This window comes from Camelina sativa, chromosome 15 (assembly GCF_030686135.1).
Source record: "Camelina sativa cultivar CO46 ecotype springtype chromosome 15, ASM3068613v1".
In the NCBI taxonomy this organism is placed as follows: domain Eukaryota; kingdom Viridiplantae; phylum Streptophyta; class Magnoliopsida; order Brassicales; family Brassicaceae; genus Camelina; species Camelina sativa.
The window spans coordinates 31,673,178-31,726,715 of record NC_141894.1 but is presented as its reverse complement, the minus strand read 5'-3'; the positions used below and the strand labels follow the sequence as shown (position 1 = coordinate 31,726,715).

The window sequence follows — 53,538 nt, the reverse complement described above, 5'->3', positions numbered from 1 at the left end:
CAAATGCAATTGAAAGTTCAAAACAGGTTTAATTCCTCGGATGAAGTCCTTGAGTTCGAATTGATATTAATAAACTTGCCATCTTTTGTGGTCGTTATGTCTACACAGCAACTGGAATCCTTTTCGGTAAACACTACGGTATCAACCCTCCCATCTGATTCAACATTTGTAACAACAACCCTGCAAAAACATGTCACAGTTGAACAAACAACCCCAAGTTTCATAAAGACAAAAATCTATCAATCTACTACTAGTATAATTTAATGTATTTGCCTGTGAGGTCTTTGGTTTTCATCTGCAACAGTATAAAACAAGGTGACTCCATTTAAAGCCCATGCCAAGCTAACAACTCCATCAACTTCCAACCTCGGAACTAAAAGACCGTTCTCAAATCCTTAATTTGGAGAAGGAAACGTTCAGCTCCTTTATGAGTTACATGGTTTTCGGAGATAGGTACTGAACCGAACTAGAGAAGATTGACAGCATAGATGATTTGTACCATTAGAGAATTCACTAAAACAGTCTCTGGATCAAACCCATGCTCCCGAATTATTACATATGGTTCCTTTAACCAAACTTATGCATCTAATCACATGTCTAAAGCTGCATTGATTAAGCTATAAGACATCATAGTCTTGGTATTAAGCTATCTTTACTTCCTCCAATGTGCTTAACCCATTACTTACTAACAATTTAAATTAATGGTTCACGAGATCTGTCGTGTGTCGTTCTCGGTTCATAAAAATGGTGTGCAGATTACAATATGAGAAATATGAATTGTTTGTTCCTTACAGTTGTAGAGTTAGAAACCTAACTTCAACATAAAACCACCCCAATACTAAAACTCCGGGAGATCAACAAACTAAAAACACACACACAATATTTTTGAGTTCCTACAAACTGGGGAAAAAAGGACAAAAATACAGTAAAAAGGTAATGAATTGATACACTCAAAAGAGAGAGAGACTCGTGAAGCATTTTAGGAGCGAGGAGAAGGAGAAGAAGAAGATGATAGAAGGTTTTGAACAGCATCCATGCTAGGCATAGCTGGAATCGCTCCTCTCTCTGTTACTGTAATGGCTCCACAAGCGTTTGCGAATAGAAGTGCCTCTCTTAGTTTCTTCTCATCCTGCAAATTCACAATGAGTCAGATTCAGTCTAGTTTATAAACCACAGAAGGTTAAAATGATAGAGATAGAGTAAGTAAAAGTACCTTGAGAAGAGTGAGATCAGAAGCTAAGATGTACAACAGACCGCTCACGAATGCATCTCCTGCACCGGTTGTATCAACAGGCTTCACTTTTACTCCACCAACTCTACCTTTAAACTCCTGCAAGAAAATATACAGCTACAAGAATAAGTAATCTAATATCGATTTGATACTGAAGAAGGAGTTTATTCTAAAAGAGAAGCAAACCTGAGTGTAGTATCTACAGCCCTTAGGTCCTTTTGAAACAACGAGAAGCTTGAGATTGGGATGAAAGAGCTTTTGCAACACCACATCATCATCATAAGGATCATCTCCACAAGTCAAGAATGTGATCTCGTCCTCACTGATCTGAGAAACTCTCAGACAAAACTTGTGTCAGTTCAAGTACTACTAGGGATGATGATCTGATCTTCTACCTTAACTTGGAGTAAAAAAGATCATATATACCTTTATCACATCTGCTAAGTTCCAAATACTCATGATCTCTTTCCTTGCAGCATCTTCTGATGGCCACAACGACAATCTCAAATTCGGGTCATAAGACTAGAGACTCCCTGAAGCTTTAGCGATTTTCATAGCTGCAAGCTGAGTCGAACGGCAAGGCTCCTCAATCAAAAACATTAACTGGTGAAACTGGTGAAACTAACTGGTGACACAAGCACACTTGCCAGCTACAATCTATATGCAGAAGCAACAAAAAGGCAATAAATGGTTGTTAAAAAAACCTGTTTTTTCTGCAAATCTTGATTCAGTTGCTTAAGACTTTCAATCTCGGCTTCCAGTTCCAAGGTATAAGCCTGAGGTTAACCGGAATAACAAATCAATATGAATGTTCTTGAAAAGAAAACGGTAGTGCCAGTTTAGTTAAATGAACTCTTTACCTGTTTTCGAGCTCTTGATCTAGCAGCTGATTCACGATTCTTGATCATTCTCTTTTGCCTTCTCTCAACAACCTTCTCCAGGCCCGTATTGCTTCTTCTTCCTCGTCTGATATGGGTGCTGCTGCTGCTGATGTGGTTTCTGCTGCTGTTGCATTTTTCCACCCACTTTGAGGCCTGAACCAGGTGCTTGATTGAAGATCATAATATCATGGTTGCCGTTGAAAGATATTCTGTTTTGATTCGGCTGACCAAATCCAAACCCCAAACCAGCAGCACCACTGTTAGCATAAAACCCACTACCGTTTTCGTTCTGTTGAGTAGAGTTAGTATCATAAGAGCAAGTAAACACCAAAAAAGAGAGAAGCTTTCATATAAGTGTGTAAACTTTAGATACTTTTAGCCAGGAGCAATAAAAAGATCACAAAAATTCGATCCAGAGAGTAAAAACTGGATCCTTGGTTTCAGAGAAATCCAAAACAAAAACAAGACTGAACCAAAATCAATAGTTTTGACCATTTCTTGAAAGATTTTGAAAGAGGGGAATATTTGAAACTTAATTGATCTCAGACTATAAATAAGGAGGGGAATATTATAACATCAGGGAGCTTACCGTATGCAGTGTACCTCTCAGCCTCAGTTTTAACCAATCCAACAAACACATTGTTGGTTTTAAGGTCAGGGAAGAGAAGCTTGGCGACATCACTACTAGTTGTTTCTACGAACTGGATTTCATTGTCTAATGACGCAGCTTTTACAAACTCAAAGCTCCCATAATCAATTGATCGTGAATCTTGACCAAAAGCATCGTACTTGAGTGACCAACGTGAAAGATCAGGCTTGTCTTTTAACACCTAATAACAGAGAACAACAACACTAAACCAAGTTATAATCTAAAAAGCAAGCAAGAACCTGAAATCTCAAGATCAAAATTTTTACCTCTACGGATGAAATAAAAGGCATCCATTTAGGAAAAGATTCACGATCCAAGTAGAAATTATACGCTACGGATACTGGAACATCTACATCCATCTTCACTCTGTTTCACATAAAATTCAAACCCGCCCCCAAAAACAAAGATTGATATCAGATTCAATTCCAATTTCAAAACAGAGAAAGAGAGAATAAAAGCTATTCACACGCCTTAAAAGCTAAAACCAACAAAATTTATGAGATTGTGGGTTTTGTTATAAATCTTGTATATTATACCTCTGTTTTTGAGATTGTGGTTTACTGATCTAGAACAAAAAAAAACAGAACATGGTGTGCTGTCAGATATTTCATCTTTTATGCTTTGTTCTTCCTGTTTACATTATTTGGTATTACGATTCTTAGTTTCTTACGCTAGTAACCTGATACAATAATTCTCAATCTTTATGCATTTAGCTTAAACAGATTCTTTCCTCTTAGAATTTGAGAATTTTTTTTTTTTTTTATTAAGCTATTAATACAATGGTTTGATATGTTTTCTAGTTACTTACCTTTTCTGCCATCAGAATGTAATGTATGTGCTTGTCAGCTACGAGCTGACCCATCTGCCATAAAACATTCACAGCAGATTCAGTAACTTTGTACAAAAGAAAGAATCATCATAATTAGGCTCGATTCAAGCTTATTTTACTTCAAAGACCTATCAGTAACACCTGATCAACTCATCTATAGTACGAGATTAATCAAAAAGGAACCTTAAATCCAAATCAAAACCAAAAGCTGCATTCAAATAACAAAAACGAGACCAAACTGAACTAGAACTAAATCCTGTAAGAAGGAGACAAAAACCTGATGATGGACAGGACAAGAGATAAGAGTGGTTTACCTGGGAGGAAGAGGTAGAGCTCATCACCTTGAAGCGAGACGACAAATCGCAATTCAGAGACTCTTAAGATCGAATGAGAAGAAGAAGAAATCTAACCTTTTTTTAAATCTCTAACATCAAAGCAGAGTTAACTAAGCATCGTCGTCAAGGTCGCTTCGGCTGATAATCCCTATCAAGTACGTTTTTGCAATCGTCTACAGTAACTCGATGATCCAGCGGCTTGACGACTCGATGCCGGATAAGGAAAAAAAAAAGTAGAGCCGATCAGAGAGCCGAGGCCGACGTCGGAGAGAATTGTGGTTCCGACCTTACTCAAATATGAAGCAATCATTGAATATAAGCTACGTCCTATAATTACGAAGCAAAGGGAGATCGAGAGAGAGAGAGAGGGAGATTGGGGGAACAAACCTTGAGAATTTGAATCTTGTTGTCGAGTAACTCAGGTGATATCTTCGGTGGACATGGAGGCGAGCTGGTCTTCTTCGAAGCTTGTCTTGTCTTCAACCATATGAGTCCCAAATCGAAGATAGAGAGGGACATAGATCGTCGGGAAGATAGCATGAAGAGCTAGGGGTTTCGACGGAGCGAGCGATTCAAATCCATCATAGCTACCTGCAGCAAGAGGAAAGTAATCGAAAAGGGGTTATTAAGAACCCTAAATTGATACAAACCTAAACCCAGAAAAGGGACTATGTAAACTAAGCCTCCAAATTTTACATGCGGGCACAAAAAAAATTATCCTCCTGATGATTTTTGACAACAAATCTAACACACACAACAAAACTGGACAAATTAAGCAAATCAAGGAGAATCCAATCAACAAAAATTTACTAAGAAATTTTTTTAAAAATAAAAAAGCAGTTAAAAATTTTGGAAATATTTCATTAGAGAGACCAAATCACTTACCTTGTGAACAATGGCGGATAGATCCATATGGGTCAATGGAACTTGTGAACAATGGCGGATAGATCCATATGGGTCAATGGAACTCTGGCAAAAAAATAAGAAAATGAACATACAACAATATTAACCACCGCTGCGCTGACAGGAGTGAAAGATTGCTCACTGTTGCTGCTCTGACAATAACTCAGGCAAAATAAAAATTAGATCTGAAACTTTGTTCTGAGAGAGAAAGTGAACACTGAACCCACAGAACATTTTGTTCAGTTCTTATAATTTTCTTTCTTTTGCTATGATTTCAGTGGAATAAGATGAATCAAATTGGGGACAAATGTTCAGCAGAGAAGGCGTCTGAAGATAAGCATTCAGGTGTGCAGGGTGAAGATGGTAGTGGAAGGTTATTTACTATGGTTGAAACACTAGGGGCGAAAATGAATAATATTCAGATATCGTTTTCTAGAGCAATAGCGGAAGTTGTGTTCAAACTTCAAGGTATGGAGAGTAGGATGGGTAACTTTGAGAGTGACGTTCAACTATTGAAGAAAGTTGTTATCAACACAACGGATGGAGGAGCGCATACGCAAGGACCTCTTACATTAAGAAATGACGAACAAAAAATAGAGGAGGTATGATCTGCGTACCGTATTGATAAAATTGTTATTATATATCTATTGTTCAGTATGAAGTCATTGTATTTATATATTCGAGGAAACAATATCAATTTCAGTTTTGTGAAGTTGTATAATTAATTTTGTAATTATTTTGATATATGATTTTTTTCGTACACACAATTTAGCAATTTGTATACTTTGTCTCTAGTTTAACAGCGTCATATTATATTTCAAATGTCTTGTAAATAACGTCAAATACATGTCTTTTGTTTCAAGTCATGGCTATATCAGATAAAGCATTCGGACAAGGATGGTTATAAAGTTGCTAGTTGTGTTAGGAATCCGTTAGCCATTAAAGATAAGGTAATGTGGTCTGGGAGTATTAAAATCGAACCAGAGGACAGTGTAGAGCGAATTCCAAAGCAGATGGTAGACAGTGTACAGCGTGTCAAAAGAGTACAGAGTTGGGAGACAGAGGAAGGCGATAAAAGAGCAAAGTATAATGACAAAGTTGATGGAGCAGGTGCTCAACCCGTTCCTATTAATGTTATCCATCCGGTAAGTGGTGGTAACCCTCGCTCGTCGGATCGAAAGTGCGAATCTGTTGTGGATTTAACCAATGAGACCAGGAGTCGTGCATCGTCTCATACAGTGAAAGATAAGGAGAAAGCCATGTATTTTGCATATTTGTTACAAAAGGTGTTTCCTCCATCAAGAGAGCTTGATCTTCTATTAGTAGATCCAGTGGGCACCAACCCTAATGACGAATCAATGCGAGCTGCATAAATGACCCGACGTGAAAGCAACATTGTAGTCCTATCTCCGGCAGTGTACGATCCTTTTAGTGAAGCAAGTCCTGAGAAAATTGCAAAGCTGATGTCCTTCCTAACTGATGATTTGTAAGTCTTCATTTAGAGTTGTATATAATTAGTGTCTATATTCGGATTTGAGGACTACGATCTATAACTGATTTGTTAATTTTGGTATTCAGGGCTAAAGTACCTTCCACTGGAAATGCCGAATTTTATTTTCGCCTCCTGACCCCTAAACAATTGTGGCCAACTACAACATTCGGCTGGTTATGGGATGCGGTAAGCTTCGTAGCATAACATTTGACGCAGTTAACTATGGTATACTAATGCCTGATAGATGTCACTCGTGTTGCAGCACATGGTTACATGTATGCATATGTTCTGTATTAGGGGGACGCAAACGCCATCCCCATATAAAACAGATCGTATTGCTTTTCTCGATCCTTTGTTTGTTAGTATGTGGGCACTCGAATTCCCTAAAATGGAAGCCTCTAATCAATGGGTTTTTGGAGAAGGTTGTTTTGAGACGTACGTGGGAAGGCTGCCAAAATACGGAATGACAAACAAAGTGTGGGTTGACGATGTAGACACCCTGCTCTTCCCATACAACCTCGATAACAACCATTGGGTAGCCATCGAAGCTGACTTAGTCCAGCGGAGGCTAAGAGTTTACGATAGCATAAACAGCGGTAGAACCGACGAGAGTCTACAAAAGAAGTGCAAACCGTTCGCAAAAATGATTCCACGCTTGATACAAGCATATAACCGGAGGTACAAAGATGAGCATATCGGGGCGGCGGCATTTAGTTACTACCGGGTGAAAACACTCCCACAGAACTATCAACAAGGTGACTGTGGTGTGTACACGTTGAAGTGCTTAGAGTGTATAGCTCTTGAAGTAAATTACACAGGCCTATGTGATGCGGCCATGCCTTCTATTAGGATGAAACTTGCTGCAGACGTGTTTGATGAGGTCCCAGACCGAGACTGCTTTCTCCAACTAGATGCTACGTCGGAGACAGTAGATTATCCAGAAGCTGAGTTCAACTCGGGATCAAAAAGTTGAAGAGGTTCCATGTACATTACCGGAGCAGTATGATTTTGCAAAATTGAAGATTGATTTTACGCGTGTTGCTAATAGAAGATGCGTGTTTGGTCATTATTTTGGTAACATGTGGGATTTGAGGATGTCGTTCTTAGATTTTCCGAGGTCTGGTCACTCAAATAGCTCCTATCGGTTGTTTGTAAACCCTCTTCAGGTGTAGTGTTTTTTGTATATTGGAGGGTGTAGATATGTATCATTATGACGTCTTTCTAACTAGTATTAGTATATGTTAGGCCTTTATCAGATGTGTACGTACCATCAACTAAGTAACGGCCTTATTATGGTCTGTGTACAGACGTACGTATATTCATATATGTACGTACCATCAACTAAGGAACGGCCTTATTATGGTCTGTGTACAGATGTACGTATATTTATGATCTGTGTACACACGTACGTGTATTCATCAATGTACGTACAATCGTTTTTCTACCGTTATAGACTTTATTTTTAGGTGGATGGTTGGTGCTTAGTTTCTATCCATTATGAGCACAATAACTTGTCCCTACTGGCAATCCTATGATATGATGAGCGAGGCAATTAAATTGTATTCAAAGTCAGTGAACCATAATCATCCTAAGAGACTGTTACGGATCATATGGACCACCTGCGTGAAAGTAATAAGTACAACCAGGAAGAATGTTTATTCGCTACTTAATTTATCGGACCAATACCAGCTTCGTAGACGTCCATCGCGAACTTCTTTCAGAAATTGTCAATATTGTTGTCGCAGATCTTCAAGCAATCAGTGATCGGTTTACCCATGCTCAACAGTTCTAAAAACTTCATAGTAAAAGGTCCACAATCTCCCGTCCTCAAGTTTTGTCCTACTAGGCTAACCCTTTCAGCGGTAAATGGATCGAGAGGGTAGTTGACATCGATAACCCTCTGAAGTAGGTACGGTATCATCTCACACACCGGCTTGATCCGGGACATTACAAGGGTTTCTCTGGTGGAGGTCATCAAAGGATCGTAAATGGAAACATGTCTCGTTATAAGATTTATGCCCACTCCTACCCAATGCTTAGATTTCCAGTTCATTGGAGCATATATAACGTCGACATCTGTAACCCACTTCAACCTTGGTTCGTGGTGCATCATTTCCCCATTGACGATGTCAATGAGTACTTCGTCCCATCTGAAATTCCTTTTCGCTGTGCTCCTGTTGAATGCTTGGAACCTTCTTGTCAACTCGTAAAACATAACATCGTCCAAAATTACGGTCCTTTGTTTTATCATTTCTTCTCCGTTTTTGTGCCACAGCGTTAGGGCAATCATCTCCATGTGCTGCAGATGCAGTTAAATGCAAACCCGTTGTGGGATTTAAATCCAACAAGAAACCATGAACACACCAAAATCGTGTAGTTAAAGTTTAAAATATGTACCTGACTATGGACCCATTTTTGGGACGATATAAGAGTAGAGAAGAATAGGATATCTGCCTTGCGGAATCCGAAAAAGGTGTGTACCCTGTGCAATTTTTTAATTATGGATACCCTATATCAATGATTGAGGATATCAATATGTCATCGGAGTAATATATACTACACTTACACATTATCTTGTTTTATCAACTCGGTGAATTTGGCGAATTTTCCATCAGCAACATCTTCCATAGGGTCGTATGAACCCGACCCTGCTTTTATCACTATGGCTTCGGATGGTTGACTCGCATGTATCTCCATTATCAATATCTCAGCCCATCCTGTTTCATCCACAATAATAACCGTCTGCGGCACTAAATTGTCTGACTCACCGGGAATACATTCCTCCCCGGGACTTTGATCTGGTTGACCTCTAGTCTCTTTACAGCCCTCTTCGACATCGCTTTCGTTGGGTATTGCTTGGTCTCCGGCCTAATAAGATGCACGTACATACATTAGTTGTGACGTACACTGGACCATCTTAGTAAACACTATAAATATGGCAAATATTCGAAATAAAAAAATAAGTTTGCACAATTGGAGGTTAACTGTTGTTTCTATTTGTACATGTCCATCAGTTTTGTTACAGCCCTCCATGCCATCGCTTTCAATTTGTAGTGCTTGGACTTCGACCTAATAAGGTGTACGTACATAGATTCATACTTACGTACACAAATGTCACAAATACTCAAAATCATCAATGTTAGACACTTGCCTCTTGTTCACCGTCAACTGCAGTTTCATTTTCTACAGGTATTTCGGTTTTGTTACAACCCTCATCTGACTCGCCTTCCTGACGTCTTATGTCCCCTCCGTTACTGTTAAACCACTCGAACTCGAGTTTCCCGCCTTCTTGATGCAGTTCTTTCCCATCCTCCTATTCAAAATAATGAAACTTTTAAGACGCGTGTTCGTAGTAGGTCCGTTGCTAGAAGCAAAATTTTGCACACGTGTAGATTAGAGGAGATAAAAAAATAACAGAATATATATGAAACCCACAGATGGTTATCCCTTTTATGGTTACTTCCTGACCTACCATTTTGTTACAATGCAGATCAGGTTCCATTTTAGTATTCAGCTGCAGCAATATCTGTTCAATTAAAGGTGGACAATGCTTTATTACGAATTTAGTGTTGTAATCTCCATTCCGTGTCAAATACTTACATCGGATACGATTTTAGTTGGTGATAACTCGACAGCAATGTCCCCCGCGTCACAATCTTGGCGACATTCATTAACTCCATTGTCAGGGGATGGTTTGTTCAGGCCACAGTCGTTATTATCGGTGACCCACTCATTAATATGAGTACGGGTTGTATCCTACGGTCAAATATATAAAGCGTATATGATAGGTGCATAAGCATAAACACCCCCATTACGTTGATTGAGTCGTATTCTAAAGAGGATCTTGTTGTCCATTACCTGGCCTCCAACTAAAGAGTCACCACTTACAGTGTGTTGACCATCTATGGCATCCTTCGAACCATCATTATTCCGATCACCCTGTGCACACCACGATAGCAACATAAATTAATATATGTAAGTAGTGAGAAAATTACTACCCTTAAGCTATTTGTCATATCAACCTTAGCAGTGGCAGCGCATCCCCTGTTTCTGACCTTCTCTCCCTTTTTTTTCATAACCATTACTGAACTCATTCTTCTAAACTTTATAGTTTTCCCTCTTTTTTTTTTTGAATACTTCTTCTCTGAAACTGTATGCGAAGCGTCAGAAGGTTCCCCATGTTCGTTTCTTTTAACCTCTAATAGTGCAGCTCTTATCTCCTTGCGGATCTCTGTACGTACGAAAATCTCCATGTTTGCCTGATTTTCCTTCATCAGAGCTTCTTGTTTCCTGTAGAACCGGTATAGTTCCACCTTAAACCTTTCAAATTGGTCATCGTCCAAACGTTCATGAACAACGTGCGTACCCCCCGGTCGCGCATCAGTTCTTGTGCTCTTCTCTTTCTTATTGTCAATTGTTGCGGTGTCTGCTCTTTTCCTCTTCCGACAGTCAACTGTAACTATATCACTAATTAACCATTAATTTTTTTAAAAATTAACTTTATAGTGTATCCCTTTGTAATGTATAAATGTTTTTAATACCTTTCTCTTCGGGACGTGTCTGTTTTGGACACCTATCATCACCTCCCATCCATATTGCCTCATCCCATTTGTGGCCTGCTTTAATAAGATTTTCAATGTTGTCAACTTGATGGTCTTCCTCTTCGTCACGCCACGCCAATTCTCGACTATCACAATGATCCCCACTACCAACCATCCGTCTAATAACCACCTATAATATGATTACAAAAATATATACATTTTACGGAACTTATAGATTCAGGTCGTTAACGTATTATATCTGATAGACAAGGGATAAGTACATACCTCTTTAGCAGCCTCGCATGCGAAGATGTCTGCTGTCTTGATTGGCCGCAGTTTAGCCAGATTATGGATCGATCTTTGATTAAACGCTTGATCTTGAACGTCAGATGGTACTAATCTTGCAATTGCAGGGACAGATTGGAAAGCCAGCAGCTGGAGTGCTAGAGGAAATCCATGAACAGCAACTGATTGTTGCTTGAAAGTTTTTACTAAGCTGTCTACGTCTGCTGGACATTTAAATCCTGTTATAGTCTCCAGCGTCCGTTCAAATGACAACCTTCCCCATGGATATTTTAAAAAAAAATCAATATTCTTGGTCATCTCCACTGTCTTCGGATCTGGTTTTACTGGTTGCGTGGCGCATGTTAGAACTCCATCAACTATTATAATCAGCGCTAAAGCTAGTTTCTGCCACGATTCCATTTCCTCAGTCTCCAACCTTTTTACCAACTCGGAGATCGTTGGTTCCATGTTTTCCCCGAATAGAACCTCCCAAACAGTCTTACATCCTTTATCCGTTTTTGTAGCTCTTTCCACATCTCTCTTTTTAGGATAATTCCCACATTCGAGCCCTGTCAACTCTGCAAATTCCTGTAAACCAAACTTGATTGGATTGCCACCAAACACAATCCACATCTCATGCCGCTTTTTGGTCACCAATTGACGGCAAACAAATCCATGAACAAGTTTACCGGAGAACGAGATCTTGTTAGCAGGGATACGAAAAAGCTGCCCAAATGGAGACTCTAACAAGTTTTCCATTTCCTTTGTTCCACTCAGCACCCTCGATATTGAAGAAAGATATTCCGGTTTTGAATACGCATTTATCTTGGTTTTGAGAGGGTAACGGTCAAGAGCAAATAACCTCCTCGGTAGATCCAAGCTCAATTGAGGAACGATCTCTACAGCCTCGGGATCCATCCTATCACCACGAAGTAACCCTAATACCATATTAATATGTACGTACACTAAACCAATTAACCCTAATACCAATGTCTACCAAAGTTCACTTCTGTTGACGATTAGGGTTATTTAGCCTCTGCCCGCCGCAAATACAAAACTATTCATTGATTTCACATCCTGGGCTACTCAAATCGATACTTAATTGTATTTGCTATATACTCTTCCAACGTAATATAGAATTTGGGGGAACAATCCCTCTTCCAATTTAAAGTAGGAAGTCAAGACAAACACTTACCTTCTGATTCAACACCGGTGATGATAGAGGGATCGAAACTACTCGCCTTTTTCTGATTTCACCCGACCTCTGTAATCTCTTCTTCCTTAAATGTTCCGTCGCCGACTTGTAGGGAGTGTCGTTTTGTAGTACTTATCCCAGATCTAAACACCTTGATTCAAGAAATTGGGAGGTAAAACAACCCTATCGGACAGAAGATTCCGCCGTCGCAGCTGAGGCGTCAGTTTTCCGTCTATTAGCAAGAAAGAAGATTTTGCCTCTACTACTAAACTATTTAAAAATAATTTTTTATTTATACACAGTGCAATGGTTGAGCTTGTTTTTAATTATTTTTATTCATAATATACTGTTTTTCAACGTTATTGGTTCATTTGCACTATATATCAGCCTTTATCTGTCAGTTTATACCAGATGAGATCTATTCCTTGATGTTTTATAAAGTTTTACATTGAATTGGTTTGTTAAATGAACCAATATATTTTCCGGCTATATATAACGTCGACTATAGGGTCATAATTGAGTGGTGCATGCGATGTATCGTCTTCTCTTAACCGGCTGTTACACGTGTTAATTATCTAAATGCTATGTATCTGTCTGGATTGCAGTCACGACGTTTGAAAAACCACAATATGATACATCTGTTTGTGTTTCTTCGCGGATTATATAAGAAGACAAATACACACCCGGTGAAGTATGTATTCGTCTCTCAAAAACCAAAATATCACATCACTAAGTAAACATAAGTGCAACAAAGTCATGGTGTATTTCGACAGGCTATCCGATCTCCAGACGTGGCGTTGTGATTGGAAGGTTTCTGTTAAGATCATCCGCAAGTGGAGAAAGAGAGAAGCGAACATCGTCACCTTCGAAATGGTTGTTTCGGATGTGTTCGTAAGTGACTCGTTTCATCATCATATTAAATGATTCATGTAGATCATGGTTGAACTTTTTTCGTATTCTTAGGGCGATAAGATGCAGGCAACAATCACCGAGGACCTGTTGCCCCAGTTCTCTGCGGGGATTGAGGAGGGTTTGTGGAAAACCTTCTCTAATTTTGTCGTCACTGACGACACATCCGCTGTGAAGGTCGTGGCTTCCAACTACGGGATCATATTCACTGCTAGGACGGTTGTGGACAACATTCGTTGCTTGTCGACCAATCACTACATCGACTACGTCCCCTTCGACCAAATTTATGAACGATGGCCTCCTTGGACCCAGAACTGCTGCTTAGGTAACGTTGCATTGTGTTGTTACGTTTTTTAATATCAAATCCAATACCATAATTCTAATGAAATGAAACCATAGATACGATGGGGCAAGTAACTCACGTCGAACAAAGAATATTGGTGGACGATCCAACTGCTCCACGTTTTGCCGAGAGGACCCGGTTGAAACGGTTTTCATTGACGAATCTCGAGTGAGTCGTTTTGGCGATTATTAGCTTTCACACACTTTAAAGATATACCGTCCTATTAATGTAAGGTGTCTCTTTGGGTAGGGGTCATCACTTGCAATGTGTGGCTTATGATGAAATGGTCGATGATTTCGCCCGCAATTTTTGGCTATGCGGAGGCAAACCAGTTGTAGTCTTGCGATTCTGGAGGCCCAAGTTTAAGGATGGAGGTACGGATTAGGCAAACGTATTTAAAATAATTCAATCACCTTTTCAATATAAGATTACTTCATAATACTAATTTTGGTTACCCTTTTTCCTTATTTTTCCACACCGCAGGAGGGATGGAAGTGGTTAGTCAACCGGGTGTTTCTAAAGTGATATTTGAACCACCCTTCCCTGAGGTTAGAGATTTCAAACTCCGGTTGGAATACTTCGACCAGCGCGAGCGGAGTGAAGACGATTCATAGCCTATGTTTCCATTTGTCAATGTTGCTTACATTATAAACTTCTAAACCACGTTGCTGAACTCTTTATGTTATCTTTATTACCTACATCCAAACAATCTATCTAACGTGGATAGGAATATTTTGATGTGAAATGTTTGTGTGTAATACGCATGGTTAATTATATATATTTATTTTAATTTGGTAAGCATCTTCCTAATACTGCCAACCTTTAATGTTAGACGTATGTGTACAAACGTGTACAAATGTTTATGTTTAATTGGAAGGGTTTGGTCGATAATATTAACAGGACAAGGTTCCAAACAGTCTTTTTTTTAGACGACAAAATATGTCACTAAACCAAATATAACGTTTATAACTTGATTTCAAACAATTAACCCACAACCCAAAATACTACTCTAATAAAACGACAAAACTACATTAAGAAATAGGTCATTGTTGCTACTATAAACAAAGTCGCAACAAACACATTGGTCAGTTTTAATTTCATAATTAATCCATCACTCTTGTACGCAATCAACGTCTTCATCCTTTCCAACTCCATCTGATTTTCCTTGTGCATATTTAAGATGTTAGCAATGTCCTCTTTTTGTGCCTGAAGCGCTTCACGCAAATTCAAACTAGTTAACTTTAGAATATCTTCCTTCACTGTTTTCAGTTCCTCCATCATAGCTTCATCCCACCATTTAAAAATGTGATAGTCCCCATTCTGCATTAATTTAAAAATATTTTTTTACACGAAAGTTAAATATGCAAATAAATCTGATCTTTAATCAACCTCGGCGAAACTGTAAATCACTTACCTCTCTATTTCTACAAGTGTAGTGAAGCCTCCCTGGGTTTGTCCTTGTAAAAGAAGGTTGTAGGTTTGGCGTTTCACCACAGTAACAAACAGCCAGGATCCCATACTCCGCATCGTCATACTCGACTGGACTCGTGTTTGGCAAAGCAAACATTAAGAACGAAACTGATAACGTAATTGAAGGAGTGAAAATAAAGAAAAGAGGAACTTTAAACTATTATCCGAATATCCAACTCTCAAAATCTAATCCAACATCTATGGCAGCGGCTCTCTCTGTTTCCCCCAAATCAGTTCAATGAACCCTAATTTCCCTGAATCTTATAATATATCTATTATATTCGGTTGGCCTTTTATAGAACTTTCTGTATTGTGTCGTTTTTTGTATTGAAAAACAACATGAAGTTTTCCAAGTTGTGTCGTTTTCCAATAGTTGCGAACGGCGTCGTAAGCTTGATACAGTGCCGATATACCAAGGGCTTTATGCTACAGATTGTATTACCGATTATACGGGATTCAATATCAAAAACGGTGCGGTGGTACAGTGGTAGGATTGGCCATGATTGTCCTTCAGTGTCACGAGTTCGAGGCCTTGTAAAGCTGTACTTTTTTTTTTCTTATGTTTGTTAATGGTAAAAATATGTTTGGGCGGCAGTGTTGATATTTGTTGGTGTGTTTGCCCGGTGAAACTAAGTACACGTCGTCTTCACTGCACTGTTGATATTTATTTAGGAATATAAGGAGCAATACGACATCTACTAGACATTTTCGGATTAAAACGAGCAAAACGCCCAAAACGACAACGATTGTCATCCACGTTAATTAACATCTTCATTACATAGTAATTTAATTATCTAATGAAACATACGTGGGGAGATGAAACGCAACACAGAAGGGAACCGACGATACACCTAGAGGATTTCACAAATAGATTTGGCCACCCACCACACTCCGCAATTTACACAGATGATGTCATAATAACGTGTGTTGGTCGATAACCTGCCCCATCTCAAACAACTACTCATGGCACAGTCCGGGAAAGGGATCAACGAACTGGATGGATATACAAAAGAATCTTTGTACGTGTTTTTACGCGCCGTCTTAAACATACTCAACCGTTGGAACAGATCTTCCCCGATAAGCCGAACTCCCTCTGATTAGAGTGGATAGTGATGTGCATCAAATTGGTGAAGAAAACGAACTGCCATCTGCTCGTCCCCATATAACATAGAGAAAATTCCACATGCAAGAGTGGACTCGGCATCTTCGGGGACGTTGTTTTTTAGTAGTGCGATACCGCCCTGAATGTCTCGCTCCTCGGCAACGATCCGTAGGCCCTCGTTGTAGATTGCTATGCTGTTCCCTGCTTTCAAGCATTTTTCGAAAATACGCCTGTGAATCCCTTCTTCCTGGTGTTCACCATTTGGATTCCTTGTCGTTTGGAATGAAGAAGGATGTTCACAGATGTGGTAGATGCTGGCAACCTTCAGAACTTCTGGGGCAAGCACCGCATCCACTCCTCGCCGACCAGCCTTTAATAATGGGCCAAGGCGCCAGAACCCATCAATTACGAGATGCTTGGCTATTTTTATCGACATCTCGTCTGGCAGATCAATCTTCTTACGGCTAGCAGACGCCATTTTTTGGGAGTTCAGTAAACTAATAGCAATATGTGCAGAACCAAATAGACGGAAACTGCCGCCTGCCCACTAATATAACCTACGTTTTGAGAGGTGGTTGGGGAGTTTGGCGAAAATCCTGGAAATTTATACTACTTTCTTTATGACGTCGTTTTAAATTACCCTTTTGTTAACTACTTAATTACGAAGGAACCCATTTTAGGTTTATGAGCTCTCATGCACGCCTACTCGATTATAATTACTAAAACATATAAGTAGTGCGAACCACGTGTCACTTTCGTGTTATCGGATTTCAAATTCATTATATTCGTATTCGTTAAATATCGGCTGTAACTCAACCATCAGCTAACCCTAAGCCTAGACTATGACATTTGTAGGTTCTCTGATGTGACAACTTCGAAGAGAGTCGTATTTATTGTTGCTTTAGATATGATAGTTTTCTCATCATTATGTTTATTTGATGTGTATCCAGTTACATAATTATCATCACTTCCTCTCAAGTAGATCAATCCAGAGGGTTGCTATTCACTAGTATTGATTGTACGATTATTTAAGCTTCTGTACGTAGACGACTATCACAATATATTATGACTTCCAACGTACATCAACTATGGTGTGGGGAATAAATTATCTTTCTGATAAGACAATACAAACATTCGTCTTATTATTAGGAGATAGTACAAGCATTCTGTCATTTCTTTTACTTTATTTAATGTCCAAAAAGAAATAAACATTTACTAATATTTTTGTGAAATAGCTACTAATAATAACAATTTTAATATTCAAAACTCTCCCTATTATTTTCTATCTCAATTTCAACAATTATTCGAATATTAAATAAATAGGATAGAGTACGTTTTAATAATAAAACCATTGTATATATTCTCACGAAATTAAACCAATATTTGAAATAGAAAACAACATTTGATTTCTATTTCTCGTTTGTTTTTCATTCCTCATTCCGCGGACAGTCTGACGAACGTCCGTGCAGATTCTGTATGGGTTCCGGAGCTTTCTGCTTCCTGGGCAATTGTTTCAATTGTTGTCCCATCGTGTCCCATCACATTGTTAATGTAGTGTTGTGCAGCAAACTCACTTCTATAAGTTAAACAAATTAAATGTACATGTGAGAGTCTGAACAGATAAGAACACATACGCTTTCATACCAATTATTAATATAATATCAACTTACATCTCCTTGTGATGGCCAAGTCCTTCGAAATCTGCTCGAATGAAGAATTTAGAAGACGCTTCGGTGTGTACAAGACATGGTACGCCTACACACAATTACGTAATTGAGTTGCTAGACAAATTACATGTACTTGCTTCTATCATAATATCAATTTCATCTGACGTAGCTTCATAACTCCCAACCTTAAAGAACCGGAAGACACAAAACACTGGCTCGGATTTGTGGAGAACATGACATCCCTTTGATTCCCAATCAGAGAGGAATTGATGGGCATAGAAGTCTGTGAGACGACATTTGACACTTTCATTCCTGCATTAACGCACAGTTGCTTTCAAATTTAAACCTATGAAGTTCCAATATATATATGTATATTACTATGTCTATAGCATAATAGGTACTTAACCTGCCATTCAGGAGAGTGAAGACAACTTCAATACACCTGCCATCGTAACGTCTTCTTATGACGTCCACATTTACGATGCACCCACAAACATCTAAGGGGGGGGAAAATAAAATGGGGATGTAACGTTTATTTTGTACTTTTGCAAATGATACACTTAAAAGTAACGTCCTCAACTGACCAAACGACCACTAAATGAATCTCAGCAACCATCGCAAGTTCATAATTCCATGGACATTAATATATACATATTAAAGAAATTATAGATAAAACATACCGAAAGAAACGAGATGAGTAACTCTGCCACGAGTTATATCATCGATATCCTCGAAGCGGAAGTAATTTTTGTGATTCAAAGGTTGGATCACATCCATGGTTGACTCATGCGTAAACTTGATTTGGTATGGGTGATGAGCATTCCTCTCCTTGAGAGTTGGATTGATTAATTTAAACTCCCGAATATCGTACCAGGAACCGATTTCAGGGTTTGGCGGGATATTTGGGTATTCACCCTGTAGAAACGCCACTTCGATTGTGGAACCCTTCATAACATATAAATTGTTATACATCAAAAACTGTTGGGTTTAGCGAATTAAGAAAGACTTGTTCAACTAACCTCTTCGTCCACAAGGAGGAGAACTCGTTTTATAAAGCATTCGTGAATCGACCAAGCGTTCAACACCTTGGTGTGGATACACCAACACCAATTCCTTCTCTCACGGTCCAGTTCAGCAATACGATCGGTTCTGAAGCTCATGGTGATCTCAGATTTTGGATATCTCTTACTTTAAACTGTGTTAGGATTTGACGAAGGTTGAGAGCAATTTAAATATTTACGGAGAGCGAAATCTAGAAACGGCGCAGCCTTTCAACTTTCCATGGTGTCCGTTTAATAAGACCCTAAATGTACGTACCTTCCCAATGTAGTATACGTACATATGTATAGTTTGTATATTTACAAGACTAACAAATAACCGGGAATCATAAATTAATAACGAGATCCCGACCAAAACGAAAGAGGATATCGCTAAGCCCACAGCTTAACCATTAAACTCATAAATGTTAACAAGCATCGATAGACCAAAATTATGTTTCCCTCAATTCGAAACCCTGTACCATAATTGTGATAAACACTTCAAGAGATGGTTTAATCGGGCTTGTTTTAAATAATATTCGGTTATTAGCGGTTTCAGATTTACAAGCAGAGTAAAGGTAGATCAAATATTTAGCTTTTCTAGATTAAGGGTGAAGAGCATAATAAAAAGGTATACAATTTATGCATGTCTTTCTCATGCATTAACCACAAAAAGACAAATAAACTACAGTTAAAAATAATATCTATCTTGAACAGCCACATATTTGATTTATAAAGTTAGAGAACTCGTGTAATTTTATTTGTAAAATATGCTAGTACGGAAACGTGTCTTTTTCTACAAACCGGATTTGAGACAAATTATATACGAACTACACAACTTTCCAATTTGACGTCCGGAACAGCCAATAGCTATAGCATTAAATGCGACAAGTACATGCAGGGATTTGACATCTTCTTTTGTGTAAAATCATTCTTACTTATATTTTGAAATGACTATTATCTCATCATAGTGTTTACTGATCACTTTTTAAGCAAGTAATAATTATAAACTTTGCCCAACGAGTACAGTATATATTTTTGGTTACCGAGACGACGAGAGAAAAACCTTTATCGTGTGAACCAGTATGATGTTGCGTAAGCATTACGTACACCTTTTCCCAACTAATTACTCTGTGTAACTTATTTTTCAATACGCATTGTGCTAAAAGGACACGCAGAGTAATTATATTGTACAGTTTATATACAAATTTCACAACCTACCTCCTTTATTGTTGAAGCATATATAATAGCTCCGATAACGAAATCTCAAAAAAAGAAAAAATGCCGAAAGCACACAATAAGCTCCCATATCTCCCTGATGATATTTTACTCGAAATCTTTAGGCTTCTCGCAGTAGATGGGCTGTCGCACCTTGCTCCAATTTTGAAGTCGGGTCGGCGAGGACTGAAGACGGTGCTCGACCCCTATGTTCTAAAGGATGCAAACATCTACAACATCTGTTGGGATCCGTTATTGATCCAAACGTCAGACGACCCAAATGGTGGCCCTCAAGATAAAGGGATTCATAGGCGTATATTCAAAAAATGCTTCAAAGCTGGAAACGAAGTTGCAATCTACTACGAGGGCCTCCGGATTGTTGCGGAGGAGAGAGACATCAAGCGAGGCATTTCTGTTCTATCTCGTAACGTTCCCGCAGACGCTGAGGCAACACTGGCATGTGGTATCTTTTCTATTTTATATGGAAGCGAACAGATGGCGGTTCATTTTCTTCACTTATTTGATGCACATCACTTTCCTCTCAAATCGCATGGGGTCAGCTTTGTAGGCAAGTCTGTGTTTCGCCTGTTGTTTACATACGAGGTGGCAATTCAAAACACGTACAAGGATACATTCGTCTATCCATCTACTCACCTCATCCCTAACCCGGACTGTGCCGCCATTTGTTGTATCCAATCCGGTTTCTTCTCTATAAACTTTCGAGATTACGACATCTTGTGTACTAATTGCGGACTTTGGTGGTTGGCGAATATGTGAAATCCTTTAGTTCTATAATCTCCAATGGCTGCTCTTTAAAGTTTATTTTTTTTTTGTTTTAATGTGCTGTTGTATACGTCTGGTACGTACATGTGAACTTATATGAGCGGTGGTACGTACATCGATAATTTGTAGGGTATGTTATTAAATAAAACAAGACGATATGAACGGGACTAGTCCATGTGTACGTACACGTCACACACAATAGAACTAGTAAGGTTCCCCATGTACAACTATGTATTTATGTACGTTGCCCTGTTACGTTGTACGTACACAAATACATAGGTGTGGCACCGTGTACGATGGCGGGATAACACTAAATAGAATACATACGTTGATTATAAAATAAACTCCGGCATACACCGGATAACGGTTCGAGGTTCCAAAAAGAAAAAACAACCATCAAGTACATAATATTTATACATTAACCTAGTTGAAAACGTCGTCACTAAGGTTAATCCGCAAAAAAAATAACAACATGAAAAGAGGATCTTAAAAGAACGGGCGCAACTCCTGTGCATACCAGTAGAAAAAACAAGACTTACACCCGGTGAGGTAGCTACTGCAAGTACACCTACGGCGGTGGAGGAGAGAAGGCGACGATCTCACTTCAAAAAGGGGACTACCGAGATGGAGGTTCGCAACATGGTACATAACCAGGCCAGCGACTTCAACGGCGGTGTTCATGTGAGGGACCATGAACCAGAAAATATTGCCAAACGCCTCGGCCTCCGTCACTTGGCCGGTAAACGTTGTGAACAGCACATAAGCGAAATTCGCATACGGATCCGTTGGTGCAAAATAGCGTAGCTTTGCCATACCTTCAGCAAAGGTGGGGGAGTTTGAAGCTAGCCTGACGCCCTCAAGATAGTTCGCTACGATGTGGCCCCTGTATAGGAGAAGCTCAAAGTAGGGCCTGAACTTAGACTCCATAGTGATGAACTGTGGCCACGTGATGAACGGACGAAGTTGAACAGTTTGGAGGTCGACAGTGTTCAGCGCCTCGACCAATACGGGGATAGGAGTGACAGATACGGGAATAAAATTGACAAGGAGGCTTGTAGGGTTTGGCAGCTTGATGGCCAGGAATATCTCGTTCGGAGGGGTGTTCATTGTTTTTGTTTTTGTTTTTTATTTTGTTGGAGACGATATGGGCTGTGGATGGTATTTGCTGTGTGTAGGGAATAAAACATCTTCTTACGTACACACATCTATATATAGTGAGAACAGTGGTAATTTTATTTTTACTATAACATGTAATTAATTCGATGGTATTTAACAGTAAAATATACTGATTGTATAGGAATATATTTATATAAAAATGTAATGATTCAATTATGTTTATTAGCCACGCCAAAAGTATTCAACAAGCTATGTTGGTTCTTTGGTACTCGTGTACGTATATAAGTAAAATTACATAACTGATATTTGACATCTACAACCCTGCAAGTCATATGGATTAAAATTCACTTATATGGACATCAAATCAGTTGGCCATTGCATTAAAAATAGCAACATGTCATTGCATTAAATACGACTACTATTAGATACAAACACATTGTTAATTTCCCTATATTATATATTAAATATAGTGGTTTCAATTTTAAGTATGAAAGGGTAATATTCAATTCGAGCTACACGTGCATGTAACTGTTGATGTAGGTCTTAGCCATGTATCGTACAGAATAAGATATTCGATAAACTATTAGTTTTACTAAAACTAATAGCCAGTTATCACATCTAACAAAGTTCGTGGTTACCTTTATTAGCTTGACTTATTCTGCAAAGGTGCATCGCTGACAAAATACTTCGTTTAATATTAAAATTAGAATTGATAGGAGATAGGGTGTACACGGAAACAAGGAAATGCAAACATGTTTCGTTATAAAACTACCAAAGCATTTGACTAATTCGGCGAGCGCACCACCAGATTGTGCATTTCCTGCAACGATGCTTGTAAGGGCCCACCATATTGAGTACGTCTTCCTTCCTCATTGAGAGCGCACATTTTAGTGCGCACGAAGGAGTTGTTATTTCCCCATCATCAGGGTAGTCAAAAAACACACCATAAGTTGTATTGTGTGATGCTCCATAGTGAATAAGCTCAGTGATGAGTTCTTCACACATATCTCCAACCTCTTCGGAGTCAAGTGGGTAGTGTTTTATAGAAAACAGCTGAAGCAAATGACCCGCCTGGACTCCGGACCCTTTACAGATGCACAACATGGCAGACGCAAGAGTAGCGTCGGCATGTGTTGGTACGTTACGCAGGAGTAAATTTACGGCCCCTTCAATGTCCCCATCTTTTGTTGCAAGACGAAGGCCTTCATAATATATGGCCGTTGGATTATCCGCATCAAGGCACCTTTCAAAAAACTTCCGGTGTCGACCACCAAACATGATATCATCGGGGTCACTGCACATGTTGAAGATGTTTGCCTCTTTCAAGACGACGCGACGGTAAACTATAGTTTTGCCTCTATTTCCCGAACGTAACGAGTGACTGCATGTACCACCAGTGTTTTGCTGCCATTAGTTTAGCTATTCGCGCCAACAGATCGTCAGGAAGATTTGGGTTGGTCATATTTGTAGTGAAAGTATTATGTGCACATTGTAATGCAAACGATTTTATAATACAATCGTTTGATATGGTTGGGGAAGTATTTGGTATGGATATAAATGATACTTGATATAACTGCGTGACAAGATGGCGAGGTAACATCAAACCACTAATTATTAAGAGTTTATAAACATCCACTAACAATATAGATGGAGTGTCGTTTTGAGAATCTTAATGGGCCGGTTGGAATATTTTAGGCCTCTTTACATCATAACCATATATAATCCCCCACATCCCCTATTAGTATACACGTGTCATAACCATATTACGGATTTGAAGTCTACTACTATAATCTACTATCTCAATCTCGATTATTCACTACCCGCTCAGCTTAACGTCTATTGTCAGACATGACACCAGTTGGCAACTGCGATGTGACAACTGATACCCGCAAAAGTCTTATATGGGAAGACGTAGAAGAGTTGTTTAACAAGTAAGTAGAGGGATGTGACTTATATCTCATCGATGTGTCTTGATGAGTACGTTTAACATGATGTGTTTGTAATCATTACTCAGTTACGAAATCTGGTCACAGTGTGAACTAAGGGTGTGAACAAATAATAGATTCACACATGGTTCGTATGGAACAATGATTACTACGTATTTAGGCTATAGTTTGACCTCTCTCTATGTCGAATTATGTGCGGATTTGTAACTTGTATTAGTATTAAACAAAAAAGAAAAATCAAATTATTGCTTTGTTCAGTGCGGAATTTATGAAACCGCTAGGTAAATGGTCGTTGGGTAAAGTATATGCGGTTCATGGGCTCCAAGTATATGCGGTTCATGTGTTAACTGTTTTGGAAACCGCAACAGTAATTTTGCTTTTCCAAAAAAAACTAAAACTACAGAATATGTCTTGATTGGTAACATCACGCGGATTTAAAAAAAAAAGCTTAAAAGGCGCACTTATGCATGTCGTCGTTCATTGCCATAATTATTAAAAACCGTGCAACTCCCAACTACAACTCTCCCTTTATTAAGAGTACCCTCCACAAGTTGCAACACATACGAAACATTGTTTTAAAAAAATCAAGTGAAAATGACGACTGCAACTCGAAAAATGCCTGATATACCCGATGAAATATTGATTAAAATCCTCGGCTTTCTCGCAGTTGATGGTTTGGAGTACCTCGCTCCAATACTGAAGGCAGGTCATCGAGGTGTAGAAACGGCGCTCTCTCCCCAAGTTTTAAAGGTTGCTAACATCTTTAGCTTATGCTGGGATCCGACGAGCTTTCAAGCACCACATCACCCAAATGGTAGAGTCCAAAATGAAGGGATCCACAGGCGTATCTTCAATAAATGCCTAGATGCTGGCAACAAACAGGCAATTTTTTTCGAAGGTTTCCGGGTTGTTGCCGAGGTGGAAGACATTAAGCAAGGTATCGCACTCCTAACTCGTAACGTTCCCGCGGAATCTATAGCGACACTCGCTTGTGGGTTTTTTTCTATGTTAGATGGGAACTGCGAGATGGCTAGACATTTTCTTCAACTGTTTGATTCACATCACTACCCACTTAAATCGGAACGAGCAAGGTATCTGGCCAAGGGGGTGTTCCGGTTGCTGTCTAGATATCAGACGGCGCGAGTAGACACATACAGGAACACATTCGTCTATCCTATTGCTCCCTTTATCCCTTCTCCGGAATGTGGTCGATTGTGTTTATTGAAGCATGGTTTCAAAAACAAATGGTATGAAGATTATGACATTGGCTGCAGAAATTGCAGCCTCTGGTGGTTGGTGAAAGCTATGTCCGAGATCATGTAGTTACTTTTCTCATAATATGTTTCGCCCTAAACGTAATATGTAACGAATATCATGTTTTCAACGCAGTTCTTATATCTTCTAGAATCCTTCTACGGCAACTAAATCCGTTTACAATGTCTCCCTGTTGTACTACTATTTTGGTTCATGTAACACCTAGGTTGTATCCTTCATAAGAACGCGGAATCTATCGCTACTTAATATGTTGTTTACGAAAACTAAGAGGTTGGGTGCCTAAAACTCGTACCTACCCATTGCAAAACCACTTATATATAATACTAAGACGTACACAACCTGAAAGATATTAGTGTAATAACAACGTTTATAATTTCAGTGTACGTTCAAGAGAATGTACGTTTAGTGTACGTACAATAGTATATACTTTAGGCCTTGTACGTATTAGATTTTGCAATTTGCGTGTTCGTAGAATGGGAAGGAATAGTTCAGGCATTATCTCCCTTTATGCAATTATTGTTTGGGTGAGCAAAACCCCCTTTATGCAAATTAATTATAAATATATCCGCTGACGCAGATTCTTCTATTTCGTATTAGTATATACGTGGCGCCACCATAATAACGGATGTCAAATGCGTTATACACTACTTAGACAATTATTTCTCTTAAATTCCGCTAGGCTCTACTTAGGGTAGACATGACAGCAGTAGGTTGGACGAAGTGACAACTCCTACCCCCCAAGTCGTGTTATCTCAGCGTGATGTGATTTATATCTCAGCGAGTTTTAATTAAACAGTAGTAAGTGACGTTTGTCTCGGCGCATTACAACAATAAACGGGTAGGGTGTTAGCTAAATACGTATCTCGTTAGCGTTCTATAAATTATAATTACCAGTCCCACTGAGTGCAACCTGAACTTTGTGTTCTTCAAACACCCTTCTGTACAAGTTGTAGTTCCTACTGAAAAATCACAGAAAGATGGCGTCTGCGTCTCAAAAAATGCCTCATCTACCAGATGAGATGTTGATTATCATCTTCGGGTTTCTCGCAGTTGTTGGTTTGAACTACCTAGCTCCAATAGTCAAGGCAGGACCTCGAGGAGTCAAAACAGCGCTTAGGCCTCAAGTTCTCAAGGATGCTAACATCTCCAGCATTACTTGCCATCCTTCTTGGTTCCAAAAATTACATCATCGAAATCGTAGAATAAAAGAGGAAAGGATGCACCGGTGTATCTTCGAAAAATGCCTTGACGCTGGGAACGAAAAGGCAATCTATTACAAAGGTCTCTGGGTTGTTGCCGAGGAAAGCGACATTGAGGGAGGTATTGCACTTCTAACTCGTAACGTACCCGCAAGAGATGATGCCACACTAGCATGTGGATTTTTTTCTATGTTACATGGGAACCTCGACATGGCGGGTCATTATCTTTACCTGTTTTTGGAATACCACTACCAACTAAATACAACTCAAACAAGGATTTTGGGCAGGGAGTTGTTCATGTTGCTGGGTAGATATCAGACGGCGCGAGAAAACACGTACAAGGATACATTTGTCTATCCGATTGCCCGTTTGATCCCTTCTCCGGAATGTGCTAAATTGTGTTTATTGGAGCATGGTCTGTACTCTCTCAACTATCGAGACTATGACATGGTGTGCAACAATTGCGGCCTTTGGTGGTTGGCGAAATCTATATCCGAGATCCTTTAGTTATATTATCTCTTTAGATGTTTCGCCCTAAACGTTTCATCTAAATGCCTTCTGTTATAAACGCAGTACTAATATCTACGTCATAGGCTTTACGCGGACTGAATCCGGCCTTTTGTTTCAATGGTTTTCTCTTCTACTTATTTTTAAGCATGTACCACTTGATGTTGTTTCCTTTCCTTTTGTAACTGTTCTATCTTGCAAAAGAACTATACACAATAGATATATCTGCCAATTGTGTATGTACAACAAAGTGTGTGTGGGTACATGGGTCCTTACGTTTGGTACGAGAAATGTATTGTTTTGTTACTACTGTGCATTCGGTTGGTGAAGTCGGGAAGTGTTCACATCCCTATGATTTCAAGGTATCGGGCCTCAATTTTAATAAGCCCATTCGGTATGGATTTGTTGTTTATTTCTTAAACTCAAACAACATTCGGTCAAATTTAATAAGCCCATTCGAACGCACATCAGAAGGCCTCAATTTTCAGAGTTTGAGTTGAGGACCCATTTAAAAATTTAAAAAATTACATCGGCCTTACTGAGAAAAACAATTTAAAAGTAAACAATACAATTTCTTTTCGCATTGGGCCTCCAATGTTGCTGGACCGGCAATTAGATTATGGTTTTTTAATATGTAAACTACGAATTAAAGTAAATTTGAAATATAAACCCGAAGAAAAACAAAGAAAGCGAAGAGTCGCGTCGTTTTGTTTTATTTAAATAGCATCACCCTGTCTCCTTTCCAAACCCAGGGTAGACACGAGTAACAGGATCTTATCAGAAAAAACCATGGAGTTTAGAGTTGATGCCATCGTTGATCTTAGACCAGGAAAAACGAATTGGATTATCCAAGCGAAGGTCTTGAATTCGTGGTATGTTACTGAGTTCTTTTGGAAGCGGGTTCTGCTCCTTGCTGATACACGGGTTAGTCCACTTTGCTTTGTAAAATATTTGCACGAAGTTGTTAACTAACGCAGTGGTCTTCTACACAATTGATATGCAATTTGTAGGGTGACACAATCGAGGTGGCGTTTTTACCAGGGACCTATAAGAAAATGAGGAAGTATATCTATGATGGTGATTGGTATGAAATTAGGAATTTCAAGGTCATCCAGCCAACACTTAGGGAGAGGAATACACATCATCCTTTCCAAATCAAATTTACTGATGAGTCAACGATGGGCCTGCTCTCACCGGTGAATCAAAAACACTACTTTCGTTTCGAAGATTTGGGTGATATATCTCGAGGGAGACTTACCCATCCCATATCATTCGGTACGCTTATCTTCAATTTTCAATTACACAAATCGTTTGAAACAACGTTAAAAAACGTTTGCTAATTGATATATTTGTGATTATCACTAGTTTTTAGGCCTCATACTAAATAAATAGGTTAGTAGACAATTTCATATCAAAATACATAGGTCGTAACATTTAAAGTATGTGTCTACCCCGAATCAGATGTCTGTGGGTGTGTAGTTGGGGTGTAAGACAGAAGATTACTCGAGGGGGCAAATGCGGCCAATGAAGTTGTCCTCACCCTACTGAATGGGAGGTAAAGGAGATTTGTGCTACCTTTTCAATACATTTACATTAAAAGTTATTTCGTATTCCCGTTCAATATTAACCTGAGAAAATCGTAGGAATGAAACCCTCAAGTGTCGTGCCCTAGATGATTATGCTGCTCGCTTCATAAATGCTTGGGAAGCACTCGGGTGTCATCTTACTTTTACATCCGAACCTGTCTTTTGTATTTTGCGGTTCTGGAAGGTTGGAAGCTACGAAGGTATGTTCGATTTGATAGATCAGATAAGGAAACCAGCCTTGTGAAATCATATACAACTAATTTTGTAAATGTTCTGAAGGTGCTCCTTGCCTCGTCAACACAACCGCCTCTTCGCTGTTCTATATAAAACCAGATTTCAAGGGAATGGAACATCACAAGGAGATATAAGCTCTTTGTTTTCCTACTAAAAGACCTAATTGTATTTGTTGCTACTATCAAATACGTTAATACACTTTCTATATTTACCGCAGATCTGAAATCGCTAGACGTTACTATATAGAACATATAATGGAGCACGTAGGGGAGAATGCAGTACCTTGAGAATAAAGGAACCATATGGGCGAAATGGAGAACTCAGGGAGTGTACCATATTTATTTAAAGAACCGGCACAGATCTATGCAATTTATTAACTTTTTTTTCCCCGGTGTGTTTGTACTTTTGAATGAACCCAATGTTACGCTGATTATGGATAATATATGGTTATGTTTTGTCAACAAAATATAAAATTTAGTACTCCGCAATATATGTACGTACATAACAATAGTTATCTACGATAAGTGAACATGTCAACACTATCCAACCATCGAATTATGTCCTCTCTAATGGACCATATAAAGCCCACAAACAGATATATTTCGCTTTAAAAAGCTTCTTATTCAAACAGAAAACCGTTTGCTTGAGATTTCTAGAAAGCCCACACGAGTAATAGGCCCATTTAGGGCAGCCGGCAACAATTTCTCCAACAATTATAGTTAAACAAAAATGTGGGCTTAGAAATTAAAAAGGGCCATCATAAACATGTTACAAAAAGCTATGTTGGCACTTACGAAAAAAGAGTATTATCCTCACGCCAATTAAAGATAACACGTCTATTGTCGCCCATGCACTACGTATTAGCTGGACATGTTGTACGGTTGTGGCCAACCTGTTGACACTGAGAACAAGCATGCTGTTTGCGGGGCCGCTTCGTCTCCAACGCAACCTCGACAAAAGACTTCCTCCTCGTCATCTTTGGCCTTCCTGGAGGATTCCTAACAAATGGCGGTTTACATCTAGACGGTGTAATATCAGTAGGAACGATGCAGGATGTATCTATCGGCATTATCGCCTCCGCATACCCACTGCAGAGGCTGTCTCTGCGGAAGTATGGATGGTGCTGGTTTATAACTGATACGTTGGCTGTATATGCGGCTGCGATAGCATGTACGCATGGCATCCTCTCTAGATCAAAACGCCTACATGAACACCTCTTATACCTCAGATTGACAACATGCGTTGAGTTACCACCACTTACTTCAAATCGATCTTAATCAATTTCTTGAACCTTTAGACGCCTTGACTGTTCAATACGTGCCTATGAGTAAATCAAAGCGTAAGTTCATATAACCAAAACAACAAAACATATCCACTAACATTTTTCAGGCCTTTCGTTAACATATATATCGATGGATATGTTAATGAATGTCACACCTGTAACAGGTTCTCCACTCCTTTGGTGAGTAAAGTTGGCATTGCGGCAGCTTGTTTTCTCCTTGTAGCAAACCAACGTGTCAACATATATTGAACAGCTTCTAGTAACTCTACAATGGGATAGGCTCTGGCAGGATTCAGTACTTTGTTTAGCGATTCTGCAATGTTGCTCGTGGTGAAGTTGTACCTATCACCAGGAAAGTGCGCCCTGCTCCACTTGGTTACATCTGCACGAACCAAGTAAGCATGCAGTTGCGGATTCGCTTCTTGAATTTGCTGGAAGATTTCTTCGAAATCAACTACACAGTACGCTGCAGCTGCTTTTTTACCAGCCGGAATGTTTCGCTCCCACTAAATCTCAGGATAATATTCTTGTGAAGATGATAAGTGCAGATTCCTCGACTTGCCAGGGGGTACACTTTAGCGATAGCTTTACCAATAGATTTATGCCGGTCAGATATCAGTGCAAGCTCTTCATCATCAGGAATTACCCTACTTAATTGAGTAAAGAACCATTCCCACGACACGTCGTTCTCTGTATCAACAACCGCATATGCCAGAGGGAAAATATTAAAATTCCCATCTTGTGTTGTCGCTATCAGAAGAGTCCCTTTGAATTCACCTTTCAAAAAGGTTCCATCTACAACTACAACTTTCCGCATATACCTGAAACCCTTAATGCATCCAGCAATCGCAATGAAAACATACTTGAATCTGTCTTCTGCATCAACGACCAGTCTAGTAAGGGTCCCCGGATTAGAGGACCTCAGCCTGTATAAATATGCCGGTAATTCAGCGTATCCACTTTCAGGTGTACCCCTAACATACTCCCGCGCCTTTATAAGTGTACGATGTGCCTTCCAGTAGCCAAGCTATTATATGAAAATGGTCAGTAAAAGACATCAGCACTAAACACTATCAACTAGATCGAATTATATATATGTGCAGTGCAGGCCATAGAATCAACTAATTTCTGACAAACTCAACAAACTTAAGCTACGATCTGTTTGTACACCCTATAAACAAGTACACTCACAGAGCCAACCATAAAACAAACATATTCAAGTATTCTAGTAGCCAACCTGTACACCATATCGTAGGTTGAGCCCATCCCCAACAAGATTTGGCACAACAGAACTTCCCACACCACCAACATAATCCTTGTATAATTGAGCTAGGATTGGTGGTTTAGCATTACGGCTACGGCCATATCGTTCCGTAACAGAGCAAGTATGTTCACGACAATATCTGCGAATATGAAACACCGGCGAATCACCCATGGTTGAAGCCTGTATTCTCCATTTACAACCTTTTACCCAACACTCAACGATTAACAAAACGGGCGTTGAATATCGAACATTGTAATCATATTTATCTAATACACTCAGCACCCTCAACCTTGCCACCAATGTTTCTTTGCTATCAAACTTATCCCCTACGGCAATATCACCACCTCCGTTTTCTATTTTGCGAACCTCCTTCTCAATTGCATCAGTTGCAGAGTTAGTCTTGCGGGTACGGTTATTTGATTCTGTGTTACACACATTTTCCTCTATACAAGACCCACCCCCAGGTCCATCGTCCAATGATTCCTCTGCTTCATCCGGGGCGAAGTTGGAGTACAGCAGATAGTCTTCATCCCCTGAACTTGCACCATCGCTATCGTCACAGTAATCAAATCTACTGTTGTCCTCGTCATCTGCTTCATCTTCATCTAGATCATTTCCTACATTATCTTCACCGTCTTCCTTCCGACTCTCGTACTCATCATCTTTCTCTCCCATTTCCTCTGCCACGCCTACGAAATCATCTACAACGACTTCAGGGGTCTTGGGTGTTGGTTCTGGGGTTTTCGGTTTAACTTCCTCGAACAAGGTTTCACCAGATTTAGCTTCGATCTCAACGCATAGCCGGATGAGTTCACTCCTATGCTGTTTGAGAAAGTTTTGAAACTGCCGACCATTCGAAACAATCACCGGTGGCATATAACATCCGCTTTTTTTATATCTATCTAACATATAGCTCAACTTTATCGCGGAAGTTCTTTCACAGAAACCAAAGTCATCGTACACCATAGCAGTAAAGTCTTCAAACTTTGTTTCTTTATCGGCAACTATAATCCTGCACCCTTTCCTAGTATCAACACCAAACAACCAGCGCTTTTTGTCTACCCTCCATCTCCCACACGCCAATACGATATCTTGCTCTTCCATGGATGAACCGAGATCAAAGATTAAAGAAACTGAGTAGGAAAAAGACGTTTGCTCCGGCAGACAAACAGAACACGATTGATGAATCTGCTACAAACTTTATTACATGAACACCATAGATCGGAAGAACAGTAAAGGTGTTTAGATCTTCTTCCAATAAGTCTATCGCAACGCTCGACTGTCTTTGCCAGCTCAAACAAATTCGTGTTATTCTGGTAAGACTTTACAGCTGTCAATCTTGCTTACTAAATCTACCACGGACAAGAAGCCTACCACAACACTACGAAAACTATTTCAAAAAACAAACAAAGTATACCAAAAATATCTGTAAGGAGAGAAGGCTGTCGCATAAATCTGTCGCAACATGCCATTAGTCTACCATAAATATCTTCCCACCCTGTTACGTTTGCCGCTACACGCGCTTAAAACAAAAGTCTATCATCAAAGGGAAATTCCTCTACCAACTTAATCTAACGAATCGATTTCATGTACGTCCACCGATAAGTGTACCAACACTACAACTAAGTGTACCATCTACAGTGACCGATAAGTGTACCAAGACTACAACTAAGTGTACCAAAAATATCTGACGTACACCTTTAATCAGTCCACGTGTATAAATCTACCATCAAAGGATCGGTAGACTTAGTCCCAACTTCCAATGTTTTTTTTTTTTCCTAATGGCATTAGCCGTAATTACGTTGTTTCTCAACACTAGTTTCAGGGGTAGTATAGGTACAAGGTGTTAGTCTAGTCATTACAAACAATTGTATGTTGCTTTTGTAATAAGGAAGCTTTTATGCAATATTCTAGTAACTCACCCATCTATATATAACATATATTGTCTGGTGTCGCAATAATATTGTCGACAATCTTTTGACATTTTATCTTTAAAATTGTTCATTCCATATTCATATCCCATGAAAACATAATTTTAAAAGTTCTAACGTCAATGTCGATCGTTAACCTAATTATAGAGACCATTTAAACATATCGATATCCAACATTAAATGCGAATACACAAAGTTTCATGAACAGTTTTACTGCTATGTCCCTACAATGAGGTTGTCCAAATGTATCATCTCTCATAATATAATTTCAGACTAAGTCAAAAATACTTAAATGATGAAACATTTAAACCCCACAATGAATATCTATTCATTAATCCAAACTACATATATTTCTAAAATCTCATATGCTATTTGCAGATGTTAATATTGTGATGTAACCCCATCTTCGTCTTCTAAAAAAAAATATAGTGTACTTTAAATATGTTGTTTTCCAATGTTTTGGGTATTTTTTTTTTTGAACAAATTCCAATGTTTTGGGTTAAAAGCATTTGATTATATATAGATATATATATATATATATATTATATTTGTTATATATATTTTATATCATGTTATAAAATTATAGCTCCATCTTATGAGATATGCTACACAGATCACATGCCATTTTTTGTAACGGCTTGCATATTATTTTTTCTATATTTCCTGACCATTGATTTTGTTTTTTATATAGATTATTTTTTCAAAATTCTTTTTCATAGTTTTCCCAAAAAAAAGTGTGCCCCTTTGTTTTAGATCAAAACTTATAAGTTAAGTTAAGTTAAGTAATTAATATTATCTTTCTCATAAGTAAAATTTAATAATAAATCTTTATGGTATATGTTTCTTAACTAATGTTTTACTTCAATTTTATTTTCATGTTTAGATTTTTATAAATACAATTACATAACTTGTTTTTTTTATTCTACCATGCATTAAAATCTTACTTACATTCTAAAACCCATTAACCCATTCTAAATTTTAGAATATAATCATTTTTGGTTATAATTTTAATAGTAATATTATTACTAAAACAAATTTATAGTATAATTTTTACTATTTTAAAATTTTCACTGAATTTACTTAATTCATTTTTTAGATAGTTATTAATTTTATTATTTACTAAAAATATATATTATTGTTTATACTATTCTAAAATTTAACTAATTTTAGTTAATTTGTTTTTTATTTATTTTTACTGTTATTAATTATAATTAATAAATATGCAATTAATGAATATTAAAAATAATATTTTTTTGTGTAAAAAAAAAAAATTGATTAGGTGGATGCTGATGTGGAGGAAGGAGAAGTGAGCAAAGTTAACTTTATATATTTAGATGATTAGTAATGGGCCTAACTCACTCCCAAAAGCTAGCTCAAAGGAGGAGGTTTGCCTCATACTATATATATTGCCCAAGGACTTAATTTTCGTCCGATGTGGACTCTACACTTGTGTCTTCTTTGCTCTATCAGCAACTTTTTTCCAAACCGTTGTTATTATGGATTCATCCAAGCAGCAAGAACTCGAATTCTCAGCATTGAAGAACAATGCATTCTCTCTACCAATGGAGAGACCACCCTTCCTGTAACGCCCCCGAACCGTCCTATGACCATGCAGGCCAACGGACAGTCACGGAACGCCACTATGGGAACTGCACCGGAGTGATCCGACCGAGGGACGGAAGCTGCAGACTTCCCGACCGGTCCTCCCTAGCACAATTCCGCCCGCGACCGAGACTGCTTAGGCTTTGCAACCCTCGCGGCATGGTGCGTTGTGTTGGTCCGGACAAGGCTGGAACCATTTCAAAATTAAACGACTTAAATACAAAGACTTTCAACTTTATTTACTTCATAAAACAGTTCATAAAACATTACTACGAAGATGGCGCCAGGCTTAAGGCCAAAATACGATTAATAAAATTTTACAAAAAGAAACAACAACTTGCAAAGGCAACGCAACTCTACACCGGCTGGCCTAACGTCCTGTGCTCCCTGCTAAGGCTTTTCCCACTAAGGTTACCTGCAACACAAAAATATGGAGTCTTGAGTGCTACATCACTCAGTGAGTTCGGCAACCTAACAGGAAACCAAAACCCAAACCCCAACCCCAGCAAGCAACACACACAACATGCAAGCTAACTAACTGCATGCAGCACTCAATTGCAACATGCAAGCCAAATGCAAGAAAAACAAGCAATAAAATATGCAAGTTAGTCAACCAATCTCCAAGTATACTATCAAAGTATACGCATGCGGAAGCTAACAACTGATCTCTCCTTCTCTTTAACGCCTCAACGCTTCGTCACCTCCTCACTTCATCACTTCCCCCATACCCGTGAAGACCTATACTCACAGCCACAAAGGCACGCGAGTATAGAACATCACATGCGAGTTCCTCTCAACAGGCTCTCTCGCCTACACCGTCGTGTAGTACTCGGCCCAAGGCTGCAATCCCGTCTCTCCGAGTCTTCGTAATCCGCACCGATTACGGTCATTGGGGAAGTCTTCTCCTGCACAACCTCAACACACAACCAAACAAACCTGCAAAGCACACAAGCTACATGCAAGCTACAAACAACTACATGTAATGCACACAAGCAACATGCAACACAAACAAGCAACATGCAAGGCACACAAGCCAACATGCAATCACAAACAAGCAACATGCAAGGCACACAAGCCAACATGCAATCACAAACAAGCAACATGCAAGGCACACAAGCCAACATGCAATCACAAACAAGCAACATGCAAGGCACACAAGCCAACATGCAATCACAAACAAGCAACATGCAAGCCTTAGTAACTAGAGAAATAACTAGAAACTAAGCGCTAGACACAACCTCACACCAATATGCAAACAAGCAATAAACGAGACTTAACTTCCTAGAACTTCGATCTAGAAAGAAAAGAAACGAATCTACCCAACACCCCAACGAAAATGCTTAGATTTCACCATAAATCTTAAGCGAAAATAACCCAAAATCCCACCTATCATGTGCCATATCACATGCTTCGAAACTCACCTGGCTTAGCTGAGAAGAATCGATCAACTCGGACTCCTAGCAAGGACTTGACGCGAACGGCTCCTACAACAACACTTCGCTAACACGCGCGGATGAGAACTTCTAAGGGAAGAACTCTCTTGCTCACTCTCTAGCTCTTTCTCTCACTAATTATTTCCCTAACTCTCTCTCTCGCTCTTATTTTCTCTAAGGGAAAGAAAGATGAACGAAAATTGCTTCTAAGGATCCCAAGGCCTCTATTTATAGCGAAGTGGTGAGTGCTTTGGGCGGCGGATTCGACCAATGCATGTCGCATGCACTCTCCTCATTAGAGCAAGTTCAACACTTGGAAGCATCTTGGTTAGACACCTTGATTCCCACTTAGCTCTCTTGGATTATTTAATTCTCCCACTAAGCTCCACTAATCCACTTTGAATTATTTAATTCCTCCACTAACTCCACTATCTCCACTTTGATTTAAATAATCATCCACTAGCTGCATGAAATCTGATTGGTTGATTTTTCATAAATCACCATTTCCTTAATTTTTCCGGAAATTCTCGATCGCTATTGGCAACTCTCGGTCCTCCCTCTCGGACGCTACCGGCAACTCTCGGTCCTCCCTCTCGGACGCTACCGGCAACTCTCGGTTCTCCTTCCCGGACAGTGTCGACTACTCTCGACAACTCTCGGACATCCTTGGTAAATCCTCGGACATCCTCGACAATTCTTGGTCCTTCGGACTTTCTCGACAATTCCCGGTACTTTGCGGTACGCGTCGGACAACTCTCGGTCCTTCGGACGACTCGGATGGTACGTCGCGGTCAACTCGGCCATTTCTCAATTTACTCATAATTTCCCGGACTTCCCTTCAACAATTATTCTAATCTCCTTGTTGGCTTCTTTTCTTGGTCTTTTGGCCTTGGGTTTTCATTTTGCAATTTACCCCTTGGTGAGGGTCACTACACTTCCCCTCTGTTTTCTCCGGCTTTTGCCCTTCTTGTGGTTTCTTAGGAGTAGAGTGAACCAACTTCATATCATTCGTAGCAGCAGCAGGGGTGGTTCCTCCAATCTTCTTCCTTGATTTAGAATTCATAACACCATTACTTCCCCAAATATTTCTAGCCAATTCAAAAGCTTTACGCTCAATATCCTTAACAAACTTAACCTCATCTTCACTCTTTCCCTTTTTGGCAGCGTTCTTAACAGTATTAGCAAACTTCTTCTTCAACCTCTGAAGTTTAGTTACAACCTGGCTTTTGGTAGAAATCAATCAACTTCTTAACATAACTACAAAAAGCATCACTGTCTTCATAAGGATCACCTTTGGTAAGGGTTAAACTGCTCAAGGTTAATACCTCTCATTTGTGTAAGTGCTCTAAAACAATCCCATGCAAAAAAATATATGCTTAATAGACATGTTATTTAGAAGGAATTCATAAAGTTATCGTCCGATTAGGTATAAAAATGTTTCCATAATTTGAATTGATATCTATACTGTTATAAATATATAATTTGGATAACTAATCGGTATAAAAATGTTTCCCTTTTAATAGTATAGATATCCAAATTATCATCAACATAAAAGGTGATTATATCGTATTGAAAGGTTTTACGTTATATACAACGCTAATACTTAAGCTACTCAAATATGTACATGTAATACTTTTACTACTAAAAATTTATGCTCTCCAAATATTTATTATAAAACACATTTTTTTACCAAAATAATTTATTTCAGAAATATGTCAAAATATTAATATAATTGTTTGAATACATTTATTAATAGAAATTAATCTCAAATTACAAAAAAAAAAAAAAATTACTTCTTATAAAAAGGGAGCGCCGGATCATGATCCCTAGTATTAATAAACAACTATAGTTTTGATATTTGATATTGACACGCCGACAGATTTGAATACGACCCAATTCAACCAAAAACACCTTTTACTGTATGTCATTAAGAGATTTCTTCAATCTACAAACCATAGTTAGGTGCATAATCTTCCAGTAGATACATGTGGATCAAAGTGAGCCCATAGAAATTTTAACTCTAACTGGGCCTTAATAAGCCCATTAATGGATCTTCGATTTCCAGAATTTTCAAGATCTTCTCTTTTCATGTCCTATCAAACCACCGTTCTTTTGTTATACTTTTTAACGGGGGCTTTGTGTGTGCGGGATTGTAAATTCATACAAGTTTAACAATCAAAGGAAGATTCTTTTTCTCAGATTTGATCCGTTTTATCGCTTTCTACAATCAAATTAGGTCAATTTTATTCTCATTCAAACTTTAGAAATTAAGACATTGATCATGTTAACAGAACAGAGCTGGTAAAAAAAAAAAAGGAACGAACTTTAAAAGATTAAAAAAATGTCTCTCTCTAGTGAAATTGTTAAAAGTTTTAAATGAGGACATCAATGGGAGCTCTGCTTGCTGGTGATGGTGATGATGATGATGAAGCTACTTCATCTTCTGATCCAAACAATATAGCTTTGACTTGTGCTATGATTAGTTTAGTGAGAAGCAATCCAGAGATGAAAGCTGCAGTCATCAACATGTAAAACACTGCGTCCCAGCTAATAGCAGAGATGTAACCAGTGAGTACCGGTCCAGTCGGAGCACCTACGTGTTGTACCCACGATCTGCCATCTCGGACAATAGGTGAGTGGGCCTAGGCCGGGTTCGTCTACTGGGCCAAGAGCGAATCAGTGATCGGCTCATCAAGCCCGGAGAAAGGAAGATAGCGCGGAGATGCTTCGTGCTGGCCAGTTCGCAGCTCGGTCCCGGTCAAAGATTCCCGCATTCAAGATGATTAATTAGGCCGCGCAAATCGCGTCCTATTAATGGTGCATTAATTTAGTAATAAATTGGTCGGTATAAATATGTAAGGGGGGGGGTCAGTTGTAAGGGATCGGATATTTTTTCCAGCAATAGCAATACAAGTTCTAATTCTCAAATTCTCTCAATTCTGTTCGGAACTGTTTTACGGCGATAAGCTCCTCCACAATTTAAATCACTTCGGAAGGAGAAGATCGTTCTCAGTTCTCCCATTTGGCGCTAGAAGGAGGGGAGTTATCGCCTGACTCTCGTCAGTTCCGACTTCACACGCAAGTACGTTTCACACAACCACCGCTATGGCAACCAGCTCTCCCAATGCGGCATCCTTGGAGGTGATCCAGAAGCTCCTGCAGGACTTGTCTGAAAAGTCCGACCGTCAGCAAGCCGCCTCCGCCGCTCTTACTGAACGATTCGACAATTTGGAGGGTCAAATCTCCACTCGTCTGGAGGAAGTTACGACGTCCGTAGCAGACCTCTCAGCCTCCCACCGCGCGTACGCCGATCGGGTCGATCTCCTGTCCACCGAACAAAATCCACGTCGACGCGCTTTGGATTTCTCCGGTGTGACTCCACCTTCTACCTCGCAGGTGGCAGCAACAGATGCCACTCTGGGAGATTCTTTTCCACCTCAGACCAACATGCAAGCAGCGCCGCCGTTGGTTGGTAGTGGCCACACTCCGCTGCAGCCCGGCATCGTCCGACCTTCCGAGGTCCCGGTTCGCCTTCCTCTCCCCGTCGAAGGAAACATTTCCACTTCGGGGTATGCTACCAATCCCGAGATCTTCCGCATGCAGAGTGAGATCCGGGACATGCGGTCTGTGATGCACAGTGCAACCACTTCTGCTCCAGACATATTTCGAGTGATCGAGGAGTCGAGGCGGACTCCTTTTTCCGATCAAATAGCCCGGGTCCGCATCAAGGATACTGGCAAAATTAAGTTCTCGAGCTACGAGGGAAAAGGAGATCCGACCAATCATCTCAAGACTTTTCTGCTGACAGCTAGCCGTGTGGATCTCGAGCCCCACGAAGCAGACGCTGGGTACTGCAAATTGTTCGCAGAAACATTTAATGGACCGGTACTGCTTTGGTTCGCATCTTTAGCAGCTGGCTCCATAACAAACTTTACCGAGCTGTCGATTTCGTTCGTCAAAAAGTATTCTAGCCTAATCGAAACTGCGGTGACGGACGCTCAGCTTTGGAACTTAAGCCAAAAGGCTGGAGAATCTCTCCGGTCTTACATAACAAAGTTCAAGGAGATCCAGGTCAAGATTCCCGGACTCTCGGACTCCACAGCCCTGGCCGCGCTTAAGAATGGCCTCTGGCACGAATCTCGCTTCCGCGAAGAGCTGTCCGTGAATCGGTTCCCAACCATTCAGGACGCATTGCACCGGGCTTCGAACTGGATTATCGCGGAGGAAGACAAAATCGCCGCCGCACAAAAACAAAACGCTCCGCCAACAGGAAAACCACGGTTCGAAGCGCCCGCCAAAAAGACTCCGCCTACGACTCCGAAGTCCGGGCCGAGCACGTTCGCAGTCACTCAATCTCCCAAAAAGAATTCTCCAAAGAATTCACCATCCAAACCTCCATTTTCACCGTGCTCCAAGAGTGGTGTACTCCCAAGTAACAAATGGGTCCGGGATGAGGACACGTACTGCGAGCTCCACAAAACCAACAGTCATTCTACTCGTGACTGTAAGAAGCTGATGCACGTCCTCGCAGAAAAATATGTGGTGGGAGAAATGCCAAACGTCACAATCGAGGACTTGGAGCAAAAAACGGTTCCTGAAGTGGATGAGGATGCACCACCTTCAAAGAAACCGAAGCAGTCTGATGGAGATGAAGCTCCCAAAAAAAGAATCGACGTGATAATGGGAGGATCGGGTCTTTTTCGGAACTCCATCACTGTGATCAAAGACCATCAGCGGAAGCTCACTGGTCCCCAGCCGAAGCGAGCTAAGGTAGTAGCAAGCGATCTACCTGAAATTTCTTTCTCCGAGAAAGAAACTGAGGGGTTGGACACTCCGCACGATGACGCGCTCGTCATCTCGCTTGACGTGGCGAATCACGAAGTCTGCCGAATCCTAATTGACACTGGGAGTTCGGTAGACTTGATATTCCTTGAAACGCTCACCAGAATGGGTATCGGGAAAGAGCACATCGTCGGACCGCCCTCACCTTTGGTCTCGTTCACTAGCGAAACGTCAATGTCTTTGGGCACAATCACATTGCCGGTGTCCACTCAAGGAGTGGTTAAAATGGTGGAGTTCACGGTTTTCGACCGACCTGCGGCCTATAATGTTATTTTGGGAACTCCCTGGCTTTATCAGATGAAGGCAGTGGCCTCGACGTACCATCAGTGCGTCAAATTTCCGACCCCACAAGGAGTCCGGGAGGTCCTAGGAAGTCAAAGGACGGCAAGGAGCTGTTACCTTGCAAGTCACAAGCTCCTGATCCAATAGCAACCACAGCTCGAGGTCTCCAAGAATCCAGTTCGAAAACAGCTAAAAGGTGACCTCACTGAGTCCATTTTCATCAATGATAAGTTCCCGGACCAGGAAATCAAGATTGGAGTTGGATTGGATAGCGAGCTCCGGGCCAGTCTGGTAACCTTTCCTAAGAGAAAGAATGGCCACCTTCGCGTGGTCCGTAGACGAGATGCCCGGCATCAGTCCGGAAGTTATTTCCCACGAGCTGAATGCGGACCCTACGTTCCGACCTGTGAAGAAGAAGCGAAGGAAGTTGGGCCCTGAGCGAGCTGAAATCGTTAACAAAGAGGTCGAACGTTTGCTGAAGGCGGGACAGATACGCGAAGTGAAATACCCTGAGTGGCTCGCAAACACGGTGGTAGTCAAAAAGAAGAATGGAAAGTCACGAGTCTGTGTCGACTTTACCGACCTGAATAAGGCGTGCCCCAAAGACAGCTTTCCACTTCCGCATATTGACCGCTTAGTTGAGTCCACTTCGGGTCACGAGCTGATGTCTTTTATGGATGCTTTCTTTGGCTACAACCAAATCCTAATGAACCCGGATGACCAGGAGAAGACCACATTCATTACGGACCGCGGGATTTTCTGCTACAAAGTGATGCCTTTTGGGTTAAAAATCGCGGGAGCAACTTACCAGAGATTGGTGAATAGAATGTTCGAGCATCAGCTCGGGAAGACCATGGAAGTCTATATTGACGACATGCTTGTGAAATCAATGGAAGCTGGCTCGCACCTCGCTGATCTGAAAGTCTGCTTCGATATCCTTGATCAGTTCGGGATGAAGCTTAACCCCACGAAGTGCACCTTTGCAGTCCCATCAGGGGAATTTCTAGGGTACATCGTCACAGAAAGGGGAATTGAAGCAAACCCAAGGCAGATTAATGCTTTCCTGTCTATGAGTTCTCCTAGAACCTTGCACGAAGTGCAACGCCTTAACGGACGGATCGCAGCTCTCAACCGCTTCATTTTTCGATCTACGGACAAATGCCTCCCTTTCTACCAGCTATTACGGAAAGGGGGAAAAAACTTCTTGTGGGATGCGAAGTGCGAGGAGGCCTTCGCTCAGCTCAAAGCCTACCTGTCTGAACTGCCGGTCTTGGCTAAGCCCGAGTTCGGTGAGCCGCACTTCCTTTACGTAGCCGTATCGGACAGTGCAGTCAGAGGAGTCTTAGTTCGTGAGGAAAGGGGGGAGCAGAGACCAACTTTTTATATCAGCAAGTCTTTCACTGGAGCAGAGTCCAGGTACCCTATGATGGAAAATTGGCCTTAGCAGTGGTCACTTCGGCAAGAAAGCTGCGGCCTTATTTCCAGTCCCATACGATCGTAATCCTCACGACTCAGCCACTTCGAACGGTGTTACATAGCCCGAGCCAATCTGGGCAGCTAACCAAATGGGCTGTCGAGTTGAGTGAATATGACATCGAGTTCCGGACTCGAACCTATGCTAAGGCGTAGGTGTTGGCTGATTTCTTGATCGAACTCCCACTAGCCTCTTCGGTTAGCGGCGATGTCAAAGCCCCGTGGACATTGTACGCTGATGGTGCTTCTTCCAAGACGGGAGCAGGAATTGGGGTCCGCCTAACTTCTCCTACAGGCGAAGTGATCGAGCAGTCATTTCGCTTGGCTTTCAGCGCGTCCAACAATGAAGCCGAATACGAATCCTTCCTAGCTGGCTTACGCCTCGCAGTGGGGATTGGTGTCCGCAGACTTCGAGCTTTTTGCGATTCGCAGCTGGTCACCAACCAGTTTTTGGGGGAGTACGATACAAAGGATGGTCGTATGGAAGCCTATTTGTCCGCAGCCCGGGAGTTAGTCACTAAGTTTGAGATCCCACGAAGATCCCACGAAGTTTAAGGTCCAAATTTATTCCATATATGCTCAATCAAATCCTCCTTTAAATTGAGATGTGCTTGTCTATCACGGATCATTGTATGGCCATCACCTAATCCCTCAAGATTTGAAGACATATTTACCGAAAATGTAAGATCCGGAGTAGTTCCAGTTCCATCATCTTGTTGGAATTCTTGTTCGTCATAGAGTGTGTATGAATCTCGTTCATCTTCGACAATCATATTATGGAGTATTAGACATGCTCTCATAATATATGCAATTTTACCCTTTGACCATAAAAAAGCTGGATTCTTAATCATGGCGAATCTAGATTGCAGGACTCCAAATGCACGCTCAACATCTTTTCTTGCACCTTCTTGACGTTCTGCAAACAATTTATGCTTTGGGTGTTGTGGCTGTGGGATGGATTTAACAAATGTTGCCCACTCGGGGTATATACCATCCGTCAGATAGTAAGCCAGATTATACTTATTTCCGTTGACATAGTACGTAACTTTGGGAGCTCGACCGTAAATAATGTCATTGAAAACTGGTGATTGATCAAGAACATTTAAATCGTTACAAGTACCTGGAGCTCCAAAAAATGCGTGCCATATCCAGAGATCTTGTGAAGCTACCGCCTCCAAAACAATTGTTGGCTTACCGGTGCCTCGTGAATACATTCATTTCCAAGCGGTTGGACAATTTTTCCACTTCCAGTGCATACAGTCGATGCTTCCAACCATCCCGGGAAAACCCCGCTTTTCTCCATAAAAGAGTAGCCTTTCAAGATCCTTTTGTGTGGGCCGGCGTAGGTATTCAGTGCCAAACAAGTCCACTATTCCGACGATGAAATGTTCCAAACATTTACGAGCAGTACATTCAGCAAGACGTATATATTCGTCAACCGAGTCCGTTGCAGCCCCATATGCTAATAGTCGAATTGCTGCAGTACATTGTTGTAGCGGTTAAAGACCATTCCGTAAGGTTGCATCCCTTTTTGGCTTAAAATATGGAACTTCTTGACTGAGACGATCCACAATACGCAAGAACAATGGTTTGTTCATTCGAAACCGTCGGCGGAATTGGCGAGCATTGTATGTCGGATTATCAGAAAATAATCGTTCCACAAACGTTCATGCCCTTCTTCGCGTTTTCTATCGATGTATGTACGCGGTTTCCTTTCGGCAGGAGTTTCCTCTTCAACAGCTTGAAATTGGTTATTAAATTGCTCTTGAAAGTATTGGTTTAAACTATCGTTATTGGCATCATAATGGAAGTGAAAATTGTTGGAAGAAGATGCCATAACAGGATTAAGAAAGAAAATGTCTTTGGTGAGAGGAAGAAAATGGTTTAGTTTTACAAATACCTTGAGTAAAATAAAAAAGGTGAACAAAAGAGAGAAGAGTTGGTATGTTTGAGTTGGTAAGTTTGAGTTGTTCTCTCGTCTCATATATATAGAGCTTGTGAGTTGGTGCATGTGAGTTCGGACATTGAGAGTGTGAGCTTGGTGCATGTGAATTTGATCACGAGAGACGAACTATTTGTAACTAAAATCCAAAGATACTTAAACAAATACATGTGACCAAACATCAAGTCTAAACAAATACATGTGACCAAACATCAAGTCTAAACAAAAATCCACATACCAAGCCTAAACAATCCGATCACGGGTTAACAACAACTACTGAAAATACATGACCAAAACAAATACATGTGACCAAAACAACAATCCGAAAATGATCACGAGAGAAATCTAAACAAAAATCCAAATACCAACATTGATCACGGGTTTACAACAACAATTGATAATGACACAAATTTACTTTAGCTTGATCACATGGTCCTTGAGCTGGATCACTTGGTCCTTGAGTTGGATCACTTGAGCCTTGAGTTGGACCACAAGTAACTTGAGATGGATTATTTGGTCGTTGAGCTGGGTCACTTGGTCCTTGAGCTGGTTCAGTTGTGGCTCATTAGCAGGAAGTGGTTGAGCTACACGGCTAGAGAGACTCGTGAAACCAATAGCAGGAGCTGGTTCCGGAGGATAGTAACAAGTCTCGGCCTCCTCTTCTGATGAATCGCTGCTACCGTCTAAAGGGCTGTTTATACCATAGTCGTATAAACAATCCATGACTTGTTCAACCTGAAAAGGAAAACACACTGAGTTATTAAACATCATCATAACGAAAACATATATTTAGACCAAAGCGAACAATCAAATTATTCATAAACACACATATAAGAAACATATACCATAAACATAAGGTATTCATTAAATACACCATCATACGATTACACCATCAAACATAAGAAACAAGCATAGTATTCATTAAAAACATAAGAAACATACGATTACACCATCAAACAAACAAGCATAGTATTCATTACAAAACATAGCAAACAAGCATAGTTAAACAAACATTCGAGGGTTTTCATCTAAGTTAAAACAATTCCGCCATTAGCTTCTTCTTAAGCGCTTTTTCATCTTCGTCTAGGGTTTCATTCTTGGCAATGAGAGTGTCAAGAATAGACATCTTTTGGAGTTGTTTCATGCCCTCCAAGTCCTTCCGTTTTAACTCAAACATCTGACTAAACTCCAAAGATGGTGTAGCTTTAGCTTTGCCTTTGTTCCTTAGTTTTTTTGTAGCCTTTATGCCCGGAGGTCTGCTCTCGTGCTCACCAACGACAGAACCTGTCGATCCAGCAGCATCATCAGCTTTCCTTTTATTCGAACTGGTTGTCTTTGGGGTGGGGTTCATAGTCTCTAGGTTTCCCCATTTCTGTTCAAATCGTAGCACAGTCCACGCATACTCCATAGCAAACTTCTTCTTGTACAGCTTCGTGTAGATTTGGTGAGCATTTTGTAAAACGTCTACATCGTTCATCCCACTAGCTTTCTCACCCTCTGCCTCCGCAAAAGCTCCACAGAATTGGCTCACCTCCTTACTGATTTTTTGCCATCTTTGTCTACAATGTTCAGGGAGCCTAGGCTCAGCACCACCACGTACATGACTACTTGTACCGTAAAAGTCTCCTATACGGTTCCAAAAGGACCCTGCCTTTTGGCCATTCCCAACTACTGCATCCTTCGATGTGTTTAACCAGGCGCTTATCAGGACTAGGTCATCTTGTGAAGACTATAACCGTCTCTCCCTACGCTGTTCTGCTGTCTCTTCTGATTGACTAGGAGGTTGAGTTGGCACTGAACTAGGTTGCGAACTAAAAGCAGGGATTTGAGACGAACTAGTGTTTACATTGGGAGCAAAGCTGTCATAGGGGAAGTTTAGTAGGCTAAAATAGGATTGAGACTGGCTGTTAGGAGTATTGTTTGATGCCATAGCAATCGGACTTATTAAAGAAGGAAGAAGCTTACGCGAAAGGTCTTAAAGAAGAAAGAAGCTTATTAGAGATTGGAAGAAGCATATAAGAAAGGTCTTATACAATGAAGAAGCTTACTAGAGATTGGATGTAATATAGAGAAGGTAAGAGGATCATTAATTCAAAAGTTTTTTGTTGTTAGAGTCTTTAAATCAAGCAATAACCATTACCTACTTCAGTCAAATCAGAAGTAAATAATGGTCATTGAGTGTTTTTTAAAAGTTTTTAAAGTTTTAAAAGTTTTAAAGGTTTTCAATTAGGTTTTCAAAGTTTTAAGATTCAAGACTAAAGTTTTACACGTTTTAAGACTCAAGACTCAAGACTAAACCAAACAAACACTAACGCTACTTACTTAAAAAATACCGAGATAAACAACCATTCACACAACACTGACACTACTAACTTTATAACATCCGAGACTAAACAAGCAAACACACAACACTTACTAAACCGCAACACCAATGAAATAAACAAAGTTTAAAACCTTTCCTATATAAACAACAACTACACTCAATTGTTGGCTGTTTACTGTCAATATACACTGACACTACTAACTTTATAACATCCGAGACTAAACAAGCAATCACACAACACTTACTAAACCGCAACACCAATGAAATAAACAAAGTTTAAAACCTTTCCTATATAAACAACAACTACACTCAATTGTTGGCTGTTTACTGTCAATATACACTTACCTTGTGATTACTTTCGTTTGATGTTGCAGGTTTGATGATGAATATCCGATTTAATTTCCCATGTATAACCTTCACCTAGAAGGCTCATAAACAAACAAGCGAAATCGATTAATGTTCCCACTCAAACATAAGCGAAATTGACTTACAAGGTTCGACTCAAACAACACACGACACTCAAAATAATCTCTAATTCAAAGACACGATATTGAACCCTAAAGCAAAGGCTAAAACATCAACAAAACTGACTCACTCAACACACGACACTAAAAAGGTTTGACTCAAACAACAGATGACACTCAAAATTGACTCTAATACAAAGACACGAGATTGAACCTTAAACCAAAGGCTAAAGCATCATAAAAACTGACTCAAACAACACAACACTCAAAATTGACTCAAACAACACACAACTCTCAATATTGACTCAAAACATAATTCTAATACATAGATTTGAAAAACCCAAATCGATGAAACATCGATGAAATTCGGGAGATGTGATTACCTTCGCCTTTGTTTACCGGAGATGAGATTTGCGAGCCACCCGAGACAGAGGAGACGAGTAGACGGAGAGATCGCCGATGAGACAGAGGAGACGAGTAGACGGCGATACGACCGAGATAGAAGAGACGAGTAGACGGCGATACGACGGAGATAGAGTAGACGGAGAGATCGCCGATGAGACAGAGGAATCACTGGGCTTCGACGAGGAGACAGCGGAGATGAGATCGCCGTTTCGCCGTTGGGAGAGAAGAACGGAGATGAGATCGCCGTTTCGCCGTTTCGCAGTTGGGAGAGAAGAAAAAAAAACTATGTCGACAATACCGAAGACACGAGATATCTCTCCACCTACCAAAATATTTGTCCAATAGAAATTCCCCACGTCGCACAAGAACAACCTAAAAACTGTTCTTATTTCAGAACAGTTTTGAGTGATCTAAGCCCACTATTCACTATTTTGCAATTTAAAAAGCCCAAGAACAGGGTAAATGTTTTGGCGTTAAAAATGGTCTTAGAAAAAAATGATTATCAAAACCAAAACAATTTTTATGAAATCACTAGCCCTATATGTATTGAGTTAAGGCCCATTAGGCCCATCTTCACAACAGACGAGACAAGGAAAAAAAATAAAACTCGTTGTCATTCTTCGTCACCACCAGGAGGAAGCAACACAATATCTGCTTTTGTCCAAACCAAACCCTAATTTCTTCGCTCGAAGTTTCCATTTCAATACTTCTTATTACCTCGAAATTTTCCCGGGTAATAAACAAAATCAAGTCTTCCTTTTTTGGTACTAGGTAGTAGACCCGCGCGTTGCCGTGCGGATAAGTTAATTTCTAAGACTCAGACCCCTATAATATCGCGGGAAAAATATTTCAAACAAGTTAACTTAAATTTCAAATTTATAATTATTTGTTATAAAATTATTTATTATATGTTAAATAATAAAATTAAAAAATATCTCAAAAGAAGAAAATAATAAGCAAGACTAAAATATCATAAATATTAAATATTTGATTGCAAAAATTATGTTTGATATTTATATGGTGAAAAAGACATAACTCTACAATGAACATAAGCAACCATATGATTTTTTTTTACGGTAAAAAATACAATTTTACAATGAACCGATGCAACCGTATGATATTTTTTCAAATATATATATATATATAATATCTAATGAAAAGGTACGACAACAAATCGTGACTGCTATTGGAATTTATTCAGATTGTTATTATTATATATATTTTTATTATAAAAGACATAACTCTACAATAAACAAATGTAACCGTATGATTTTTTTAAAATAAATATATTATGGTAGAAGACACAACTCTACCATGAATAGACGCAACTGTATGATTGTTTAAAAATAAATATAAGAAAAAAATTTAACGAAAAAGGTCATTCTTTTATATTGAAGAATTGAAACATTATTTTTCTTCTAAAAGTTGAATTTTTATGTAGAAAAAATTAAAATTTAAGACGATTCATATCACATTTACTACAATTAAAGCGTCCAACACAAGTGAAATATATACAAGATAGACATATAGCTTGAGGATAACTTTCCAGTTCTGGACTTTGTAGTGATGTTAATGCATCATCCAAATTTTTATTTATGCAACCCATATAAACTGCTTTTAAATAGACGGCCTTTTTATCACTATATTCAAAAGTCAAATCCAAAAACTCAATATAATCCATCTAACTCTTGGAAAAAACTCTAGATATTAAATTTTTATATTTAAAATTAAATAAAAGTAGTAAATTAGATTCATCATTTCAAAAATCTTTTGTTAAATCAAAAAGTGGAGGACTCTCTTTACTTTTAAAAGAATGAATGTTAGAGAATAATTTAGAAAACTATAAAAACTATTGAGATTAAAAAATATAAATTTTAAAAGATACGAACATTCGAATAAACACAAATCTACAATGAACAGTTGCAACTTACAAAAACACAGTTAAAATGAACAATTGCAACTTTTCATAACAAAACACAATTAAATTTTTCTACAGATTTTTTTTGGATAATTATCCAAAATATACGATTAAAAACACACAACTTTTGGTGACATTTATTCAAATTGTTAATTTTTATTTATTTTTATTCATCATTGTATAAAAAATTAATATATAAAATAGTATTTCAAATTTCAGCTTTCAACTAATTTAGTCGTTTTTTTATTGTGTGCTAATTTATATATAGTGATGGGTAAATGATAAGTACTAATTATTAGACAAAAAAAGTCCGAATTCTAGAGGATCGAAAATCACTCCATTGCAAGGTATCTTTCTTTAAGTTAAGGTGTTTCTATATTCATCCTCAACACGTATATAGCTTAGTTAAACACTCTTTTTGTACTACTCATATTATGAATATATTTCACCTTTGGTTGATGAGAGAATTTTTTTTTTTCTTAGCATGCAGCAACGAAAGTATGCGAATATTGAACTGTTAATAATCAAACTATATTAGTTGGTAATTGATCAAATATTTAAACTTTTAAGAATGGATTTAAACTTAGTTTCGTGGCCCAGCTATTTGATATCCTTTTTTCTTCTTTGGGCATTTCTTTTACTAACTTTTTTCCATCAAAGTGTACTCTTTATCTCAGATCAATCCTAAAGTGTCGTTGGGAAGAGGTCGTGATTTTTCTCTGGAAGATAAGTATTAGTAGACATCAAAAACAAATATGTTGAACATATTAGATTCGTCAAAATAAAATAGTTACCATTCCATTCTTGTGAATATGAACAATCGAATTGAACAATTATATAATATATACATTAATGGATATGAGTATCTACATGTGCAGATAGCACTAGCACATATCAATGTAAAGCAATAAAAGAGAGGGTTGACCGGTTGAACACAGAAAATTCTATCTATATTTAATTTTCATTGTCATTTTGATCATCCGCAAAAATCGTTATATGGAAACGAAGAATCACTGAAGTGAATAAAACGATAACATTGGCGATGGTTAATTAAGGATAATCCTTCTCGACAAAAGGACGATCTCTAAAAACAATCACATGCAGCAAGATAAACTTGGTTTCATGAGGAGAAGATGATGAAGATGGTGAGAGAATTGCGAGAGATAGGGAAAAAATGTACATTCAAAAGATGCATGGTAGCAAGTTATAACGTCACAATAAACAAATCATTAAAAAGTAAAAATGATTAATACAGCACCGGAATATTGATTGTGAACCAGTAATATCTGGAAAGGTAATTCGCGTATCAAAGTAAAGGAGAAACAAACTCAATCCACCCAGCAAATTTAGAAAGGATACTAATAGGACCATATGATCGGAGACTTAAGTAATTTATAAACCAGACACAAATATTCCACAACTAAAACTTTTTTTTTTGTTTAGAAAAAAAGACACCAGTGTTTAGAATTATATATATATGTAAACCAATTGACGCGAGAGGGCAAAATTTGCATAAGGTGGCATCGTAGAGATGGGAGAAGACATAAACCGACGTGATGGTTCACAAAAGAACATAATCACAAAGGTTGCAATTGAAAAGTCACATATTTTGGTTTAATCAGCTTTTGATAATAAACGACAACCTTTAGATCAATAATAAAATTGATCTCAACCATTGGATTAGAAATATGATCTAGCAGACCCTCGTAAATGAGTTTGCTATTATATATAGATTATTATTATTGCTTAGTTACGTCCAATATTCAAATGTTCTAGTAACTGATTAGATCTGATTGGGTCTTTGACATGCACGTTAATATATCAAACAAATAAAATACTTGAGGAAATAATAAAATTTAAAAGAAACAATTTGTCAATCACGTAACTGAGAGTTTGTATCGTTCTCTTGCTTGGAGTTGGAGATAAATCAAGAAAAACATAAGAACGAAAGAGAAGAGTTCCAGCACAGGAAGAGTATTTTCTCTCTCTAAAAAAGGAGATAAAAAAGGCGATTGACTTTCGTAACCCTAATCGTCTTCGTTTGCCGGCCTCACGCCAGTAGATGAGAAAATTCTGATGGCTAAGACTAAAGCGAAGTCAAAAAAGAAAAGGAAGAGCTCCACTCGCCCTTGTTCTTTGGTTCTCGGTACATCGCAATTCACTCGTATCTCGGCTGTGGTAGGTCAGCCGTCTAGATCTGGTAAATCTGAAGTGATTTCCAGGATCACAGATCCGGCAGATCTGGCCGCCTTGGAGGTTCCGGTAACTCAGTCCTCATCCCCTGTGGATGCTTCCTCTGCAGACCCGGTTCTGCATCCCTCCTCGAATGTCGAGCTTGACGGTAACCAAACCTCTCCTTTTGAGATCTCTCCTCGGGTGACTTCTGGTCAACCCCCGGCTGCTGTCGAGGCTTTAGTCTCCGGCCAAAATCTCTCGGAAACCGTTGGGTCCTCCCCTGCAACTCAACCCCGGAATACTGCCCAAGCTCAGGCTCAACCCCCGTCGAATAAGCGGTGGACCAGCCTTTTTGGTGCCTCCTCTCAGCTTGAAGAAGTTGGTTCCCCCACTCAGCACATCACTGGTGTTCCTTTCGTCCTCATTCCTGACGAGAACATTGAATCTGCTAGAGAAGAGTTCAAGGATTTCATTTTCGCCCAATTTCATGGAAATCCTCTAGATATGGGAAGGGTAATTGGAGTGGTAAATGCTTTATGGGCTTGTTCTGGTTCGCGTATATTCGTGCATAACATTTGCAATGGGGCCTTCCTGCTTAGGGTTACGAATCCTAGGACCAGATAAATCCTTTTGAGTCGCAATGTCTAGAACATAGCGGGTTATCCCATGTTCGTCTCTGCGTGGTCACATGAGTTCACCCTGGAGACTCCCCCTATAACCTCTGCGTCTATTACTGCAGAACTTCGTGGTGTTCCCTACTTGTTATTCAACAAGCAGAGTCTCAGTCGCTTAGCCACTGCCCTTGATAAGCCAATTGCTGTAGCTCCAGAGACGGAGAGGAAGGAGACTTTTGAAGTGGCAAAGATACTTGTCAGGGTGGACCTGACCAAAGATCATCACGGGATTTTACAACGGTCGTGAAGTGGAAATTGATGTGTCATATCCCTGGCTCCCTCCTCGCTGCTCGGCGTGCAAAGCTTATGGACATGACATTTTTCGTTGCCCCTCCAAGGTAGTGCTCACTAACCCCTAAAAGAGGCGGACTATACGATCTCGTAGCAGACCAAGGAGTCATCGTCGGTCTTGCCAAGGAAGGTCAGTAGACAGATCACGTAAGGGTCAATCCCAGCTTGTGTGGAAGGTTAAGGAATGGAAAGACTCAGTACAATATGTGTTGGACGTGCCTGATGGAGAGGTTCAAAGTGTGCCTGATGGAGAGGTTGAAAGTGTGCCGGATCCTATGGAAGAGCATCCGGTAGTGCATCCGTCTGTGGATATGGCAGATCCTGGGAAATGTGTAGCAGATGCTGTGAGTGACGGGGGAAGTGGTACTGTCGTAGCTCTTGCACTACCAACGATTGGTAAGGATGATAATACTGGAGATATCTCTGATAGCTTGGCCTCACCATCCCCTGAGCAGCGGGAGGGAGTCGATAATGATCATGAAGCCCCTTTATCCTGGTTTCACG

At 39.6% G+C, this 53,538-nt stretch overlaps 4 protein-coding genes, 1 long non-coding RNA gene and 3 pseudogenes across 6 annotated transcripts; 2 read left to right on the top strand and 6 right to left on the bottom strand.

Moving 5' to 3' along the window:
- Positions 1–735: 735 nt before the first annotated feature.
- Positions 736–4,799, bottom strand: LOC104747853 (putative fructokinase-7; annotated as a pseudogene). Its single transcript, XR_015582214.1, has 11 exons — positions 4,313–4,799; positions 3,905–4,211; positions 3,570–3,623; positions 3,028–3,127; positions 2,702–2,942; positions 2,092–2,335; positions 1,936–2,007; positions 1,658–1,816; positions 1,418–1,558; positions 1,214–1,330; positions 736–1,129 (listed from the first exon to the last, which is right to left on the bottom strand). The product of XR_015582214.1 is annotated as a putative fructokinase-7 (transcript).
- Positions 4,800–11,098: 6,299 nt separating this feature from the next.
- Positions 11,099–12,094, bottom strand: LOC147927417 (uncharacterized). The gene has a single exon (XM_087487452.1). The coding sequence runs from the start codon at positions 12,092–12,094 to the stop codon at positions 11,099–11,101; it is 996 nt and encodes a 331-aa protein (XP_087343578.1).
- A 1,003-nt stretch (positions 12,095–13,097) lies between these two features.
- Positions 13,098–14,207, top strand: LOC147927416 (uncharacterized). The gene is made up of 5 exons (XM_087487451.1): positions 13,098–13,232; positions 13,305–13,575; positions 13,650–13,761; positions 13,843–13,967; positions 14,077–14,207. Exons 1-5 carry the CDS (start codon positions 13,098–13,100, stop codon positions 14,205–14,207), a joined length of 774 nt encoding a protein of 257 aa, XP_087343577.1.
- Positions 14,208–29,586: 15,379 nt separating this feature from the next.
- LOC147927415 (uncharacterized) lies at positions 29,587–29,916 on the bottom strand. Its single transcript, XM_087487450.1, has one exon. The coding sequence runs from the start codon at positions 29,914–29,916 to the stop codon at positions 29,587–29,589; it is 330 nt and encodes a 109-aa protein (XP_087343576.1).
- A 4,735-nt stretch (positions 29,917–34,651) lies between these two features.
- LOC104748962 (GLABROUS1 enhancer-binding protein-like) lies at positions 34,652–38,335 on the bottom strand (annotated as a pseudogene).
- A 1,015-nt stretch (positions 38,336–39,350) lies between these two features.
- On the top strand, positions 39,351–41,516 carry LOC147927414 (uncharacterized). Its single transcript, XM_087487449.1, has one exon. It carries the CDS (start codon positions 39,351–39,353, stop codon positions 41,514–41,516), a length of 2,166 nt encoding a protein of 721 aa, XP_087343575.1.
- A 2,413-nt stretch (positions 41,517–43,929) lies between these two features.
- On the bottom strand, positions 43,930–44,793 carry LOC147927413 (uncharacterized; annotated as a pseudogene).
- A 193-nt stretch (positions 44,794–44,986) lies between these two features.
- On the bottom strand, positions 44,987–48,269 carry LOC147927412 (uncharacterized). Its single transcript, XR_015581401.1, has 3 exons — positions 47,955–48,269; positions 47,453–47,527; positions 44,987–45,519 (listed from the first exon to the last, which is right to left on the bottom strand). It is a non-coding gene; the product is annotated as an uncharacterized LOC147927412 (long non-coding RNA).
- Positions 48,270–53,538: the final 5,269 nt, after the last annotated feature.

Coding starts and splice junctions, on each gene's coding strand:
- LOC147927417 (XM_087487452.1), bottom strand. CDS start 12,094: ATGGTATTAGGGTTACTTCGTGGTGATAGGATGGATCCCGAGGCTGTA.
- LOC147927416 (XM_087487451.1), top strand. CDS start 13,098: ATGGTGTATTTCGACAGGCTATCCGATCTCCAGACGTGGCGTTGTGAT. Junction 13,233..13,304: donor TGGTTGTTTCGGATGTGTTC/GTAAGTGACTCG, acceptor TCGTATTCTTAG/GGCGATAAGATGCAGGCAAC. Junction 13,576..13,649: donor GACCCAGAACTGCTGCTTAG/GTAACGTTGCAT, acceptor ATGAAACCATAG/ATACGATGGGGCAAGTAACT.
- LOC147927415 (XM_087487450.1), bottom strand. CDS start 29,916: ATGCCATGCGTACATGCTATCGCAGCCGCATATACAGCCAACGTATCA.
- LOC147927414 (XM_087487449.1), top strand. CDS start 39,351: ATGGCAACCAGCTCTCCCAATGCGGCATCCTTGGAGGTGATCCAGAAG.